Source organism: Tachyglossus aculeatus, chromosome 1 (genome assembly GCF_015852505.1).
Source record: "Tachyglossus aculeatus isolate mTacAcu1 chromosome 1, mTacAcu1.pri, whole genome shotgun sequence".
NCBI classification, from domain to species: Eukaryota; Metazoa; Chordata; class Mammalia; order Monotremata; family Tachyglossidae; genus Tachyglossus; species Tachyglossus aculeatus.
In genome coordinates this window covers 108,388,475-108,459,106 of record NC_052066.1, presented here as the reverse complement: position 1 = coordinate 108,459,106, position 70,632 = coordinate 108,388,475, and the positions used below count along the sequence as shown (strand labels likewise).

Sequence of the window (70,632 nt, the reverse complement as noted above, 5' to 3'; positions counted from 1 at the left end):
TCCCCCCTGGGGTTGGGCAGCTGGAAAGCATGGAAGGGAGGCACAGGAGATGGGGTGACCCCGTTGAGTTTGGCCCCTTCCCACAGGATAATAGTGATCATAATCTGTTTAGGGCTTACTATGTGGCTGGCACTGAACTAAGTGCTGTAGTAGATACAAGATAATCAGGATAGACATAGTCCCTGTCCCACACGGGCCTCTCAGTCAAAGTATTAGGTAGATCAGCTATTTTATCCCCATTTTACAAATGTGGAAACTGAGGCATGGAGACAATCAATCAATCAATCAATCAATCGTATTTATTGAGCGCTTACTATGTGCAGAGCACTGTACTAAGCGCTTGGGAAGTACAAATTGGCATCACATAGAGACAGTCCCTACCCAACAGTGGGCTCACAGTCTAAAAGACACTAAGTAGTTTACCCAAGGTCATACAGCAGGCAAGTGGTGGGGCTGGGAGTGGAATCCAGGAGATCTCTTGACTCTCAGTTCCATGCTCTTTCCTATTATATGTTTTCAATGTCATCCTTGATGCCTGTCTCCTTGTTTTGTTTTGTTGTCTGTTTCCCCCTTCTAGACTGTGAGCCCATTGTTTGGTAGGGATTATCTCTATTTCTGAATTGTACTTTCCAAGCGCTTAGTGCAGTGCTCTGCACACAGTAAGGGCTCAATAAATACGATTGAATGAACGAATGAATCCTCTCTCAACCCTCGGGGGCAGAGGTTGTGTCTTCTTTTATTGTATACTCCCGAGTTTCAAGTGCTCTGTATGCAGTAGGTACCCAATACAGTGCTCTGTAGTCATAGCAGGAGTAGTTTATTGAATGCTGTACAAAGCAAATGCGGAAGAAGGTGATGGTAAACCACTTCTCTTTTTTTTTAACCAAGAAAACTCTACAGATATACATACAAGAATGACTGCAGATGAAGATAGGACATTCTGGAGAAAATATGTCCATTAAATCACCATCAATCAGAAACAAGTTAGCAGCATTTGACAACCTTTAAGCAAATGGAAATCTATAACAAAAGTGCAAGACACACTCCTTGACCACAAGTGACTGTGACTAGACTGTGAGCCCGTTGTTGGGTAGGGATTTTCTCTATTTGTTGCCAAATTGTACTCTACAAGAGCTTAGTACTATGCTTTGCACACAGTAAGCACTCAATGAATACGATTGAATGAATGAAAGGTATTTACAATCTGATGGGGGATATTGACATAAAAAATAAATGCAAGCAGTGGGGGCAGTAGTATAAACAAGCAACAGATACGGAGTTGAAAATTTTTTATGTCAGTAGAGATAATTGAATATGCATGTATCCACTTGTCCTGAAAATGGGTGTCAATCAATCAATATATTGAGTGTTCGTTCAGAGCAGAACACTGTATTAAGTGCTTGAGAGAGTACAGTGGAGTAGACACAAACGTTGCCCTCCCAGGAGCTTACAAGTCAGAGATAGGCACCCAAATAAACATATATAAATAAACACATAACTCTTAGGGAAGGTTGTTGGAATAATGGGACTAGGGGTGCTGGGAATTCATTGAGGATAGCTTACTGTGGAAGGTGTGATTTTAGATGACTGAAAATTGGAAGGGGTCATTAGTGATTTTTGAGGAGTAGAGAGATCTGGGCTGGATGCTTCGTGTTCTGTGTGCTTTGCAGATCACTTTCCTGGGGTCTTTCTATGTGTAGAGCATCGACCTGAATTCTTACTGTGTGCAGAGCAGTCAGTCAATCGTATTTATTGAGCGCTTACTGTGAGCAGAGCACTGTACTATGTGCTAGAGTTCATTCATTCAATCGTATTTATTGAGCGCTTACTGAGTGCAGAGCACTGTACTAAGGACTTGAGAAGTACAAGTTGGCAATATATAGAGACGGTCCCTACCCAACATCGGACTCACAGTCTAGAAGGGGGAGACAGAAAACAAAACAAGACATGTAGACAGGTGTCAAAATCATCAGAACAAATATAATTATAGCTATATGCACATCATTAATAAAATAAATAGAATAGTAAATATGTACAAGTAAAATAGAGTAATAAATCTGTACAAATATATACAAGTGCTGTGGGGAGGGGAAGGAGGTAGGGTAGAGGCGGGGATGGGGAAGAGGATAGAAAAAAGGGGACTCAATCTGGGAAGGCCTCCTGGAGGAGGTGAGCTCACAGTAGGGCTTTGAAGGGAGGACAAGCGCTAGCTTGGTGGATACGTGGAATGAGGGCATTACAGGCCAGGGGAAGGACATGGGCCGGGGGTCGACGGCGGGACAGGCTCAGTGAGGAGGTTAGCAGCAGAGGAGCCGAGGGTGCAGGCTGGGCTGTAGAAGGAGAGAAGGGAGGTGAGGTAGGAGGGGGCGAGGGAATGGAGAGCCTTGAAGCCGAGAGTGAGGAGTTTTTCCTTGATTCGAAGGTTGACAGGCAGACACTGGAGATTTTTGAGGAGGGGAGTGACGTGCTCAGAGCGTTTCTTAAGAAAGATAATCCAGGCAGCAGAGTGAAGTATAGACTGAAGCGGGGAGAGACGGGAGGATGGGAGATCAGAGAGGAGGCTGATGCAGTAATCCAGTCAGGATAGGATGAGAGATTGAACCAGCAAGGTAGCAGTTTGGATGGAGAAGGAAGGGCAGATCCTGGTGATGTAGAGGTGAGACAGACTACGAGACAACAATAAACAAACACATTCCGTGCCCACGAGCTGAGCCCCTGTTATGTGCAGAGCACTGGGATGAATGTTGGGTACTTTGTGTGCTCTGCAGATCACTGCCCAGTGGCCTCTCTGTGTGTAGAGCACTGCACTGAATTCTTACTGTGTGGAGAACAGTCAGTCCGTTAGTCAATCAACCATATGTATTGAGCACTTACCGTGTGCAGAGCACTGTACTACATGCTTGGGAGAGTACAAGATAACAATAGATGCATGCCCTGCCCACGAGTTGAACATCTGTTAGGTGTAGAGCAATGGGCTGAATGTTGTGGGTTCTCTGTGCTCTGCAGAGCACTATTCTGAGGGTGTTTTGTGTGTAGAACTCTGCCCTGAATTCATACTGCATACAGAGCACTTTACTGAGCACCTGCTTTATTGAGCACCTGCTTAACTGAGCACTGCTGTATGTCTAGCACTGGGCTGAGTGCTGTGTGCTCTGCACACAGTAGGAATTCAGTATAGTATTCTACACACAGAATGCCCACAGTGGAGTGCTCTAAACACATTAGGTGCTCAGTACAGTGTTTTGGACACAGCAGGTGCTCAGTATAGTGCTCTGCACACAGTAGGCATTCAGTACAGGTCTCTGCACTCAGTAGGTGCTCAGTAGACTACACAGCCCACAGTAAAAAGCTCCATAAATGCTGTTTTGTTGTCTGTCTCCCCCTTCTAGACTGTGATCCCATTGTTGGGTAGGGATTGTCTCCATCTGTTGCCTTATTGTACTTTCCAAGCGCTTAATACAGTGCTCTGCACACAGTAAGTGCTCAATAAATATGATTGAATGAGTGAATGAATCAATCACAATCAACTGTACTTATTGAGCGCTTACTATTTTATGCAGACCACTGTACTAAGCACTTGGGGGAGTACAATACTATGGAATTAGCAGTCGCGTTCCCTGCCTAAAATGAACTGACAGGTGATGATGATGGTGATGATGGTGAGCTGTTCTGAACTGGTAGTACAGGTTTGGGGTCGTTATATTGCACCCTGAAATCAACCACAGTGGAAAGATGAAAGCTCCCCGAATCAGACCCCCGACCTCCCCCGGAGAGATGGGCTGAAAAGTCATCCTTTGGTGCCCACCTGGAGGACAGAAGAAACTCTGTAGTGTGAAACAGCGTGGCTCAGTGGAAAGAGCACAGAATTGGGAGTCAGAGGTCATGGGTTCTTATCCCGCCTCTGCTGCTTGTCAGCTGTGTGACTTTGGGCAAGTCACTTATCTTCTCTGTGCATCAGTTCCCTCATCTGTAAAATGGGGATTAAAAGTGTGAGCCCCACGTGGGACAACCTGATGACCTTGTCTCTACCCCAGCGCTTGGAACGGTGATTGGCGTATAGTAAGCGCTTAACAAATCCCAACATCGATATTATTATTATTATTATTAACTCTGAGGGCCCGGGGCGTTTTTCTGGACCGTCCCGGAGGGCCCGAGGGGCCTCGCCCCGCCCGAGTCCGGCCTCCCGGGGCAGCTCGGCCTGGTGCCGGGCCCTCGGACGTTCCCACGGCCCCGTCCTATTTCGGGCCCCGTCCAGCTATTTTCGGTCCCCGGGGGCGACGGGGCAGGAGCGGGCCTCCGCAGCCAGTCGGGCCGCCAGCTGGCCAGAAGCAGCGGCATCGGGGGGTGGGGGGAGGACTTCGAAGCCAGGTTCTGCAAGGAGGACTCGGACAGACCCCAGGCGTCGGGGGCCCTCGACGCGCTTTCTCTGGCTGCCTGGGGCCGAGGGGTCGGAGGTCCCCTCCCGTGGGATAGGGGTGGGAGGCCGGGGATTTGGGGGCGGCTCGCAGACCTGCGTCCCGGCGCTTGGGGCTGCCCTCCTCGGGTCCCCGCGGCCACCCGGCCCTCCCCGCCCCTCCCCGGGCAGATAAAGGGGGCAGGGGCCACCCGGGGCGGGTTTTCCCAGCCGGGGGTGCGAACAACAAAGCTGGGATGAGGCGTCCTGCTCAGGAAGCGCCGGTCTCCGGTGAGGAATAAGAACCGCCACAACAAGCACAGGATGCGCGCAAGCGAGCGCCTGGGGTCCGGGGGCAGGGCCAGGGCCAGGCAGCGAGGGGCGGCAGCGGGAGGCAGAGCCATCACCCCCCGCACCCCGCTCGGAACCGGACGGGCACCGCGTCTCCGGGACGGCCCGACGCCTCCGTGGTCCGCCCCGACCGGCGGGGCCTGAGCCGGGACTGCCCTCCCCGGGGTGCCCGACGACCACCCGCCCGCCGCGGGGATGGGGGCCGCCCTTCCCTCCCCAGGACTGGCACCGCGGGGCGCGCTGGCCGCGCTGGCCCTGCTGGCCCTGCTGTCCGGGGCCGGGGCGGACGAGGCAGCCGTGGTGTGCGCGGGCACCGCCTGCTACACTGCCCACCTGGGTCGGGTGGACGCCGACGAGGCCCAGCGGCGCTGCAGCCACAACGGGGGCAACCTGGCATCGGTGCGCAGCCGGGACGAGCAGCTGAGGCTGCAGGCCGCCCTGACCCGGCTGCTGGGCGCCGGGACGCCCCAGCCCGGCCGGACCAAGTTCTGGATCGGGCTGCGGCGCGCCAAGGGCTCCTGCGGGGCCACCGACGGCCCGCTGCGGGGCTTCAGCTGGGTGGGCGGCCCGGAGGGGGGCGGCCCGGACTTCGCCGACTGGTACAAGGAGCCCAAGAGCTCCTGCGTGGCCCAGCGCTGCGTGGCCCTGCTCCTGGAGCCCGGACGGGACGGCCCGTCCCAGTGGGCGGACGTCCCCTGCGGGAGCGCCGCCAAGCCCGGCAGCCGGCTGGAGGGCTACCTGTGCCGCTTCAGCTTCCAGGGCATGTGCCCGCCGCTGGCGCTGGCGGGGCCCGGCCTCGTGGTCTACACCACCCCCTTCGGCCCCGGCGGGTCCGCCCTGGACGCCGTGCCCTTCGGCTCCGAGGCCCGGGTGCAGTGCGGCGAGGAGCCGGCCGGGCCGCCCAGCTACGCGGTGTGCCAGGCCCGGGGCGCGGGAGTGTTCGGCTGGCACCGCGCCGGCCCGCTGTGCGCCTCGGCCCGGCTCGGCTGCTCCTACAACCGGGGCGGCTGCGAGCAGGAGTGCCTGGAGGGCGGCGACGGCTCGTTCCGCTGCGGCTGCCGTCCGGGCTACCGGCTCCAAGACGACCTGGTCAGCTGCGCCCCGCGGGACCCGTGCGGCGGGCAGTGCCCCGGCCGCGCCCGCTGCGTGCCCGGCCCCCGGGGCCACGAGTGCCGCTGCCCCGCGGGCCTGGAGCCCGGCCCCGACGGCCGCGGCTGCGTCGACGTGGACGAGTGCGCCCGGGGGCCCGGCGCCGCACCCTGCACCCAGCTCTGCGCCAACACCGACGGCTCCTTCGCCTGCTCCTGCCGCCCGGGCTTCGCGCCCGCCGGCCAGAGCGGAGCCGACTGCGTGGACCTTGACGAGTGCCGGCTGGGCCGCCCCTGCCCGCAACTCTGCTTCAACCTGCCCGGCTCCTATCGCTGTGGCTGCAGGCCCGGCTGGCACCTGGGCCCCGACGGCGCCGCCTGCCTCGCCGATGGCACCGACCGGGGGCACGAGGGGCGGCCGGGAGAGGAGGAGGAAGAGGTGGAGGAGGAGGAAGAAGAGGAGGAGGTGGGATGGGTGGAGGAGAAGGAGGAGGTGGTGGTAAGGGAGGAAGAGGAGGAGAAGGTGGTGGTGAAGGAGGAAGAGGAGGAGAAGGTGGTGGTGGAAGAAGAGGAGAGGAAGGTGGTGGTGGAAGAGGAGGAGGAGGTGGTGGTGAAGGAGGAGGAGGACAAGGAAGAGCTGGTGGTGCTGGAGGAGAAGGGGGTCACAAAGGGTTCCATAGGAAAGGCCCCTTACCTCTCCCCTTCTGCTTCCCCCTCGCCTTTTCTTTCCCCCTTCCCCTCCTTCGCCCCCTCACCGCCCTCCTCCGGGGTTGGCAGAGCCCCCCACGTGCCACCCACTTGGGGAAGACCCCCCCACCAGCCCCACCCGCCCATCAGCCGAGCCCCCGGGCCCCGTACCACCACCAGCCGTAGGGGGGTCTCAGGGGCCCCAGGGACCCCGGCCTCCCCCAGCCCCTACCATCCGGCCGGGAACACCCCCTTAGGGACTGCGGACAGCGGGGCTGGCACGGACGCCCTTGGGGAGCAGGGCGATAGCTCGAGGCTGCTCCTCTTCTGCATCCTGGGGGTCGTGGCAGTCATCCTGCTGCTGCTGGCCATTGCCCTGGGGGTGCTGTTCTCCCGCAGGAGGAAAGCCAAGAGGGCAGAGGTCAAGACCCCGCCCAGCACCACCGACAACTACTCCTGGGTTCCTGAGAGGGCCGAGGGCAGGGCTGTAGAGAATGAGTACAGGTAAAGCCAGGAGGCCCTCCTGGAGGAGGAGGCAGGGATGCTTGGGCAGGGGGTGAGGGGCGGGGGTGGGGTGGGCATGGAGAGACGGTTCCGTGGACTGCCGATGGGAACGGCATTGGGAAACTCAGCAGCACCTACGGGAGCCCGGAGGCGGTGCCTTCTTGGACACTGCCAGAAATCATCGCTTCATTCCACGTGTCTGCCTCGGTTGGTTGCCCGGTTGGAACACCAACTGTGGGTGGCAGACTTGCCACTAGACTGGAGGTGGACACAGGTGATCACCTTGGACTGGCCCCGGGGCCCGGGCCATCTTTGGTCACAGCCAGTCCCATGGGGTGGACCGATGAAGGAGCGATAGCAGGCAGACAGTCCAGAAACAGAAGCGGGCCTTCAGCCCAAGACGTGTGTAGTTCCTCATCAGTTCATTTCCCTGTCTTCGACACCAGGTCTGCACCTGCTGGGTTTTAAGAGGAATCTGCTCTCAGAAGCATCCCTCGCAGACCTGGAATCTAGATTTCCAGAGTGCAGGGGTGACCATCATCTTGGGCCTTATGATTCTCATCGTCTTTCACGGTCAAATCACACTCAGGATTTGAATCACGTTTCCCATGGGCATCTAGGAACCCAGGGCATTTGAGGGGGGAGGGAGGGATAAAAATGAGAGCACAGATCTGGCATGTTACATGTCAGATGTTATTAGAATTCCTTTTTCAATTACTTCATTTTTCTTAGTAATCTGTAGATGCAAAGGCGGGCTGCCAGCTAGATCAAAACAATAAATTCCATGTATTATTTAAAAAACAAAAGAAACCTCAGAGTTGGTCTTGTTTTATTTTTCTATGCTGAACCCTGAATCGTTCAAACTGTTTCACCGATGACAACAAGTTACTCTTTGAGTGGAGTGTCTGGCCTGCCCCGGTCAGTGCTGAGGCGGGATATCAAAAGGTGCTAGTTGACCGGACTGTGGTGGAGAGCTAAAGCCAAAATTCAAGTCAGAATCCCAGCTCAGCCTAGTCTCCACATTGTCCTTCTAACCCCACTCTAACCCAGCTGGGATTCTGGCCAATTTAAAGATGGAAGTTGACTGTTATTTCGCTTGATTTATTGATGGTTTTTTATTGAGTGGTACTTATTGAGCACTTTATGTGGCTGAGTATTTCACTAAGTGCTTGAGAGTGTCAAGAAGCAACATGGCTTAGTGGATAGAGCATGGACTTGGGTGTCAGAAGGACCTGGGTTCTAATCCAGGGACTGTGTCCAATCTGATTAATTTGTATCAACCCCAGCACTTAGAATAGTGCTTTGCACATAGTAAGCGCTTAAAAAGTACCATAATTATTATTACAGTAGAGTTGATAGCCCTGATCTCTGCCCTCTAGGAGCTTACAGGCTACTGGGGGAGACAGACAACAAAATAAACTACAGGCAGGGGGAGCAGCCAAGGAGCATGTTTGGCTGAAGGATAAGGAAAACAATAGGGACAATACAGTTTTCTGCTGTGGACTCCCTGAAACTGAAGAAATGTTCCTTATACGCAAAATGGCCATAGGGCCAGCTCTCTCTCTCCTCATCCCCCTTCCTTTAACACCCACCCCCCCCCCCCATGGTTATGAGGTCACTGAGTTATGAGAATACAAGTGCTCCCTGAGGCAAGATCACCCAGGACCCTCCTTGCATCCCCAACACAGATTCCCACAAAAAGCATATAACAAGGGGAGAGAGAAGAAGCAGAGTAAATTGCTTTTCTGGAGGAATGGTTTCTCCCCACCTGCCTTCTTCCCCATCCTCTCCCCCTGCCCCCACCCCTTGGCTTCCTTTAGACTCTGGGAGCTCATTAGTTCAGCAGTCTATGGGGGCAACATATCTGGACTTTTGACTCTTTGAGCACCAATAGAAACCAAATCCACAGAGCTCTCTGGAGATGTTGGGATCCTGGTATACACTCTGGATAGGCTCTTACCTACATGGTCCCGCCATCGACCCCCGGCCCACGTCATCCCCCGGGCCTGGAATGCCCTCCCTCTGCCCATCCGCCAAGCTAGCTCTCTTCCTCCCTTCAAGGCCCTGCTGAGAGCTCACCTCCTCCAGGAGGCCTTCCCAGACTGAGCCCCTTCTTTCCTCTCCCCCTCGTCCCCCTCTCCATCCCCCCGTCTTACCTCCTTCCCTTCCCCACAGCACCTGTATATATGTATATATGGTTGTACATATTTATTACTCTATTTATTTATTTATTTATTTATTTATTTTACTTGTACATTTCTATCCTACTTATTTTATTTTGTTGGTATGTTTGGTTCTGTTCTCTGTCTCCCCCTTTTAGACTGTGAGCCCACTGTTCGGTAGGGACTGTCTCTATGTGATGCCAATTTGTACTTCCCAAGCGCTTAGTACAGTGCTCTGCACATAGTAAGCGCTCAATAAATACGATTGATTGATTGATTGATTGATTGGTCTAGTGGATAAGAGCACGGTCCTGGGAGTCAGAAGGACCTGGGTTCTAATCCTGGCTCCGCCACATGTCTGCTGTGTGAACTTGGGCAAGTTACTTCACTTCTCTGTGCCTCAGTGACCTCATCTCTAAAACAGAGATTAAGAGTGTGAACCCCATGTGGGACAGGGACTGTATCCAACCCAATTTGTCTGCATCCACTCCAGCACTTAGAACAGTGCCTGGCACATAGGAAGTGCTCAACAAATGCCACAATTATATTACTATTACATAATCCCCAGATGCTGAAACCCAAGGCCTAGTGTTTTTGAGTGAGCTACACCCTTCTTAATGCTTAAAACTCAAAGCATGTCGATAACTTGAAATGGTAATATGGAGAGAGCGAAGACTTACTAGGCTGTCTCCTGTGACCCTGGTCCAAGGGAAGTAACTGAGTTTACACAGCTGACTATAAGGGACTGAGACTGACTGAGCCAGGCCAGAATAATAATAAAGGTGGTATTTGTTAAGTGCTTACTGTGTGCCAAGCACTGTACTAAGTGCTAGGGTGGATAGAAGCAAATTGGGTTGGACACAGTCCCTGTCCCACATGGGGCTCCCCAGTCTCAATCTCCATTTTACAGATGAGGAAACTGTGGCACAGAGAAGTGAAGTGACTTACCAAAGGTCACGCAGCAGACAAGTGGAGGAGCCAGGATTAGAACCCACGACCTTCTGACTCCCAGGCCCGTGCTTTTATCCACTAGGCCATGTAGATTAGAGCTTATCCAGAGTGTATAGCAGGATCCCAACATCTCCAGAGAGCTCTGTGGATTTGGTTTCTATCGGTGCTCAAAGAGTCAAATGTCCAGATATGTTGCCCCCACAGACTGCTGACCTAATGAGCTCCCAGAGTCAAAAGGAAGTCATTGGGAGAGGCTGGGGCAGAGGATGGGGGAGAAGGCTGGTGGAGAGAAACCATGCCTCCAGGAAAGCAATTTACTCTGCTTCTTCTCTCTCCCCTTGTTATATGCTTTTTGTGGGAATCTGTGTTGGGGTTGCAAGGAGGGTCCTGGGTGACCTGGGTGATCTTGCCTCAGAGAGCACTTGTATTCTCATAACTAGGTGACCTGCTGTGAACCTTGGGGGGGCAGGGGGAGGGGGATGAGGAGGGAGGGAGCCGGCCCCATGGCCATTTCGCATATAAGGAACATTTCTGTTGACTAATGATTTGGGAAGCAGCATGACTCAGTGGAAACAGCCTGGGCTTTGGAGTCAGCAGTCATGGGTTCAAATCCCAGCTCCGCCAATTGTCAGCTGTGTGACCTTGAGCAAGTCACTTCACTTCTCTGTGCCTCAGGTACCTCATCTGTAAAATGGGGATGAAGACTGTGAGCCCCTCCGTGGGACAACCTGATCACCTTGTTACCTCCCCAGCGCTTAGAACAGTGCTTTGCACATAGTAAACACTTAATAGATGCCATTATTAATATTATTATTATTATTATTTGGGAAAAGCATTTGCAAGGTTGCATCTCTGTTTATGTCCATATAAAGTCATGGACAGTTTAAGACAGGAGCACTTATTTGCATGCCCCAAACTATGCCCCTAAGGTATTCTTCATTTTTATTCATTCATTCATTCATTCATTCATTCATTCTTTCTTTCTTTCTTTCTTTCTTTCTTTCTTTCTTTCTTTCTTTCTTTCTTCCAATCGTATTTATTCATTCATTCATTCAATCGTATTTATTGAGCACTTACTGTGTGCAGAGCACTGTACTAAGCGCTTGGGAAGTACAAGTTGGCAACATATAGAGACGGTCCCTACCCAACAACAGGCTCACATGTGCAAATCCTTTTATTTTTCCACATAGGGCTTTGGGTTCTTTTTTCTCTTTTATTCTTAGTTTTAGGGTTTTTTTTTTAATTGGAAGGAAAAAAGTTACCCTTGATGGTGTAAGAAAAATGGAATAGAGGCAGGACTAGTAGGCATTCATGAGGTGTCTACCATTTTCCATGCTGACAATATGATGGATGAACACTTGGGAGTACCTTGTGTTAGTCATTTTTCAGGAATAGCTGGACAGTAGTGAGGAAGCTTTGTTTGTTTGTTTTTTAAAGACAAAACAGGCCATATCTAGTGGCTTTTCTTTGAATTACCTTAACGTTAAACTCAGAGTATTACACACCAGCATTGTTATTGCTTTGAAAATCACACTGAATATAGAGTTTCGGTGATCTTGCCTGAAGGCAGGGGCATGGACAAGGTGAACTCTCAATGCTCCTTGGTTTTGTGATTTGCACGGTGTAACTCCACTATACAAATGTGTAGAAGGCTTTAGCTTAGCATCTGTTTTTGATGATGGGGTAAGAACATTTCCTTGGGCTAAAAAGTGAAAGGTTTGCTTAAATGATGGCTATATACATTTATGCAAGCTATAGTCACGGAGCTGCAGGGTCTTTAAACACAAAAACGTGGTTGTTCTGGTTTAAATATATCTTACTTTTAGCTGCCTTAGAAAATTTATAAATGTGTTTATGACAAAATATAATGGTATAAATGGTCTTATGAAAAGGACTGTGCTCACAAGGAGCTTACAGTCTGGAGGAGGCATGTGTCTACCAACTCTGTAGCATCGTGCTCTCCCAAGCACTTAGTACAATGCTGTGCATCTAATAATAATTGCAATAATTGTGGAATTAGTCAAGCGCTTACCTTGTGCCAGACGCTGGGGTGGATACAAGCACACAATAAGCAGTCAGTAAATATCACTGATTGGATGTGGGTGTGGCTATGTCGATTTGTCAGTTGCCCTCCAGCAGCTATAGAGCACACTAATAATAATAATAATATTGATAATGATAATGATAATAATAATAGTGGTACTTGCCAAGCACTGTACTAAGCGCTGAGGTAGATACAAGACAATCAGCTTGGACACAGTCCCTACCAGAGGGTCATAAACATTGAAAGCAAAATCGGTGGCTACCAGCTATATCTGGTAATTAGCTTGTAAAGGAAACCCCCTTCCTGGTGGTGTTTTTATAACCATTGTGCCCTCCGGAAAACAGGAAGACCTAGCTTTCTAGAAGCTATGAGTGCTTGTACAGTTCTTTCTCCCACCCTGATGGAGAGACCAGCTATGTGAATGAGAAATAGCCAGCACAGAGGCTACAGCACAGGCCTGGGAGTCAGAAGGACCTGGGTTCTAGGCCCACCTCCACCACCCATCTGCTATGTGACCTTGGGCAAGTCACTTCACTTCTCTGTGCCTCATCTGAAAAATGAGGATTAAGACTCTGAGCCTCATGTGGGACAGGGACTGGGTCCCACCTGATTAGCTTGTATCTATGCCAGCGCTTAGAACAATACTTGGCACATAGTAAGCACTTAACAAGTACCATAATTATTCATTAGTATTATTATTATTATTTGGGCAGCTGCTGCTTCAGTATGGAAGCTGTTCTGCAATCTTCCAAATAGCTTGGGTGAATTCATTCATTCAATCATATTTATTGAGTGCTTACTGTGTGCAGAGCACTGTACTAAGTGCTTGGGAAGTACAAGTTGGCAACATATAGAGACAGTCCCTACCCAACAGTGGGCTCACAGTCTAGAAGGGGGATACAGACAACAAAACAAAATATATTAACAAAATAAAATAAGTAGAATAAAAATGTACAAGTAAAATAAATAAATAAATAGAGTAATAAATACGTACAAACATATATACATATATACAGGTGCTGTGGGGAAGGGAAGAAGGTAAGGCCAGGGGGATGGAAAGGGGAAGGAGCGGGAGAGGAAGGAGGGGGCTCAGTCTGGGAAGGCCTCCTGGAGGAGGTGAGCTCTCAGTAAGGCCTTGAAGGGAGGAAGAGAGCTAGCTTGGCAGATGTGTGGAGGAAGGGCATTCCAGGCCAGGGGGATGATGTGGGCCGGGGGTCGACGGTGGGACAGGTGAGAATGAGGCACGGTGAGGAGATTAGTGGCAGAGGGTTGGAGGGTGCGGGCTGGGCTGTAGAAGGAGAGAAGGGAGGTGAGGTAGGAGGGGGCGAGGTGATGGAGAGCCTTGAAGCTGAGGGTGAGGAGTTTCTGCCTGATGCATAGGTTGATTGGTAGCCACTGGAGATTTTTGAGGAGGGGAGTAACAAGTCCAGAGTGTTTCTGGACAAAGACAATCTAGGCAGCAGTGTGAAGTATGGATTGGAGTGGGGAGAGACAGGACGATGGGAGATCGGAGAGGAGGCTGATACAGTAATCCAGATGGGATAGGATGAGAGCTTGAACGAGCAGGGTAGCGGTTTGGATGGAAAGGAAAGGGCGCATCTTGGAAATGTTGTGGAGGTAAGACCGGCAGATTTTGGTGACGGCTTGGATGTGAGGGGTGAACGAGAGAACAGAATAGAGGATGACACCAAGGTTGCGGGCTTGTGAGACGGGAAGGATGGTAGTGCCGTCAACAGTGATGGGAAAGTCAGGGAGAGGGCAGGGTTTGGGAGGGAAGACAAGGAGTTCAGTCTTGGACATGTTGAGTTTTAGGTGGCGGGCAGACATCCAGATGGAGATGTCCTGAAGGCAGGAGGAGATGCAAGCCTGGAAGGAGGGAGAGAGAGCAGGGGCAGAGATGTAGATTTGGGTGTCATCAGCGTAGAGATGATAGTTGAAGTGGTGGGAGTGAATGAGGTCACCAAGGGAGTGAGTGTAAATCGAGAACAGAAGGGGACCAAGAACTGAACCTTGAGGAACTTCCACAGTAAGAGGATGGGAGGGGGAGGAGGAGCCTGCAAAAGAGACTGAGAATGAACGACCGGAGAGATAAGAGGAGAACCAGGAGAGGACGGAGTCTGCGAAGCCAAGGTTGGATAGTGTGTTGAGGAGAAGGTGGTGGTCCACAGTGTCAAAGGCAGCTGAGAGGTCGAGGAGGATTAGGATAGAGTGTGAGCCGTTGGATTTGGCAAGCAGGAGGTCATTGGTGACCCTTGAGAGGGCAGTTTCTGTGGAATGTAAGGGACGGAAGCCAGATTGGAGGGGGTCGAGGAGAGAGTTGGTGTTGAGGAATTCGAGGCAGCACGTGTAGACGACTTGTTCAAGGAGTTTGGACAGGAATGGTAGGAGGGAGATGGGACGGTAACTAGAAAGTGAGGTGGGGTCGAGAGGTTTTTTTTAGGATGGGAGAGAAATGGGCATGTTTGAAGGCAGAGGGGAAGGAACCAGTGGAGAGTGAGCGATTGAAGATGGAAGTTAAGGAGGGGAGAAGGGACAGAGCGAGAGATTTCATGAGATGAGAGGGAATGGGGTCAGAAGCACAGGTGACCGGAGTAGCACTTGAGAGGAGGGAGAACTCCTCTGAGGATACTGCTGAAAGATGGGAGAGTAGTGGAGAGCGTTGAGAGCCGGGGGGTTGGAGAATGTGGGGGAGTGACTTTGGGGAGCTCAGATCTGATGGATTTAATTTTATTAATGAAGTAGGAGGCCAGATCGTTGGGGGTGAGGGAAGGAGGAGGGGGAGGAACCGGGGGCCTGAGAATGGAGTTGAATGTACGTTAGAGCTGATGGGGATGATGGGCATGGGTGTCAATAAGGGAGGAGAAATAGTTATGTCTGGCAGAGGAGAGGGCTGAGTTAAGGCAGGAAAGGATAAACTTGAAGTGAACGAGGTTGGCATGGTGTTTAGACTTTCGCCAGCAGCGTTCAGCAACTCGAGCATAAGAGCGAAGGAGGCGGACAGTGGCAGTGATCCAGGGCTGTGGGTTAGTGGTACGAGAGTGGCGAAGCAAGCGAGTTTAGCTGAGTAGAAAGGGTAGAGTTGAGAGCAGTAATCTGATCATCAAGATTGGGTAGAGAGGAAAGGGAGGCGAGGTGGGGTGTGAGGTGCTCAGAAAGATGGATGGGGTCAAGAGAGCGAAGATCTCTGTGAGGGAGTAATATGGATTTACAGGGGAAAGGAGTGTGAGTGAGGAGGCAGGTGAGAAGATTATGATCAGAGAGAGGGATTTCAGAGTTGGTGAGGGTGCAGACAGTGCAGCAGTAGGAGATGATGAGGTCGAGGGTGTGACCAAGTTGGTGAGTGGGCGAGGTGGGGTGGAGCAAGAGGTTGGCAGTGTCAAGGAGAGATAGAAGGCGGGCGGCAGAGGAGTCACCAGGGATATCCATGTGGATGTTGAAGTCTCCGAGGATCAGAGTGGGCATGGAAAAGGAGAGAAGGAAGGTGAGGAAGGGGTTAAAATCGTTAAAGAAGTTGGAGGTGGGGCCGGGGGTCGGTAGATGACAGCTACAAGAATCTGGAGGGGGTGATAGAGGGGAATAATATGGGCTTCAAAGGAAGGGAAGGAAAGGGAAGGGGGATGAGGGATAGTGGGAAAGCGACATTGTGGGGAGAGGAGGAAAGTGACACCTCCTCCTTTTCTGGTGAGTCTGGGGGTGAATCTGCTAATACTGCTTGTCTGCAGAGTAGAGAGCACTGAACTGGGCACCCACTTTGTGCAGAGCATTTTACTAGGTTCCTGTTGTGTGCAAAACACTTTACTGGGCACTTGCTATGCACAGAGCACTGTACTGAGCAATTGCTGTGTGCAGAGCACTGTACTGGGTGCCTGCTGTATGTAGAGTACTGTACTGAGTGTTTTCTTTGTGCAGAGCACTGTACTGACACCTGCTGGGTGCAAAACTCTGTACCAAACCCTCGGAAGAGTACGATAAAAATAAAAGACATGCCCTTACCTTCGAGCTGCTTAACATGGCCATAGGAGTCAGGAAAGCTGATCCAGAATCATTTTAAAAATCAATCATATTTTGAGTGCTTACTATGTGAAGAGAGTGCTCTTTGGAGAGCACAATACAACAATATAGAAACAATATAACAATATAGAAACATCTGTGTCTTAGGAAACCAGCCTCAGGATAGCCAAGGTCTGGTTGACCTCCCCAAAATAGGGAGCCCCTCCTCAGCTGCTCCTCCCAATTGGCCCAAGGACTCTGGGGATCAGTTCCTGCAGGCAGCTGGCAGACCTGCTGTGGAGGATGGTGGCTAAGACCAGCCTAGCTAGGCCCCAAGAACTTTGTCCTCTGGGCATGCTGCTCGCTGTTCGACTGGCAGGGTCCCATCAGCCCACCTAATTAGTTCCCAAAATGCTCTGAGCTTAGCTGGGCCTAGTCTAGGGCTCTGTTTGCAGAGCTGCAGTGTCCTTGGGGTTAATCCAGGAGAGAGAGCTCCTTTCCACTGCTTCACTGAGGGCAAGGAGTTCACCCGGTTGACATGTCCTCTTCCCCTCTATCCATCTCCATGGGGGCTATAAGTGAGCTTGGGCTGGATTTGGGGGCAGGCCAAGGGGACTAGTGTGCAGAACAATTAGTGGGGACTGCCCTTCCATCAGCCTGATGCGGTTGCTGGGCACAGAAGCTTCGGTTTACTGGCCCCGTGCCATTTCCTAGGACTGATAGCGACATCCCCTGCTTTGCCAGGATTCTGTTTCCTGCTCTAACCATTATGCTTCTAGGCCCAGGTATGGAGGAGCTCTGTTACCCCTCCAGCCAACATTGTATCCTCACCAGCCCCTCTCTGTTCTCTGCTTTGGTGGAACCTTTTCACCTTTTCCATTTCCTCTGTCTCAAATCCTCCTTGGAATCCCTGAAGGTTTTAAAGATCTTCAGCTGGGCTGTCAACAGGTTCTGGAAGTTTTTCATCTGCAGAGTAAGAAAAGACCCATTTCCCTGGTGGTGAAAGGCCAGCCCTACACCTCCTATTAAACCTTATAATGAAAAACAACAACACAAAGGCTTCTGAATGGAAATGGCATTTGCTAGTGCTGAAAGGGAATCTATCTCACGGCCTAGGGGACAGACCACCCGTCTGGGAGTCAAGAGAACTGGGTCCTAATCCTGACTCCACCACTTGCCTGATGTGATCTTGGACAATACATTTTCACTTCTCTGGGCCTCGCTTTCCTCATCTGTGATCAAAGTGGGATTAAATTGATTAGGGATGAAATACCTGTTCTCCCTCCCTCTTAGACTGTGAGCCCCGTATGGAATAGAGACTTTGTCTGATCTAACTCTCTTGTCTCTACCTGAGTGCCTAGTGCTGGGCTTGGCACGTAGTAAGCACTTAACAATCACCATTATTATGATAATTGTTAATAGTCATCATCAGAATAATAAACAGGGCTTCCATTTCAGGATGAGAGGCAGCATAGTCTAGTGGATAGAGCACCGGCCTGGGAGTCAGAAGAATCTGGGTTCTAAACCTGTCTCTGCCGCTTGTCTGCTGGGTAACCTTGGGCAAGTTACTTCACTTCTCTGTGCCTCAGTTACCTCAACTGTAAAATGGAGATGAAGACCGTGAACTCCATGTGGGACAGGGATTGTGTCCAATGTGATTAGCTTGCATCTACCCCAGAGCTTAGAATAGTGCCTGGCACCTAGTAAGCGCTTAACAAGTACCATAAAAAAAGAAGGAAGAAGGATGCCTGTTCAGAACCAGAACCAGACCTACATTCTGGACTCCAGAGTGCTGAGTACACTCCCCTGGTATTCTGAAAATGCTCTAAAGAATTCACGGGATGGTGAAGTGACTAATAAACCCGCTTTCAAAGTAGCTTTGTTTGGTGTGACCAGCTGCAGCCCCTGGGGACTTTTGCTTAAAATCACCCAGTTCCCTGAGCAATAAAGATCTTCAATTTGATTTGGTCAGACCTAAAGCCAAATCCAATTTATCCCAGTAGAGATTTGTTGTGGATGTCTGCCTGGAACAGGTCTGTTTTTCAAAGATGGTGTACTCTGAAGAAATCCATTTAGGTGCCAGGGAGGTAGGGATCAAACCACGTGGTCAAGCCATATGAGTTTGTAACTCCTCTCCCTCTATGAGCTGGGCCCTAGCCCACCCACTGGACAGAAAGGCCCACGGTCCCACGAGGACTCTGACCAGGCTCTAGCTTGTTGCGAGCCCACCCCCACCAGCCCTTTTCAGCCATCCAGTCAAATTGCTATTATCACAATGCTAGAGATTGGCACCAATCAATCACAAAATTCCTGACCCCTGGGCAGGATGCAAAGTGGATGAAGGAAATTGAAACTCCAGACTAAAGCATCTACATGTTTCCAGATCCAAATGGTAGGATCGATAGAACACAATCAAACAGGACTCAGGAGTAGCTCCAGAGTCTTGATGTTTAAAAGAAGAAAGTTTCCGGGGAGAGGAGTCCACCTCTCGGAGCACAGGACTTCCTTTGGCCATACTGCCCTGAGGGTGAACCAGGTTACAGAACTGAGGATAGCCTCTCTAACTCATGGCCTGAAAGAGCACAACTCCAACTTACTAACCAAATTATTAAACCTAAACAACAAGCAGTTTCCAGGAGTGGTAACAGGAAAGAAGTCTCTTGTTTAGATGTTCTGCTTAACTGAAAATTCAGCTAGGAATTCACAGGCATGTGCTTATCCAGCTGGGCTCCTGGAACAGCCTGATTAGTCTAATGGAGGAGAGGGCTTTGATTTGCCCAAAGCACTTTCACTGCAGATATCTCATTTTTATTCTCACAACATCCCTGTGAGATAATTCTATACTGTGAGCCCATTGTTGGGTAGGGACAGTCTCTATATGTTGCCAACTTGTACTTCCCAAGAGCTTAGTACAGTGCTCTGCACACAGTAAGCACTCAATAAATATGACTGAATGAAACAAGGAGGGTCAGGGGACTATTACTCCATTTTACAGATGAGGAAACTACGGACCAGAGAGGCTTGGACCTCGATGGTAATGGGTCCACAAGGGCTCTCTCAAGATGAAGCAGGAGAGGATTCAAAAACTGTGGCCATCCTGCGAAAGGGGTTATGGGAAAGCTGGTCTCACCTTATCTGGAGGGAAGACCCAGCACCCTTTATTGGGTGGCTTCTATCCAGGTTCTGAGGGAAGCTGAACCTCCAGGAAGTGCTGTTAGCCTGGTTCATTCATTCATTCATTCATTCATTCATTCAATCATATTTATTGAGCACTTACTGTGTGCAGAGCACTGTACCAAGTGCTTGGGAAGTACAAGTTGGCAACATATAGAGATGGTCCCTACCCAACAACAGGCTCACAGTCTAGTCTGATCTCACTATTCCTTTAGGTCAGGTTAAGCAGACAGTCCTTGAGGTACATGTGTCAGTCAATCAATCAATCACTCACAGTTATTGAGTAATTACTGTATGCAGAGCACTGTACTAAGTGCTTGGGAGAGTACAATATAACAATAAACAGACATATTACCTGCCTACAATGAGCTTACAGTCTATAGGGGGAGACAAACATTAATATGAATAAACAAATTACATTCATTCATTCAATCGTATTTATTGAGTGTTTAGTGTGTGCAGAGCACTGTACTAAGCACTTGGGAAGTACAAGTCAGCAACATATAGAGACAGTCCCTACCCAACAACGGGCTCACAGTCTAGAAGGGGGAGACAGACAACAAAACAAAACATGTAGACAGATGTCAAAATTGTCAGAACATTTATGTCAGTGCTCCCCTCTCAGGGTCGCACCTGGAGAGTTTCCAGTACTCTACCAGTCTCGACTACAGGAGGGAGAGTCTAGCAGAGGCATATTCATTCCAGTCCTATCTTGGGCAGTGGCTAGCGAGTGGAAGGCAATCTGCTATAAATCAAAACTCACCTGTCCTGGGCAGCAGCAGCTTGGGAGAGAGTCAAGGGTGTAGACTCGACTTTACTGCATAGAAGGAGGCAATGGTAAACCACTTAAGTATTTTTACCAAGAAAACTCTATGGATACACTACCAGACTGATTGCAGATGGAGGTGGAGCATTCTGGGAGAGATGTGTTCATCGCGTTGTTATGGGTTGGAGATGACTCAACAACAGAAGACAAGACAACAAAAGTGCTTCCGGGTTGGGGGTGGTGGAGGTGGTGAATAAAAGGGCAGGGGGTAGTGGAGGTGGCGAATGTGTTGGGTGACAGCATGAGGGACGGGCGTCCAGCTCTTCTCTAAGGCATGGCAGAGCCTGGTTTGGGAAACCCTCTCCTGGGAGAGCATTAGCCCTGGAGGATGTTTGTTTTTGTTTTTTTTATAATATTTGTTAAGTGCTTACTATATGTCAAGCACTGTCCTAAGGGCTAGGATAGATACAAATCATTCAGGTTGGACACAGTCCCTGACACACATGGGGCCTCAAGGTCTAAGTAGGAGGGAGAAAGAGTGCTGAATCCCCGTTTTGCAGATGAGGAAACAGAAGCACAAAGCAGTAAAGGTCGCACAGCAGACAGGTGGTAGAGCCAGAATTAGAACCCAGGTCCTCTGACTCCCAGACCTGTGCTCTTTCAACTAGGCCACACTGCTTCCCTACATGCTTTAGACACTCCTGGCACTGCATATGTCTTTCTGCTTGGACAGTTCGGAGGGAGGGAGGTTGGATCTTTGGGGCTACAGATGGGCAGGTAGGATAGCGGGCAGCTGGGTTAGATAGACAAAGCTGAAGGGAGGACCCTGGAGGACCCACGTAGATGTGGTGTTGGGGATGACCCTCCTCCTGTCTCTCCCCGCTTCAGTCTATACTTCACTTTGCTGCCCAGATTATCTTTCTACAGATGTCACTCCCCTCCACAAAAATTTCCAGTGGTTGCCTATCAACCTTCGAATGAAGCAAGAACTCCTCATTCTGGGCTTCATCAGCTCGCCCCCCTCCTACCTCACTTCCCTTCTCTCCTTTTGCAGCCCAGCCCGCACACACCAATCCTCTGCCACTAACCTCCTCTCTGTGCCTCGTTCTTCCCCCTTCTAGACCGTAAGCGCACTGTTGGGTAGGGACCATCTCTATATGCTGCCAACTTGTACTTCCCAAGAGCTTAGTACAGTGCTCTTCACACAGTAAGTGCTCAATAAATACAATTGAATGAATGAATGAATGAATGATGGAGAGCCTTGAGCCAAGAGTGAGGAGTTTTTGCTTGATTTTTAGGTTGACAGGCAACCACTGGAGATTTTTGAGGAGGGGAGTGACATGCCCAGAGCATTTCTGTACAAAGATAATCCAGGCAGCAGGGTGAAGTATAGACTGAAGCAGGGACAGACAGGAGGATGGGAGATCAGAGAGGAGGCTGATGCAATAATCCAGTCAGGATAGGATGAGAGATTGAACCAGCAAGGTAGCAGTTTGGATGGAGAGGGTAGGGCAGATCTTGGTGATGTTGTGGAGGTGAGACCATCAGGTTTTGATGAAAGATTGGATGCGTGGGGTGAATGAGAAAGCGGAGTCGAGGATGACACAAAGTTTGTGGGCTTGTGAGATGGGAAGGATGGTATTGCTGTCTACAGTGATGGGAAAGTCAGGGAGATGACAGGGTTTGGGAGGGAAGATAAGGAGTTCAGTCTTGGACATATTGAGTTTTAGATGGCGGGCAGACATCCAGATGGAGATGTCCTGAAGGCACGAGGAGATACATGCCTGGAGGGAGGGAGAGAGAGCAGGAGTGGAGATGTAGATTTGGGTGTCATCAGCTAGAGATGAGAGTTGAAGCCATGGGAGTGAATGAGTTCACCAAGGGAGTGAGTGTAGATGGAGAACAGAAGGGCTCCAAGAACTGACCCTTGAGGAACCCCTACAGTATGGGGATGGGAGGGGGAGGAGGAGCCCGCAAAGGAAACTGAGAATGAACAGCCGGAGAGATGAGGAGAACCGGGAGAGGATGGAGTCTGTGAAGCCAAGGTTGGATAGCGTGTTGAGGAGAAGGGGGTGATCCACAATGTCAAAGGCAGCTGAGAGGTCGAGGAGGATTAGGATAGAGTAGAAGCCATTGGATTTGGCAAGAAGGAGGTCTTTGGTGACATTTGAGAGGGCAGTTTCAGTGAAGCATAGAGAATTGAAGCCAGATTGGAGGGGGTCAAGGAGAGAGTTGGCTTTGAGGAATTCCAGGTAGCGAGTGTAGACAACTTGTTCTAGGAGTTTGGAAAGGAAGGGTAGGAGGGAGATAGGGCAATAACTAGAAGGGGAGGTGGGGTCAAGAGAGGGTTTTTGTAGGGTGGGGGAGATGTGGGTATGTTTGAAGGCAGAGGGGAAGGAACCAGTGGAGAGGGAGCAGTTGAAGATGGAAATTAAGGAGGGGAGGAGGGGAGGAGTTTTCATAAGATGAGAGGGAACAGGGTCTGAAGCACAGGTGGATGGAGTAGCACATGAGAGGAGGGAGGAGATCTCATCTGAAGATACTGCTGGGAAGGATGGAAGAGTTGCAGAGAAGGTTGAGAGCTGGGGGGATGGAGAAGGGGGAGGGGTGACTTTGGGGAGCTCAGACCTGATGGAGTTAACTTTACTAATGAAGTAGGAGGCCAGATCGTTGGGGGTGAGGGATGGTGGAGGGGGAGGAACAGGGGGCCTGAAAAAGGGAGCTAAATGTACAGAAGATGCCGATATATACATATGTGCTGTGGGGATGTGAAGGAGGTTGAATGAAGGAGCAGGTAAGAACTGCGCAGAAGGGAGTGGCAGAAGAGGAGAGGAGGGTTTAGTCAGGGAAGGCTTCTTGGAGGAGATGGACCTTCAATAAAGATCTGAAGTGGGAGAGAACAATTATCTGTCTGATAAGAAAGGGGGAAGGCATTCCAGGCCAGAGACAGGATGTGGGCGAGAGGTCAGCAGCGAGATAGACTAAATGGAGGTACAGTGAGAAGGTTAGTATTAGAGGAACGAAGTGTGTGGACTGGGTTGTAGCATGAGAGTGGTGAGGTTTTGTACTTCCCAAGCGCTTAGTACAGTGCTCTGCACACAGTAAGCGCTCAATAAATACGATTGAATGAATGAATGAATGAATGAGGTGAGGTAGGAGGGGCAAGGTGATTAAGTGCTTTAAAGCCAATGGTGAGGAGTTTTTGTTTGATGCGGAAGTGGATAGGCAACCATTGGAGTTTCTTGAGGAGTGGGGAAATATGGTCTTAATGTTTTTGAAGGATTCAGGCAGTAGAATGGAGTATGGACTGGAGTGGGGACAGAGAGGAAGCAGGGAGGTCAGCAAGGAGACTGATGCAATAATCAAGACGGAATAGGATAAGGGCTTGCATTAGTGTGGAAGCAGTTTGGACGGAGAGGAAGGGGTGGACTTTGGCGATGTTGTGAAGGTAGAACTAACAGGATTCAGTGATGGTTTGAATATGTGGGTGGAATGAGAGAGAGGAGTCAAGGGTAACACCAACGTTATGGGCTTGTGAGACAGGAAGGACAGTGGCGCTATCAACAATGATGAGAAAGTGAGTAGGAGGAATGGGTTTGTGTGGGAAGATAAGAAGTTCAGTTTTAGTCCTATTAAGTTTGAGGTGATGGGAGGACCTTCAAGTAGAGATGTCTTGATGGCAGGGGGAAATGCAAGACTGCAGAGAGGGAGAGAGATCAGGGCTGGAGATGTATATTTGGGTATCATCAGCATGGAGATGGTAGTTGGAAGCTGTGTGAGCGAATGAGTTTTCCAAGGGAGTGGGTGTAGATGGAGAAAAGAAGGGGATCCATACTGAACCTCGAGGGACCCCATCACTTCTCTGTGCTTCAGTTCCCTCATCTGCAACATGGGGATTCAATACCTGTTCTCCCCCCTACTTAGACTGTAAGCCCCATGTGGGTCCTGATGATCTTGTATCTACCCCAGGGCTTAGTACAGTGCTTGGTATATAGTAAGTGCTTAACAAATACCATAATTATTATTACTATCCACATAGATACACACACATAATGGTCACAATGTTGGTGAAGCGTCCTCTCAGGGATGAGCCTCGATCCTGACATCAAAGGAGCAAAAGCCTGTACAGAGGAATTGATGAGAACCTGAGCAGAGGAACCAATTAGAGCTTGCCCAGAGGAACTGAGTTAGAGTGCCAGTGCTTTCATTGTCCCACTCACACTCTCTCATCCATGCCAGTCATATTCTTGCTGGGGCACAGAGAGCAATAAGAGAGAAGATGGGCAGGGCTACCATTTTATCCAGCTACTGGAAAAAGTGGGATTAGACCCCAGCTCTCCTGCTTTCCAGAGCAGGGCTCTTTCCACTAGACCCTCACCCCTCCCTCAGTTCCACAGCACTTATCACTATATTTTTTTAATTTTAATGTCTGTCTCCCCCTCCAGACTCTAAACTCTTTGTGGACAGTGAACATAATAATAATAATTAAAAATAATTATGGTATTTGTTAAGTGCTTACTACTCTCCAGGCACTGTACTAAGTGCTGGAATGTGTCTACCAACTCTGTTATGTTGGACTCTCCCAAGTGCTTAGTACAGTGCTCTGCACAGACTGCTTAATAAATATCACTGCTTGATTGATTGGCCCAACGTCAGGGACCCAACCCTCCTCCCCACCTCCACCCCCACCCCCACACATTATACAAAAATACCAACGTATACCCACACATGTGCACAAACACCAAAACATACAAATACCTATGCAGATATACCTCCAAAGAGACACACAGAGAAAATGCCTAAATCAATCTCAAGAACCTGCATTGTCTAGCACAATAGGGAACTGAAAACCCACTGGATTAGTTCCTCAAAAAGTGGGGTATCTTTCAGGCTCTGGATCAGGCCCCAGGAGTTGGGGGAAGAAAGGTTTGTCTGGGGTATCTTCCCCCGCAGCCTAAGTCTGGAGCCAGGCAGAGGAGGGAAACTCTGAGCATTGGGCTTGTACTTAATGTTCAAAGGGGCCTTCACAAGTCTCTGAGCCTCAGGTGGAAGCGTGTCTGCTGACAAGGAAGTAACAGAGAAGCCATGCTGGCTGAGTCTGGCAACCCTTCCCCATGCCCACCAAGGAAAGGACTTTCTACTGGGAGTTATGACCAAGTCCGCCCTGAGGCAGAGCCAGGCCTGCTTAGGGCGGTGGCAAGAGTATGGCTGGAGAGGAAGTGCCATTTTTCCCAGGGCTGACAAAATTCCAGTGAACCTGACACAATTCCAATGAACCTGGGAGGGAACGAATGGACGAGTGAGAGCAATGAGTCGGTGAATGAGCGAGTGTGTGAGGGGTGACTAAGGGAGTGAATGAATGACTGTGTCAGCAAATGTGAGGAAATGAATGTGTATGTGTGAATGGGTACCTCCCTGGGTGGTGAAGTGGGCAGATTGATCACAGCAGGTTGACCTCCCATGCGGTCCCAGTGATCCATAGCCAGGGGTGAAGAGTGCAGGGCGTGTGAGGAAAGTGGCCCATTGCTCAGGATAAAGTCTTCACCAGAGAGAGACGGGAAGGCCCTGCCGACAGACAGGATCTTATCTGCACACTGTCAGGACCAAGCACTAGACTCACCTGCCCCCTGGTGGCCAGAAAGAGGACCAACATGCCGACCTCTGGGTTCGCTGCCTTCTCCTAAACTATCCGTCCGTGGGTATTACCAGGACCGGAAGGGTGGGAGGCTGGAGTCAATCAATCAATCAATCAATCAGTGGGTATTTATTGATTGCTCACTATGTGCAGAGCACTGTGGTAACCTCTTGAGTCCTTCTGAAGCTCAGTGGATTCAGGTCCCCCTACCCCAACCAGCTCCCCCTTTTCCTCATCCCCAAGCCTGGATCCGAGATTATCTGCAGGGGATAAGGGGCAGTCAACTAGACTGTAAAATCACTGTGGGCAGAGTCTTGTCTTCTGACTCTGTTGTATCATACTCTCCCAAGCGCTTAGCACAGTATTCTGCATACAGTAGGCCCTCAATAAATAGCATTGATGATAGAGAGGATGAAGGGAGGGGCATGCGCAAAATCAGAAGTGGGAAGGCTGAGATTATTTCCGATTCCTTGAGTGGGTGGGGATGGGCCGTACGCATCTGTGCCTAACTCATTGTACGGGACCTTTTGCAGCAGCTCCAGAATAAGTTGTCAGTACGTGAGTGCGAATGGGGTGGGTGGGGAAAGGGAGGAGGAATCTGCTAAGTAAGTAACAGGGATCTCTTGCATGGTTTACAAGAGAGGACAGGACACCTAGGTTCAAATCCCAGCTCTTCCACAGGCCAATTGTTGGCCTCTTTCACAAAGGCCAACAGCTCAACCCCTTTGTGTCTTAGTTTCCGCATCTGTAAAGCAGGAATAAAAATGCTTGCCTGCCCACCTCTCCCCTCCTAGACTGAATCCCGTTTTGGCCTCAAGCTGTCTGGTCTAATTATTCTGGTCTAATCATCTACCCTAGCGCTCAACACACTGCTTGGCATATAGTAAACACTAATAAAGACCATAGTGAAGTTTTCCCCGAGGGATCCCTGTGGACCTCTCCCCGAAAGGGCCCCTACAGGCCATGTGGCTGCTCGAGAAGGGGAGTGAGGGTAACTTAGATTGTGTGCCAAGCACAAACCGCAGTTCCTTGCACGTTTGAAGAGAGGACTGCGGTTGCCTTGGCTTGCGCCGTCCACTCTTTGCTGCTACCGGGGCCCGGGCCAAACGGGAGCTGCGGCCAAGCCGGCTGCCCCGGGGGTCCCTGCTCGGCTTCCGAGCTTCGGGGAGCTCAGGGGATCACCGGGGAGGGCAACTGGCGCCGCAGAGCCTGAGAGGAAGGGTACCCGCCAGTTCGGTTGGCATTCACAGCCTCTCCGGATCCCCGGTTACTCCCGCTGATACTCCCCCTTGCAGCTTTCCGTCTTGGGGGTCGGTCCTGGACTGACCCCTCCGCCTCCACACAGCTCTGCTCGCTGGAAATGTTGACGTTCCCGCCGGGTTTAGCCCCACCTTATTCTGGAACTTGGGGGGGGGGAGGGGGGCACGCTGACCCTCCCTTCACCCCCTCCCCATTAAGTACCCCTCCCTCTGTGGCACGGGTATCCCGCTTCATGGCCAGGTAGCGGAGGGGCCCAAGGAACCTATAGGTGCCAGTTGCAGCTCTGCCCCCGCCCGAAGTCAGCTGGTATCCGGGGCAGGGGGCAACCTTTCCATTGAAGTGGCGGGAGCTCTCCTCTCTAGACTCCCCTTCCTCTCTCTTTGCCCCGACCCCACTATCCCAATTTTCCTAGCCCTGATCCTTCCTCCCCAAACTCCCATGCCCTGATCCCACCTCTCCAAACTCCGGAGCCCTGATCCTACCTCCCTAAACCCCATACTCTGATCCCACCTCCCGAAACTCCCATGCTCTGACCCACCTCCCCACGCCCCGCCGTCTCGGGGGAGGGCACAGAGCTGACTGCCCCGGCAGGGTCCCGACCTAACTAGCCCGCTCCCCGAGCCCGGACCCACGCTCCGGGAAGGGGGGAAATCGATTGTGTCCCTAGTCCTGGCCTTCCATCGCCTGTTTCTGGGGCTCCGCAGCCAAGTTGGGGGCTGGGGAAGGAGCTCTGGGAGCGCAGCCTTCTCCTGCCTTGGATGCGGGACGCGATATCCAGAGCGGGGTGGTCCCTCCCGGCTCCCCACCCGATTGCTGCTTTCCTTGGGTGGCGGGGATAATAATAGTAATGATGGTATTTTTTCAGCGCTTACTATGTGCCAAGCACTGTTCTCAGAGCTGGGGTAGTTAAAAGTTGGTCAGGTTGTCCCACGTGGGGCTCACAGTCTCAATCCCCATTTTTCAGATGAGGTAACTGAGGAACAGAGAGCAATAATAATAATAATAATGGTATTTGTTAAGCGCTTACTCTGTGCAAAGCACCGTTCTAAGCTCTGTGGGGGCAGATACAAGGTAATCAGGTTGTCCCACGTGGGGCTCACAGTCTCAATCCCAATTTTACAGATGAGGTAACTGAGGCACCGAGAAGTTAAGTGAGATAAGTGAGTGACTGGCCCAAAGCCACCCAGCCGACGAGTGGGGGAGCTGGGATGAGGTACGGCCTCCCTGCGGCCCCTCTCCAGCCCGTCCCGGCTCGGCCTTGCGGGGAGGAGCTGCGGTTTGGGAACGCCCCCCCGGCTCCGCACGCTCGGGGCGGGGGCTCCTGCTAGACACGGAGCCCGGGCCCTGCCCTTCCCCGCCCCCGCCTCGCCTTCCTTCCCCTTCCCTCCCGGCCGAGGCCCTATAAAGCGGCGGCCCGCGGCTCCGGGCGGGCCAGACAAGCAGCCCTGCCCTGCCCTGCCTGGAGCGGGCTCCCTCTGCCCCTTTCCCCCCTGCGGCCGGGCCCGAGGTCCCTCCACCCCAACAGCCCGGCTCCCCCGCGCCTCTCCCGGAGCCATGCTCCCGCTCTGGCCGCTGTGGCTCCTGGCCCCGGCCCGGGCGCTGCCCCAGCGTCCGGCGGCTTCGGACCAGGCTCCTGCGGGCAGCCAGTGCATCGGGCCTGACTGCTTCGCCGTCTTCTGGACGGCCGCGTCCTTCGAGGGGGCGGCCCGGCTGTGCGAGAGCCGCGGGGGCCACCTGATGACCGTGCGCTCCTCCGTGGCCGCAGACGTGATCGCCCTGCTGCTGCTGCAGCAGGGGGCCCCGGCCCGGACCCCCGGCGGCCGCCTGTGGATCGGCCTGAAGCTGGACGCCCACGCCTGCGGCCGCCGGCAGGACGGGCCCCTGCGGGGCTTCAGCTGGGTCACGGGCGACCGCAACACTAGCTACAGCAAGTGGCGGAACCCGGACGGGGCGGGCTGCGGGCCGCTGTGCGTGGCCGTCCCCGCCTCCCCGCTCAGCGAGGACGAGCGGGACCCGGTCTGGGATGCGCGGCCCTGCGACGCGGACTCCGTCGGTTTCCTGTGCGAGTACAACTACCCCGACTCCTGCCAGGCCCTGGCCCCGGCGGCCGGCGCCCTCTACTCCACCCCGTTCGGCGGGAGCGGGGCAGACTTCCAGTCGCTGCCCCCCGACAGCGTGGCCTTCGTGGGCCAGCTGGGCCTGGAGCTGACGTGCGGGGGGCAGGGACACGGGGAGGGGCTTCGCTGGGGCCGCGCGGGTCCGGGGCCCTGGGACTGCAGCTTGGAGCGGGGCGGCTGCCAGGGCACCTGTAAGCGGGAACCCGGCGGGCCCAAGTGCGAGTGCCCCAAGGGGGCTGCCCTGCTGGACGATGGGCGCTCCTGCGGGCCGCAAGGCGACCCTTGCTCGGGCAAGTGCGAGCAGTACTGCCTCGACGTGCCCCACGGCTCCGACAGCTTCCAGTGCATGTGCGACTCGGGCTTCACGCTGGGCGCCGACGGCCGGACCTGCGTGGACATCGACGACTGCGTGCTCGGCCCGTCCCCGTGCCCGCAGGTCTGCATCAACGAAATGGGCGGCTTCCGCTGCGAGTGCCACCCGGGCTACCGCCTGGAGAACGGCAACTGCGTGCCACCCGACTGCGCCAGCCTCCGCTGCGAGTACCAGTGCCTGGTCCAGCCCGACGGCCTGCCCCGCTGCGAGTGCGCCCCGGGCTTCGCGCCGCAATCCGACCGGCCCGAGAGCTGTGTCCTCTTCTGTAACCAGACCCAGTGCCCGGCCGACTGCGACCCCAGCCCCGGGGGCGCCTGCTCCTGCCCGACGGGCTACATCCTGGAGGAGAAGCCCGAGGCCGAGGGCGGCAACGTATGCAGCGACGTGGACGAGTGTTGGTCGGGCAGCTGCGACCAGGGCTGCCGGAACCTGCCCGGCAGCTTCGAGTGCTCCTGCCACGACGGCTTCAGGCTGGACCCCTCGAGGGAAGGGGTCTGCCTGCCCGACGGCCCGGACGACGGCGACGGGGCCAACGAGGACGCCGGCTCGGGGGAGCCTTCGTCGACGCCGCCGACCTCCATCGCCTCCCCAACGGCCCGGCCCGCCGTGAGGGGCGTCTCCCCCGGGGCGCTGGTCGGCATCGTCCTGGGCGCCCTGGCCCTGGCCGCGGTGCTGGTGGCCGTAGCGTGGCGGCTGCAGAGGCGCCAGTGCGCGGCGCTGGGCCCCAAGGGCGCCGGGCCTGCCAAGGAGGTGAGGCTGCACCAGGTGCGCACCGAGCCCGTCCCCCAGAAGCTCTAGGTCCTGGGCCGGGCCCCGGGGGGTGCCAACCGCCGCTGGAGCATGCGGCCGGAGCGCTCAGCCGGGCAGTGCCCCCCCGGTGCGCTCAGCCGGGCAGTGCCCCCCCGAGCGCACGGCCGGGCAGTGCCCCCCCCCCCCCCGGAGCGCACGGCCGGATAGAGCCCCCGGAGCGCCCAGCCGGGCAAGTGCCCCCGGGCCACCCAGCCAGGCAGACCCAGGGGGGCGCGGAACCTCTCCCCTCCCCAGAAACCCCTGGCCATTTCCCCGTCGAACCCAATCCCCGGTCCCTGCCCCTCGCCCGCCGCTGCTCCAGGGCCCACCCGCCTTCGCCCCAGGCGACTGGGCCGGGGAGGACGTCGGAAGCCAACCTGAGCGCGCCGGGGCAGTTCGTGGCGCTGAACACCCCGACTCCCGGCTGGATTCGGGGGCCGTGAGGGGGCCAAAGGGTCTAGCCGTTCGGCTTCTTGCTCTCAGCCTACTGAAATTCGCCGCTGCCAGTACCTCAGGGAGTCGGGATCGCTCCTGGCATGGTATCCAGGGCCTCCTGCCGAGGAAGAGACAGGGCTCCTTTATCTCAACCCACATCGGGGTGTCTCTGGCTTTCCTTACTCCCCCTCCCCTCTCATCCCATCCCCTCCTGGGCGCCCGGCTGGCTGGAGAGCTCACAGAGCAGAGGGGGAAAGCATTGAGAAAGGAAGACTTATTCAATGTTCGGAATCCACCCCACCCCATTCTCGAGAGTCGCCGGGGACCGGGGTGTACTTGGGACTGGACGGGTCACTTAATGGGTCAGCCCAGGGCTTGGAAGCTGCCCCCCTGCAAAGCCTCAGGTTGAAGGGGTCACTGGGAATTCGGCTCTCTGAGCTCCAAAAAGATCATACTGACAGGAGAGCAGAGACTTTGGGTGCCTTTATCCCCAGCCCTTCAAGTTTGTGCCTCACGACCAGGTCCTGACTGGGCCCAAGAAGGGAAAGGCCAGCTTTTAGCAACCAGAAGCCCTGCTCTTGACAAATGGACTACTTCTAAGGTGGGCTGCACTATCTGCATTTGCTATCCTCACTGAATGGATTCACCGGATGATTGCTGGGCTCCCTGCCACCCGAACTGCGTAGATGTAGATCGAGTCTCTGGGGATTCTCCCATTTGGGGTGAAGGAGGATTGCTCAAAGGCACTGAGCATTGAAAGCCGGGCCCTTCCCATTTAAAAAGCTGGGGTGTTTGTGTTTCTGGGTTGCCTTCATTGGAGAAGCAGCAGGAAGTACACTAATTGTAGCAGGGACTCTGGACCCTGGAGTGGAGGGTGGCTTGGGAAGTTTAAGCTAAAGTGATCAAATTGTCTTCAACTTTGGAAGAGGAATTCTGTGTTTTGCAAGGTCCTTGTTTTTTAACTGTGCCCTACCATTTTGTAAACTTGATATGTGTAAATAATTATTTATTTATTGTAAAGAACAGGGCAAGGCCTTGCTTGGAAGCGCTTAGTACAGCGCTCTGCATACAATAAGGGCTCAATAAATATGACTGACTGAATGAATGAATGTTCAGAAATAAACGGTTGTGCAAGCCTGTCTGGCACCAGGACTGGGGGTACATGTTTATTTTCCGAAGGCAGGAAGTGGCTTTGCCAAGCCAGACTTGCTCCTTTCCCTCTACAACTGTGGTTTTAAACAAGAATTCAAGAGCCTGGGGAAAGTGAGAGTGCAATGCTGGATTCAGTGCAGTCTGCCATGCTGCTGGCCCACCTTTAAAACTCTACTTACCCAGTTCCCTTTTCTTCTGAAAATTCCTGAAGCCACTGGCAAGCAGTCCAACATGATTGGCGTGAGTCTCTCTGCACCAACACCTCGCCTAGCGGAGGGGCTGGGTGAATAATCTTTGGAAAACTGAAATACTGGGAAGGGGTCAGGGAAGGCACTGCTCAGGACTGTCAATTTGGCACCGTCACTCCTGGCATCCACCTCCTTAAGCCACTCCACAACGTGAATGGGGTCCCCAGGCAGCTTCCCCGTCCTCCCAAGAAGATGCCAGGGCATCACTGGGCTGAACCCTGTTAACCTTCCCACATGTCCCCGCCGGCCCCTCCGAAATTAGGGTCACTCCCTCTGGCTCCTTGCTGAGCTGGGCACCTTGCTGAGCTGCCAGTCTTTGCCCCATGGTCAGCGGAGATGCAGTGCAGGGCATCTATGGTGTAAACCTCCTGTCCTTCTGCCTAGGGATGGCAAGGGAGGAGCTCACATCTGGTGGTCACATGGTATTCACACAGCTGGAAATAAGCTCACATAAAAGCAACAGTAAATGCACAGACGTTGATGACCTGAAAATATCTGGGGACAGAGAGGGCTGAGCCCTTCAGCTGCTCCAGTGCAGCTAGAGGAAGTTTCTTAGTTTGGGAATTTTTAAGTTAGTAAGTGCTTAGTAAGTATCATTGTAGAATTTTAGGTTAGTAAGTACCATCACCGTGTGCTAAACCCTGGGGTGGATAAAAGGTCATTTGATTATCATCATCAATCGTATTTATTGAGCGCTTACTATGTGCAGAGCACTGTACTAAGAGCTTGGGAAGTACAAGTTTGCAACATATAGAGACAGTCCCTACCCAACAGTGGGCTCACAGTCTAAAAGGGGGAGACCTTGTCCCCTGTGGTTTTTGTCTTATTTGTTAAGCGCTTACTGTGGACCAAGCATTGTGCTAAGCAATGGGGTAGACATAATGCGATCAGACACAATCCCAGCCTCACATGGGGTTGATAGTCTAAGGAGGAGGGAGAATGATAATCACAATAGTTGTGGTATTCTTTAAGCAATTACTGTGTGCCAAATATTTTATTAAGCCCTGGGGCAGACACAAGCTAAAGAGGTTGGACACAGTCCTGGAGCTCAGGATCTGAGGGGGAGGGTGACCCATTTTATAGATGAAGAAACTAAAGCCCAGCAAAGTTAAATGTCTTGCTCAAGGTCAAACAGCAGACAAGTGGAGGAACTGGGATTAGAACCTAATTCTCCTGACACCCAGTCCTCTACTCTTTCCACTAGGCCACACTGCTTCTCTCAATTTCAACGGGTCTCACAATCTAAAAGATGGTGGGGGGAGGGGAGCCACTCTCTTCTCCCCATGTTATAGATGAAGAAATTGAGGCAGCAAAATTAAGTAACTTGCCCAAGGTCACACAACAGGCCAGTAGCAGAGCTGGGATTAGAATGCTGGTCTCCTGATTCCCAAGCCTCTGTCTGTTCCCCAAAGCCATGCTGCCTTTATTAATAATGATAATAATAATATCTATAGTATTTGTTAAGCACTTACTATGGACAAGCACTGTTCTAAGCCCTGGGTTAGATACAAGCTAATCAGGTAGGACACAGTCCCTGTCCCCCAGAGGACTCACACTCTTAATCATTATTTTACAGCTGAGGTAACTGAGGCCCAGAGAAGTTAAGTGACTTGCTCAAGGTTACATAGCAGACATGTGGAGGAGCCAGTATTAGAACCTATGTCCTTCTGAGGCCCAGGCCTGTGCTCTATCTACTAAGCCATACAAAGGCAAGATGAGATTCCCTTCTCGTGGCAAACATCTGTGAGCCAGACCTTTGTTTCTGGATAGTCTCCTTTGAAATGGTTGGGGGCTGGTGCTATGGACTGGAGCTGGCCACAGCGCCAGGGACAGGGATAATGCCTGAACTTCCCACCATGTCACACCAACCTGCAGGGAAATCTCTGCCTTTCCCAGGCTCTGCTTTGGGCTCTTGAGAATGTCCAGCTGATTGTGGCCAGCTGCTGAAGTCAAAAGAACCCTGGACCTGGGCCAGGATAATGGGAACCACTTGAGTGCGGTTTCCGTTTTGTGTAAGGGAACCTGTGTTTTGGGGAGAATGGAGGGAATTGGGTGTAGACAGAGCAGCGGGAGTGGTATTAGAGTAGAATTAAGGCACAGTGGAGAGCATAAGACCAAAAGCTAGCCGAGTGGACAGATGGCCCTGGACTCCTTCTATTCAGTCCCGTTCCAATCGGGTTCCAGGTTGGGACACAGAGCAGCAACATAGATTCAAGGGGTCCACCCTTCCACCTGACTGACAATGAAGTCCTGGGGCCTGGTGCCCCTGCTCCTTCCCCACCCTGCAAGAGTTCTTGGGCATGATGGCCCTGTGTAGGAGGCAGGACTGAGGGGGAGAGGGAGGGCTGATGTGGTGACCCCAGGAATGGAGAGATGGGGGCATGGGGAGGGCTAGCTGGGAGGTGCATCATAGCTGAAATAGAAATGTCTCCTGCCTCCCCAGGCCATGGCTCCCTTGGCCCTCTCTATTTCCATAAAAATAGTACCACAGACTCACTGACTCCAGCCCCACCCCACTCCTGCCAGAAAGAGAAGACCCACAATTAGTCACTGGGATCTGCCTGAATGAGCCAGGGCAGGTATTGGTGTTGAGTTCAAATTGTGCCACCGTTTGACCAGAGCATCCATTTCCCAGTAGTCCCAGGACCTCCCCCCACCCCCACCCCCAGGATAGGATTACTGGGGAATGGGGGGGGGGGGGTCCCCCACACTGAGGTAATACCAACTGGCATGGAGTGGCAAAATTTCTGACCCCGTGCACCTCTAGGTTAGTTTCAGGGTCAGTCTGCTGTGGCAAGCAAAGATTTGGGCATAGGATTTAGGGGTGGAGAAGGAGAATCTCCTAATTGGTTCAGGAGTTGGCCCTGCCGTCAGAAGAGGCAACAGCACAGGGGAACAAGTTGGGCAGCTGCGGAGTCCAAAATGCTCTCTGTCCATTGTGGGGGCAGTGTGTCCCCCACCCTCACCCATTGCCACCTGCATGAGCTCTCAGGTCAGTAACAGTAACTTTCTGCAAGGAAATGATTTCCAGATCCCTGCCTCAGCTCGTGCTGAGGCAGCTCGTAGGCATGCTAGTTTGGTCGGCATCTCTCCTGGAACTGGCAACTACAGCTCAGCCGCAGAAAAGCATAAACATCTAGAGACCTCTCCAGTGAGGGTGGTGCCAGGGATTCTCTGGAAAAACCTTGGAATGCCTGCCAGAGTGACAGCAGAATGGCAGGGTGGGCACCTTAAGCTTGCTTGTCTCTCTGGTGTGAGGGGGGCTGGCCTGGGCAGTTTCAGACTAGTCCCAGATAGGTTTCCCTGTCGGTTTCTCAAGTCTTGCCCTGGTGACTATCAGACTGCATTCAGAGTGCTGGCAAATTATTCCCTCCTTGAGGCCCACAGCAGGGAGAGGAGGAGGTGGGAGGAGAGGGAGAATGAATGGGGAGGAAGAGGAAGAGGAGGAAGAGGAGGATGAGGAGCAGGTTGGGGAGGAGGAGAAGGAGAAGAAAGAGGAGGAGGAGCAGAAGGAGGAAACCCTTTTGGCCCTCCCCCACCAGGGTGGGGCACTTGGGCTGCATGTGCTGTTGTAGTGGAACAGACCTGGAAATCAGAAGGTCATGGGTTCTAATCCTAGCTCTGCTACTTGTCTGCTGTGTGACCTTGGGCAAGTCACTTCACTTCTCTGGGCCCCAGTTGCCTCATCTGTAAAATGGGGATTGAGACTGTGAGCCCCACGTGGGACGGGGACTGTATCCAACCCAATTTGCTTGTATCCACCCCAGCACTTAATACAGTGCTTGGCACATAATAAGTGTTTAACAAATACCACAATTATTATTACTTTTATTGGTGCAATGGGTCAGGGCCAGGCCAATTCAGTGAGCTGGGGGTGGGGAATGGGGGAAAGAGGAGCACTGAAGTCCCTTGAGAATGGCTGAAGGGAGGTCCATGTGGACGATGGAGCACTGGGTATCTGAGAACCTGGCACACTAATGATCAGACTCGAAGACCAGCTAGAGCAGGGAGGAAGCACCAAGCCAGGTGCCTGCTGGGCTTCTGACAGCCTCACCACTTAGCCAAGTTGTGTCACCCTGGCCTGCCTCCCGGCCGGCACTCTACAATAATAATAATAATTTGTTAAGCACTTATTATGTGTCAGGAACTGTACTTACTTGCAGTCAGGAGGCTGGGAACACTAGGGTGGACGGCAGACACTATACTGGAAACCCTCACAGGAGGGTTGGCAGTCTGGGCCCTCAGGGAACGGTGGACACTCAAAAACCAGATTGGGGATAATAATAGTGATGATAGTATTTGTTAAGCACTTACTAGGTGCCAAGCACTGCTCTAAGTGCCAGGGGACATACAAGGTAAACAGGTTGTCCCACGTGGAGCTCACAGTTTTAATCCCCATTTTGCAGATGAGGTAACTGAGGCACAGAGAAGTGAAGTGACTTACCCAAAGTTACACAGCTGACAAGTGGCAAAGCCAGGATTAGAACCCATGACCTCTGACTCCCAAGCCCGTGCTCTTTCCACTGAGCCATGCTGTTTCTCTGAAACGTTTCCTTTCCCACCTCAGACTTCATCCTGAACAGTCTGTAATGAGCACGCCTGCCTGAATAACTGCCATCAGACCAAGCTCTGACCCACTCCAACACCCCCATCCCCCCTCCCCTTTCTTTTGCTGCTCCCAGGGGACCCGAGGGCTGCCACAGGGAACAGGCAGCCTGAGCAGGAGCCTATTTGTGGCCCCCAACCATCCAGGCAGCAGTAATCAATAGGGTGAACCTGGGGATCAACCAGGAGCCCCACACCCGGGCCCAGTCATAGGACTGGAAACCCAGCTCTTCACAGGCTGAACCCAAAGGGCTTAGCTGATCCCAGACATCATGTCTGGATGCACTACATGCCAGCCCCTTGGAAGAATGGTGTGTCCACAGTGCTGGGAAGTTTGCAATTCTGGAGATTGGCATGGGTTGGTGTCATGCTCCTTGAGCCCCAGAGTGGGTAGGCTGGACACCAGGGGAGTACTGCTTGATTCTCACAGGAGAATGCGCTGTTTATATTTATGTTGTACTATCCCAAGTGCTTAGTATAGTGTTCTGCACACAGCAAACACTCAAGAAATACCATTGACTGAGTCCTTAAATGTAAATTTACAAAGTTTTATCTCTATTAGTGATTATTCCAAGAAACTGAGTAGTGATAGTACAGGATTAGATATGCCAACGAAGACTGGGGTCTCCCAGAAGATACTGACATTCTGCACATTCCTGAAGACAATGAGGGTTGGGGAAGGTCTAATCAGAGGTATCATTTGGGAATTCTCAGAACATTAAGGAAATTTCTCCCATTAAGGTGTACACTCCCCAAGGGGAAAGGCTTACAGGCTTTTCTATCCAACCGGAAACTCCCAAATGAATGATGCCTGGAGGCTTCAGCAGGGATGGTGAAAGAAATTCAGGGAGTAAAGAGGCATTCATCAACCTACAAATCAAGCAAAAATTCCTCACTCTCAGCTTCAAGGATCTCCATCACCTCACCCCCTCCTACCTCACCTCCTTTCTCTCCTTCTACAGCCCAGCCTGCACCCTCCGCTCCTCTGCCGCTAACCTCCTCACTTGGCCTCATTCTCTCCTGTTCCGCCATCGACCCCCGGCCCACGTCCTTCCCCTGGCCTGGAATGCCCTCCCTCCACACATCCACCAAGCTAGCTCTCTTTCTCCCTTCAAAGCCCTACCGAGAGCTCACCTCCTCCAGGAGGCCTTCCCAGACTGAGCCCCCTTTTCCCTGTCCTCCTCCCCATCCCCCCCGCCCTACATCCTTCCCCTCCCCACAGCACTTGTATATATTTGTACAGATTTATTACTTTATTTTACTTGTACGTATTTACTATTCAATTTATTTTGTTAATGATGTGCATATATCTTTAATTCTATTCTGACGATTTTGATTTTGATGATTTTGATGTTGACGATTTTGTTTTGTTTTTGTTGTCTGTCTCCCCCTTCTAGACAGTGAGCCCGTTGTTGGGTAGGAACCGTCTCTACATGTTGCCGATTTGTACTTCCCAAGTGCATAGTAAAGTGCTCTACACACAGTAAGTGCTCAATAAATACGATTGAATGAATGAATGATTCAAACTCAGAGAAGGGGCCCCAAGGGGAAATTAAATCTCCATGGAGTAGTGGGTTCCTTGGTGGCAAGGAAACGTGTCAAAACCAGCTGGAACTGGAAGAGCAAAATGCAATGTTGGCATTTCACTTGCCAGTAAGCTCTTTAAAGTTGTTTTCCTTCAGATAATTCTGGATTAGATTCTCTGGTTATTCTCAGCCACATCCCCGACTGTAGCCTGCCAGCAGCAAAGCTTGGGGTGTCCCCCCCATCCCTCCCCACCCCCACCTCCTTCCCTCACTGTTGTATCAGCAGGTTCCAATTCAGGCAAATGGCTGATTTCCTCAGGGAGAGAGGCAGAGAGAAGGAGTGGGGAAGCTAAATATTGTTTGAACTTCCCCTTCCAGCTACACCTCACCCTATCCTGCTGGCATTGAAAGTGACTGCGAGAGCCAAAGCCATTTGGCGAGGGTCATCAAATGTTGCTGCCGTGGGAACAGGGGCTGGTAGGAAATGGTTCACAGGAGCAAGGCAAAGTGTGACAAATCAAAACCAAATCCAATTCCAGGTAGATACCGAGGCTGTGGCTTGCTTGCCACCAACCCAACTAACCAGATTCTCCCCATTGGTGATTATAGATCAGGGGACTTTTTCTTGTCCAAGAAAGGGCCTACGGGGACTTCTCAAGCCACATGGAGCTCCCTGCAGTCTCCCCAACCTCCCCTTTCCCTCTTTCCCTCTTCACCTCTAGGTGAAGGGGCATCATTCATTCATTCACTTCGATCAAATATTATTGAGCACTTACTGTGCACAGAGATAACAATAAACAGACACATTTCCTGCCCACAGTGAGCTTACAGGAAGCCATCAGGGACTGGGCCTGCTGGTCGGCCTGCTGCCTACCTTGGACACAGAAGGTACCGCCGTCCAAAAGAGAACGGGTTACAGTGGTTCCATTGGGGACCCAAAGATATGTGCTGATCTGTCTCCCACTGGACAGGGACGGACTTTGAAAGAGAAGAAGGTACAGCTCTGCACATTCATTCATTCATTCAATCATATTTATTGAGGGCTTACAGTGTGCAGAGCACTGTACTAAGCGCTTGGGAAGTACAAGTTGGCAACATTTAGGGACAGTCCCTACCCAAGAGTGGGCTCACAGTCTAGAAGGGGGAGACAGACAACAAAACAAAACATATTAACAAAATAAAATAAATAAAATAGTAAATAGGTACAAGTAAAATAAATAGAGTAATAAATATGTACAAACATATATACAGGTGCTGTGGGGAGGGGAAGGACATAAGGCAGGGGGGATGGGGAGGGGGAGGAGGGGGAGAGGAAGGAGGTGGCTCAGTCTGGGAAGGCCTCATGGAGGAGGTGAGCTCTCAGTAGGGCCTTGAGGGGAGGAAGAGAGCTAACTTGGTGGATGTGCAGAAGGAGGGCATTCCAGGCCAGGGGGAGGATGTGGGCCGGGGGTCGACGGCGGGACAGGCAAGAATTAGGCACGGTGAGGAGGTTAGTGGCAGAGGAGTGGAGGGTGTGGGTTGGGCTGTAGAAGGAAAGAAGGGAGGTGAGTAGGAGGGGGCGAGGTGATGGAGAGCCTTGAAACCGAGAGTGAGGAGTTTTTGCCTGATGCGTAGGTTGATTGGTAGCCACTGGAGATTTTTGAGGAGGAGAGTAACATGCCCAGAGCGTTTCTGCACAAAGATGATCCAGGTAGCAGCGTGAAGTATAGATTGAAGTGGGGAGAGACAGGAGGATGGGAGATCAGAGAGGAGGCTGATGCAGTAATCCAGTCGGGATAGGATGAGAGATTGAACCAGCAGGGTAGCAGTTTGGATGGAGAGGAAAGGGCGGATCTTGGTGATATTGCAGAGGTGAGACCGGCAGGTTTTGGTGATGGATTGGATGTGAGGGGTGAATGAGAGAGCAGAGTCGAGGATGACACCAAGGTTGCGGGCTTGTGAGACGGGAAGGATGGTAGTGCCGTCAACAGTGATGGGAAAGTCAGGGAGAGGGCAGGGTTTGGTAGGGAAGATAAAGAGTCTCTGCCCCTGCTTGGCATTTCACTTTTTGTGTATTTATATATAAGTAGTCTCATAGGCTGGGTATTTGGAAATTGTCATGAGGTCAAGAAGCCAAACACACTCTGGCTGCTGGTCTGATGGGGGCCACTCAATTGCTCTGGTTGCTGGTCTGTTGAGGGCATCTCATCCCCTCTGGCTGCTGGTCTTTTGGGCCCCCTTAACTGCTGTGGCTGCTAGTCTGATGGGGGCCCTTCATCTGCTCTAGCTGTTGTGCTGATGGAACCCCTCGTCCACTCTGGCTGCTGATCTGATGGGGTTCCCGCACCTCACCCCTCCTACCTCACCTCCCTTCTCTCCTTCTACAGCCCAGCCTGCACCCTCTGCTCCTCTGCCGCTAACCTCCTCATTTGGCCTCAGTCTCACCTGTTCTGCCATCGATCCCCGGCCCACATCCTTCCCCTGGCCTGGAATGTCCTCCCTCCACACATCCACCAAGCTAGCTCTCTTCCTCCCTTCAAAGCCCTACCGAGAGCTCACCTCCTCCAGGAGGCCTTCCCAGACTGAGCCCCCTTTTCCCTCTCCTCCTCCCCATTCCCCTCTGCCCTACCTCCTTCCCCTCCTCACAGCACTTGTATATATTTGTACAGATTTATTACTTTATTTTACTTGTACATATTTACTATTCTATTTATTTTGTTAATGATGTGTATATATCTTTAATTCTATTCTGACGATTTTGCGGGACAGGCAAGAACGAGGCACGGTAAGGAGATTAGCGGCATAGGAGCGGAGGGTGTGGGCTGGGCTGTAGAAGGAGAGAAGGGAGGTGAGGTAGGCGGGGGCAAGGTGATGGAGAGCCTTGAAGCCGAGGGTGAGGAGTTTCTGCCTGATGCGTAGGTTGATTGGTAGCCACTGGAGATTTTTGAGGAAGGGAGTAACATGCCCAGAGTGTTTCTGGACAAAGACAATCCGGGCAGCGACGTGAAGTATGGATTGAAGTGGGGAGAGACAGGAGGATGGGAGATCGGGGAGGAGGCTGATACAGTAATCCAGACGGGATAGGATGAGAGCTTGAACGAGCAGGGTAGCGGTTTGGATGGAGAGGAAAGGTCAGATCTTGGCAATGTTGCGGAGCTGAGACCGGCAGGTTTTGATGACGGCTTGGATGTGAGGGGTGAACGAGAGAGTAGAGTCGAGGATGACCCCAAGGTTGTGGGCTTATGAGACGGGAAGGATGGTAGTGCCGTCAACTGTGATGGGAAAGTCAGGGAGAGGGCAGGGTTTGGGAGGGAAGACAAGGAGTTCAGTCTTGGACATGTTGAGTTTTAGGTGGTGGGCAGACATCCAGATGGAGATGTCCTGAAGGCAGGAGGAGATGCGAGCCTGGAGGGAGGGGGAGAGAGCAGGGGAAGAGATGTAGATTTGGGTGTCATCAGCGTACAGATGATAGTTGAAGCCGTGGGAACGAATGAGGTCACCAAGGGAGTGAGTGTAGATCGAGAACAGAAGGGGACCAAGAAATGACCCTTGAAGAGTCACAAATCTCCAGCGTCAGAAATCTATCAGGCTGCAAATCACGTGAAGAGCCTACCTGGAACTGCTAGACTGAACTGAGTTATAAACCCATCAGCAAAATGCCTAACCTGGCGAGGGAACAGCTCTTTCCCTTTCTTCCTCCCTCCCTCCCTCCCTCCAGAGTGGTCTCTGGTTAAGGTTGTGTAATCATAGGGTTTGGCATGACTTTCAGTGTCCCTCATTCCTAGAATGGGAGAGATTCCCTGTTTCTGCTGTCATTCCAACCAAGACTGATTTTCTGAAGCTGGAGTGAATCACTTTCAAGGGAAACTCAGGGAGTCCGAGAACAGGATTTTCCCCAGATTGTAAGCACATTGATGTCTGGCTGCTCTGTGGCCTTACACAAGTCACTTAAATTCTGTGCTTCAGTTTCCTCATCTGTAAAAATCTGTTCTCCCTTCTACTTAAACTGTGAGCCCTATGAAGAATAGGATCTCTCTCCAACTCAATTATCTTGAAATACCCTACCACTTAGTAAAGTGTGTGGCCCATAGTAAGCACTTAACAGGTACCACAGTTACTGTGAAGGACTTGAAATTGAAGCGATGGTGAAGAACTCCTGCCTGTGGCGTGATCCCAAATATTCCATGGTCAGATCTAAACTAGAAATCACCTGGGCACTCTTTATTTCAACCATGAATATTTCAAGTGAAAGGAGTGCTGTTTTGTCGTGAAGTGTCCAGACTATGTTGAACTCAGACACCCCACTGTTGGAATTTGGGAGCTTCAGAATCTTTCCTTTGAAAATTGGAATGTGGAAAATTTTATTACAGAATGGATAGTTGTTTTGAGCACTGGCAAAATGGGCAGAGAATGTGTCTACTATGTTGTATTGTACTCTCCCAAGTGCTTAATACAGTGTTCTGCACACAGTGAGCACTCAATAAATACCACTGATTGATTGAACAGCACACCCAGAATCAGTCAACAGAGCAGAGAGAGAAGCCATCAGGTATACAAAAGTAGAATGTATATTTGAAAGGATTTTCCTTGTTGGCACACAGTCCCAATCCTCTCCTCCCCAAATCTCACCCTCTTGGAGATCTGGGAACGACTCTCAGATTCCCACCCAGGTCCCCAATCCCCAGCCCTCCCAGCAGCTGTCAGTTAGACAGACAGTTGGCCAATCAAAAGGGGATATCACCTTCTGGCAAAACTCCAGTCTCCACAGCTGAAATAATGAACTTCCAGTGAGTCCTGAAATATTGTGAAAAAATGAACTGTGGGTCGACTCCCTACCAGTTTGAGCAGAGCAAGGGAGCTGGAATCAGAGATCAGGGAGGAGTGTGGGAATAGGTGGAAAGGCGAGAGCCAGTTGTGCCTGGGGCCACTGAGCTAACAGCTCAGGCACCCTCCCTTACTGAACTTAGGTTGGGTCTTCACGAACAGTGTTCATTCATTCAATCTTATTTATTGAGTGCTTACTGTGGGTAGACCGCTGTTCTAAGTGCCTGGGAGTGTACAATGCAACAATAAAACAGGCACATTCCCTGCCCACAGTGAGCTTACAGTCTACAGGGGGAGTCAGATATTAAAATAAAGAAATTGCAGATATGTACATAAGTGCTGCGGAACTGGGGGCGGGGGAATGAATGAAGGGAGCAAGTCAGGGTGATGTAGAAGAGAGTAGGAGAAGAGGAAAGGGCTGAGTCAGGGAAGGCCTCTTGGAGGAAGTGTGCCTTCAATAAGGCTTTGAACAGGGGAGAGAATAATTGTCAATGAAAAATGGAGCTGCTTATCTGATCAAAAAACCCCTCTTTAGCTTGGACTCAGGGCAGTTAGCATCCCAGCCATGCCCCCCATCTCTTTCAACCTTGAATCAGCATCTTGTACCCACTGAAACTGCCACCAGGGGAGGATATTGGCCGATGTCAGTGCAGTTAGCAGGAACTCTCATCTCTGCACACCTGGGCACAGTGCCCCACACCTTGCCCAGGCATGAGGAACCCAACTGCAAATTCTTGCCTTTCACCGATCCCTGATCCCTTGGGGGTAGACTCGGTACTAGTGTTTTGGGCTCCTTAGAGACCCATAAACATTGACATTTGGTAAATGTAAAGGGATTTCCACCAATTTCCATTCACAGTTCTCACCCTCTTCTAGATGACCCCTGTGTCATACATTGGGCATACATTGGTCACAGGCTCAGGTTCCTTCCAATCAATCAATCAATCAATCGAATTTATTGAGCACTTACTGTGTGCACAGCACTGTACTAAGCGCTTGGGAAGTACAAGTTGGCAACATATAGAGACAGTCCATACCCAACAGTGGGCTCACAGTCTAAAAGGGGGAGACAGAGAACAAAACCAAACATACTAACAAAATAAAATAAATAGAATAGATATGTACAAGTAAAATAAATAAATAGAGTAATAAATATGTACAAACATATATACATATATACATATATTCCACTGAATCACTGGGCCACATGCCCCTCATCGAAAGAAAGCTTAGTCCCCAGATCTGTAGATACAGAAAAGGGAATCATGAAGGCTAGTTCATGCGGACAAACACCAAAAACATTTCCACTATCCCTTAATTTCCCTGCTTTAATCATAGCAGTATGACCTAGTGGCAAGAGCATGGGCTTGGGAGCCAAAGGACATGGGTTCTAATTCTGGCTCCACCACTTGTCTGCTGAGTGACCTTGACAAGTTGCTTCACTTCTCTGGGCTTCAGTTACCTCATCTGTAAAATGGGGATTAAGATTTGGAGCCCCACGTTGGACATGGACTGTATTCAAACTGATTATTTTGTATCTACCTCAGCACTTATTACAGTTTCTGGCACATAGTAAGCACTTAACAAATACCATTAAAAAACAGCAACAAACTTCTATCTACCTCAGTACTTAGAATGGTGCTTGACACATACTAAGTATTTAACAAATACCACAATTACATTTTCTTCACCCTATTCCCCTGCTTACTCCCACTTCAACACTTCCATGTCACCTATGCACTTGAGTCCTTACTCCTTAATGACTTAGATTCTCACCCCACAGTCTCGCTGCAGAAGCACTCATACACTTATTTTTAAGATCTGTTGCTTAACCCTACCTGTAGTAGATTTTAGGGTCTGTCTTCCTCCCTAGATTGTAAGCTTCTTGAGGGTAGGGATTGTGTCTACCAACTTTATTTGTACTCTCCCCAGAGCTTAGTACAGTGCTCCGAACAGAGTAAGGAGTCCAATAAATACCTTTGATAAACTGATTGACATGAGGATCCATAAATTGAAAGTAGGTGTGAATGGATAAAATGCACAAGCCCATGTGGGCAAACAAATCAATATGCCCCATGGCACATGAGTAGTGCAGCCAGGGACTGGTGGGCTGGGGCCTCCTCAATCTTGACTAGGTGTGGGGCCTGTCGGGACTTATAGTAATTGCTATAAGGATAATAATAATAACAATAACAATAATGGTATTTGTTAGGCACATACTTGGGCCAAGGACTGTACCACACTGGGGTAGGTATGAGACAATCAAGATGGATAGAGTCTCTGCCCCTGCTTGGCATTTCACTTTTTGTGTATTTATATATAAGTAGTCTCATAGGCTGGGTATTTGGAAATTGTCATGAGGTCAAGAAGCCAAACACACTCTGGCTGCTGGTCTGATGGGGGCCACTCAATTGCTCTGGTTGCTGGTCTGTTGAGGGCATCTCATCCCCTCTGGCTGCTGGTCTTTTGGGCCCCCTTAACTGCTGTGGCTGCTAGTCTGATGGGGGCCCTTCATCTGCTCTAGCTGTTGTGCTGATGGAACCCCTCGTCCACTCTGGCTGCTGATCTGATGGGGTTCCCGCAACCGTTGCTAGTCTGATGCTAGTGTTTTAGACTGTGAGCCCACTGCTGGGTAGGGACTGTCTCTATATGTTGCCAATTTGTACTTCCCAAGCGCTTAGTACAGTGCTCTGCACACAGTAAGCGCTCAATAAATACGATTGATGATGATGATGATGATGGGGGTCCCTCATCCGCTCTGGCTGTTTGATGGGGGCCCGTCAACCGCTCTGGCTGCTAGTGTGATGGGGCCCCTCATCCTCTTTGGCTGCTGGTCTGTTGGGGGCCCTGCAACCACTCTGGCTGCTAGTCCGATGGGGGCACCTCATCTGCTCTGGTTGCTGGTCTGTTGGGGGGGCCCCACCTCTGTGAGAAATACCAAGAACTGCAGAAGCTGTTTGGTCCCCTTCTTTCTACTCTTTCCACTGCATATTCACTGACCTCCAAATCCAAAGATGACCAGCTCTTTCTTGAACTCCAAAGAAACAGCAAGTGACTGCAGCTGTGTTTGTAACACACCCTAGTTGTGTGGTCATGGCCCCGATTCTCGCCAGAGAGTGGTGTGACTCTGAGGGTCAGGGAGGGTGGGGCGGATCAGCAGGCTGAGGCACAGTAGTCCAGAACCAAAGCAGCACTTTTGGCTGTGGCAAATGCAAGTAACCCTTTCACCCCACACCTTAGCACCACCCTCTGCCTGCCCTCACCCCATCTTTCCCCCGAACACCCCCTGGGGCAAAACAGCTATCATTTCCATAGCTCCTCCTGCCTTGACTATATCAGGCCACATAATTGCATCTCTGAAATAATCTGCCCCTTCCCCCGATCTACACAGTCCATGTGAGTTCTGAATTATTTTGGATACTACAACTGGTTCATGAAAAACCAAGGATTATTGGCATAGGGGCAGTCAGGTGGCCTTTCAGTAGTTTACATGAAATCTAGATCTCTCCAGTGTAGACTGGTCCCAGATGAATGCAAAAGTGGTCCATGGCTTCTGGGATGACAATAGACAATCAATGAAGAATGAAGGGGTTACATCTGACTTTTGATCAGGACAGATCCTCACTGCCCAAGTCAAACATAGAGCAGAGACACTACTCAGGTTATTCATGACCCCCAGACTCTCCTTTGCCTGGACTCTATGCCTTGCTTGGCTGCTGGAGGCCCTAGTAGGGCATGGCATGGTGCTGCCTCCCCCAATCTCTGCTCCTCATTCTCCTGGAGCAGCTGTGGTGCTTTCTGGGGGCTAGGGGAGGCGGATTGTTGGATCTGGTCAGCCCCAGAAAAGGTTTTGGATCCAGGGGGCAGAGGGGCAAGTGCAGCTAGAAAAGTGCTGAGTCATATGGCCAGTTCACCCAGCAGGCACCCCTGCCCCAGTGCTGCCTTCTGATCTGGCCCAGGTACAGCCCTCCCACCCCCACCCCCCCCACTACAGCCCATCCTCTCCCTCTCCCACCCCCTGCCCTGAGGCACCATTTGATTTGGCAGAGTGGAGACTCATCCTTCCTTGGCTCCCCTCTGCCTAGTCCTTCAGGAGACCAGGCCATGATGCCATCTCGAGCCATGGTGCGGTGCTTTTGGCAACCTTTCGGCTAACAGTGAGCCCTCGTAGGTCCATAGGTTCAGGGCTTGCCTATGGGGCCGGTGGCCAAGGGGACTTCAAAACTTTTCCCTCTAGACTGTAAGCTCCCTGTGGGCAGGGGCCATGTCAACCAATTCTACTGAATTGCAGTCTCCTAAGTACTTAGTATAGTGCTATGCATCCAGTAAGCACTCAGTAATTACCATTGATTGATTGGCGTCCACAGTGTTTCCAACGGGCCCAGTGTGGGAGAGTCTCCCTTAGTCCAAGCTGGCTGAAATCCTGGCTTGCCACTTGCACCATAATGGTGTTTTGGGGGCTTACTGAAAATCCTGTCTCACTTTGGAGGATCATTTCTTTCCTGGAAACAGTTTCGATTTTCCCTTTCTGGCTCATCCTCCACTCACACCATCGTCATCATCATCATCATCCTGGGTCTACTCTCTGCAGAGCCGGGGTGGTTGTTATGTGCAGAGTAGTGTACTAGGGGATGGGCACAATCACTCAATGGTATTTACTGAGTATTTACTATGTGCAGAACACGGTACACATGCATCTCCTCAGCCCCCAGACCTCTTCGCTTTAGCAGGAGAAGCGGATACCTGGAGTAGATGGCCACTTCCCCGAGGAGGACCACAGCTGGGAGAGGTTTGTTCCTGGGTGACCGCTGCAACCTCCTTTCCCCAACCCCAGAAATCTGATCCCGGACCCGTGGGCTGCAGACAAACCTTAATCTACAAATGAGCCGCAGGGCTAGACCATGGAGGAGAGCATGACTGTGGTGAAATGTAGCTCCACGGAAAAGCCCAAGCATTTGGCAGGGTCATGCCTGCCTATTCTCTTGGCCACCACTTCCATTCCCAAGGGTAACTCGAGGGAAAGGGTCTGCCTCCAGGCCCTCGGTGTCTGCCCTGCGGGTTTACCAGGACTACAGACCCAGCCCCGCTGGAATTTTCAGGACAAAGGAGGAGTAGCAGCAAAGAGAGACCCCCTTTCTCCCGAACAGGCCTCAAATCCCCAGTTCTTCAAGGACTCAGTTCAGTGCTCGGCACACTCAACAGATATTGATTGATCTTCCCTCTGGGAAAGGCATTCCGGGGGCTGCCTACAGTTCTGGGGAGGATGGAGGAAGAGCTGGGGGAGAGGGAGGGAGGCCAGGTCTCTGTGCTGTTCTTGGCGGCTGGCAGAGACGCCGAGGAAAGGGCTCAGGGGATGGGGCTGGTGGGAGGGTCTGTGTCTGTCCGAGGGAGAAGATTCAGGTGTCGGTCCTGAAGGGTAGGGTCTTGCCTAGAAGGCGGTGGTGCTGCTGAGGGTGCCAGGCCCGCCGTGGGTGGACAGACCTCGGTCTGTTGTGGGGAGAGGATCCAGGTGTCAGCCCTGGAGGGTAGGGTCTTGCCTAGAAAGCGGTGGTGCTAGTGAGGGTGCCAGGCCCGCCGCCGGGCTCCGGATCCTCGGGCTGGCGTGGCAGCGGTGGGGTCGGGCCCGGCTCGGCTTTGCCCTTCAGGGCGTTGATGTAGTAGTCCAGGGGCTCCTCCTCCTCCTCCTTCTCAGCCATTCCCCGCTCATCCGCCACCGCTTCATGGGGGTGCCCGGAGTGGGAGCGGGAGCGGCAGCAGCAGGGGCGGTGGGCGAATGCCCCCTGGCAGGAGCGGCGGAAGCGGGCGGAGAGGAGGCTGTACAGGATGGGGTTGGCACAGCTGTGGGCATAGCTGAGCAGCAGCGCCACGTGGGCCGGCGCGGCGCCCAGCCGGGGTCCCAGCAGGCCGGCCAGCTGCACCACGTAGAAGGGCAGCCAGCAGAGGACGAAGACGGCCCCGACGGCCAGCACCAGCCTTGTCAGCCGGCCCTCGGAGCGGCGGCCCCGCCAGCCGGCCCGCAGCGCCGCGGCCCGCACCTGGCCCACGATCCCCAGGTGGCACAGGCCGACGGCCAGGGCGGGCAGCACGAAGCCCAGGGAGAAGGTGTAGAGGACCGAGGCGGCCGAGCGGGCCGGCCGGGGCCCGTGCAGCCCGCAGGCCTCCGGGCCGGGGAAGGCGGCCAGGGGCGAGCAGGCCAGCAGGGCGGCCAGCCACACGCCGGCGCTGACCAGGCGGGCCTGGCGGGGGCTGCGGCCTCCGGCCCGGGGCGGGTGGGCCACGGCCAGGTAGCGGTCCACGCTGAGCGCCGCCAGGCCGAAGACGCTGGCGAACATGGCCAGCCCGGCGGCGCCCAGCACGGCCCGGCACAGGGCCGGCCCGAAGGGCCAGCGGCGCAGGGCGGCGGCGGCGGACACGAAGGGCAGGCTGAGCAGGAACAGCGTGTCGGCCACCGCCAGGTTCAGCAGGTAGGTGCTCGCGGCCGGGCGCGGGGCGGCGCGGCGCAGCAGGACGAAGATGACCAGCCCGTTGCCGGACAGGCCCACCAGGCCCACCAAGCCGTACAGGGGCTGCAGGGCGATGGCCGCCACCGCCGCCCGCTCCTCCTCGGCCCCCGGCAGGCTGCCGGTGCTGGGGGCCGAGGGCCCGGCGCCCCCGGACGAGCTCATCCCGGCGAGGGCCGGGGCCCGCGGGAACCGGGGGACGGGATGGAGCTCGGGATCCGCCCACCGCGCTCCCGCTTCCCCCGTCCCGCCCCCTCCGCCGGCACCTGCGATTCGCCTTCCACCGCGGCCCCAACCTTCCTGACAGCCAGCCCACCGACACCCTCTCCTCCTCCTCTCCTCTCTCCTCCTCCTCTTCCTCCTTCTCTCCTCTCTCCTCCTCCTCCTCCTCTCCTCTCTTCTCCTCCTCTTCCTCTCCTCCTCTCCTCCTCTTCTTCCTCCTCCTCCTCTTCTCTCCTCTCTCCTCCTCCTCCTTCTCTCCTCCCTCCTCCTCCTCCTTCTCTCCTTTCCTCTCTTCTCTTCTTCCTCCTCCTCCTCCTCTCCTCCCTTCTCCTCCTCCTCTCCTCCCTTCTCCTCCTCCTCTCCTCCCTCCTCCTCCTCCTTCTCTCCTTTCCTCTCTTCTCTTCTTCCTCCTCCTCCTTTTTCTCTTCTCTTCTCCTCCTCTTCCTCCTCCTCCTCTTTCTCTTCTCTTCTCCTCCTTCACTCCTCTCCTTTCTCCTCCTCCTCCTCTTCCTCTTCTCTTCTCCTCCTCTTCCTCCTCCTCCTCTTTCTCTTCTCTTCTCCTCCTTCACTCCTCTCCTTTCTCCTCCTCCTTCTCCTCCCTTCTCTCCTCTCGTCTCTCCTCCTCCTGCTCCTCCTTATCCCTTCCTCCTCCTCCTCTTCCTCCCCTCCAACTCTCTCCCCTCCTCTCGCCTCCTCTCCCTCCTGTCCCCTCCTCCTTCTTCTCCTCCCTTCTCTTCTCCCGTGTCTGCGCTACAGCGTCCAGGGGTTGGGGCAGGTCCTCTCGCTCAACGGTTCTTTCCGTCCCGATCCCCGGCTACTGGGCTGACCCGCGGAGCGGGCGGGGGTCGCTGGGCGCTGGGCGGGGGGCGTGTGTGTGTGTGTGGTGGTGGGGGGGGGGTGGGGGTGTCTTTTCGGATGTAGCTTTCTCTTCTGTCCTGAAGGAGAGAGCGGGAGGACGGACAGTCCGACCGACCGACAAGGACCTGAGAAGGAAAACCGATGGAAGCAAAGCCTCGGCGGCTTGGTCGGGTACATCAGAGCCGTATGGGGAAGGGGCTGGGGGCTGGGGTCTCCCTCTCACTCTCCCTCCTTCTCTTCCTCCTCCTCCTCCTCTGCATCTCCACCTCTCTATGGGCCGGGAGCAACTAAATGACACCTCGGCGGGAGGGGAGGGGGCCGAGGGGAAGGGCTTCCATACCAGCCCGTGATCGGGCCCACTTTAGGTCTGTCGGTGCAGGTAGTTCCTCCTGAGCACATCTGGCGTCGGATCCCCTGACTGCCAGCAGGACAGGGTTCGGGGTTGGGGAATCTGGGTCTCCCTCAGCGCTCTCCCTCCGTGCTCCCTCAGCAGCTCCGACTGGTCGGAGACCTCACCCTGCCGCCGGCGTGGGAAATCCCTGCACTTTTTTCCCAGGACGCGGGCTGCTGGGCGTGCAGGGCAAGGTGGGAACTGGACCTTGTCCCGGGCCTCGGGGCCTTGGTAGGGAAATAGGGGAGGGGTGTGTGTATGGGGGAAGCGTAGGCTTCTCCCTTAGAAGCGCTCACAAGAAGGGAAATCACATTTGCAGGAATGAGTGGGACTTCCCAGGCCTCCCTATTTGGCTCCATCAGGACACTTGAAATTTGCCCTGAAGAATTCTGTGCTCAAGAGGAGCCCCACAGTTTGCTCATGAACTTGGGTTTTTTTGCCAAATCTTCAGATCCTAGAGACCTCGAGTGGTCATCCTGTCCCACCCCCTGTCTCCAAACAGGTAAGTGAACATAGCCAGGCTTGGATAATGGGTGATTTTTATTACTCTGATGATCAAGAAGTCCTGCATGTTCATCCTACATCATTGAATTCTTGTTCAATCCTCAGGAGACTTCGAGAATAAGGGGTCCATGCTCGTCTCTCATAAATCCTTCCATCGTCATGTCAGTGATCAATTTCTCCCTCCCACCCCTCTCCCACCTTCTCTTTTCTGAGCTGAACAAGTTTTTCTCCAAGGACCAGTTTGCATGCCCTTTAACCATGTTGCTCTTCTCTGGATCCTGACCAGTGTCTCCACATCTGGCGTGAAGTGGGGTGACCAGAACTGGGCTCAGCACCCTCGATCCTGTTTTGGCCCTCCCAGAGAGTAGAGGAAAGACAACTCGGTGGCATGGCCTATCGGACTCCTGCTGATCCACACCAGGTCCACATTGGCTTCCCAAATAACAACATTGCACTGCTGACCTCTTCCCAGCAGTGATCGACTATGAACCTTAGATCTTTGTCTGCCATCCTTATGCTTAACTAGGCTTTCTCTCTACTAAAGTTGTTCAGCTGTCTTACAGTGGGAGAAATACCACAGATTGTGTCCCCCTGATCCCCTGGAGGAAGGTTGGCAGGACCCGCTCTGAGCTGTGGCAGATGTGGGGATGATGACAAGTTGACCACAGAATCGATACAGATGTGACAAGAGCCTGCAAGAGACACCTCAGCTGAGGACCACAGCTACTGATACTAGCACATCTGGGGCTGATGATGTCACATTGCCAGCGGGGTGAGTGTATGGGCATGTCTGGTGGAATGTGCTATCTGCCTATCATTTCAGCTTGTTGTCCATGCTTCCATCTCTGACTCACTTTGTCTCCCTAATAATAATAACAATGATGATGATGGCATTTGTTAAACACTTACTATGAGCAAAGCACTGTTCTAAGTACTGGGGGATACAAAGTGATCACGTTGTCCCACGTGGGGTTCACAGTCTTAATCCCTATTTTACAGAAGATGTCACTGAGGCTCAGAGAAGTTAAGTGACTTGCTCAGGGTCACAGAGCAGACACGTGGGGAAGCCAGGATTAGAACCCATGACCTCTGACTCCCAAGCCAGTGCTCTTTCCACTGAGCCATGCTGCTTCCCTCTCCCTTCGTCTCTCCTGTTCTCTGTGGCTGCTGCTGTCTATATCTCTCCTGAGTGTGAAGACAACTGTCTGATGAGCAGGTCTCAGTTGGCTGCCCCACAGTCCAAGCAACATCTTTCTGGCCCATTATCCCAGAGTCATATTCTCGAACCCCCAGGCCACAATCTTTCCCAGGCTCACAGGTCTGGCTTATTCTCAGACTCCTCCCTCTCCCATCTTCTCATATCCCATCACTCTGTCACCATGTTGGACTCATTCATTCTGGACCTGTTTCTCAGATCCTCTTCCCCAGTTCTAGCCTTATTCATCTCATGATTAGGCATCTCTCCCAGTCTCCTTCCTGGGCTCCCTGCCTCCATCCTCATTCTCTCCCTCTCCAGTCTGTTCTTCTCAAGGATTGATCCCTCCCCACCTGTCATCTCCTTACCTCCTACTACTGGTATCCTCTAATTGTGTGGTGGGCATATGGGAATTTGTAAGTGCTTACTATGTGCCAGACACTCTTCTAAGCACTAGGGTAGATAATAATAATGCTGGTGGCATTTTAAGTGCTTACTATGTGCAAAGCACTGTTCTAAGCACTGGGGAGGATACAAGGTGATCGGGTTGTCCCAAGTGGGGCTGACAGTCTTAATCCCAATTTTACAGATGAGGGAAGAACTGAGGCACAGAGAAGTTAAGTGACTTACCCAAAGTCACACAGCTGACAATTGGCAGAGCCAGGATTTGAATCCATGACCTCTGACTCCCAAACCCGTGCTCTTTCCACTGAGCCATGCTGCTTATTATAATTATTGTTATCTCCCCCTTCCTCCTTCTCCCAAATGCTGGCCCTGCTGCACCCCCCAGAGCCCCTCCCCACTGGCCATGTGCTGCTGCAGGAACTGGGGCTGCTGTTGTGGGGGTGGCCTCATGCTGACCATCACACTGCTGGAAGACCCAATGCTGCCCCTGGGTTCGGAAGCCATTATTAGGTTGGATGCAGTCCATGTCCCACATGGGGCTCACAATCAGAATCCCCATTTTACAGGTGTGGTAACTGAGGCATAGAGAAATTAAATAACTTTCCCAAGTTCACACGGCTGACAAGTGACAGAGCTGGGATTAGAACCCAGGTCCTTCTGACTCCCAGGCCCGTACTCTATCCACTAGGTCATGCTGCTTCTAGGTGTGTGTTTCCCCTGCTCCCTGCCTCCCATCTTCCTCTTTATCCTCTCACCCCTTTGTGTTCTCCCTGTCTCCCTCTCTTTGTGATTTTCCATTTCTGACTCTGGGCACACATTGGCTCCCAACCCCCCCCCCCCACCCCCATCCCAGAAGTCCACAACCTAGGTGTCAACCTTGATTCTTTCTATCCTTTAACTCTCTCATTCAGTTAAACTGTCCTGTCAGTTTTCTGTGCACATCATTTCCTGGATCCACCCCTTCCTCTCCCCTCAAAGTACTACCACCCTGGTACAAGCTGTAGTTATACCCCAGCTAAACTGTAACATTAACCTCTTCTTTGGTCTCCTAGCCTCCAGCCTCTCCCCAATCCATTCTATATTTCATGCTACTGTACTGATCATAATGATTACTGATAACTGTGGTATATGTTAACCTCTTTGTGTGCCTAGCACTGAACTAAACAATGGGGTGGGTACAAGCAAATTGGGTTGGACACAGTCTCTGCTCCAAATGGGGCTCAAGTCTTTATCCCCATTTTACAGGTGAGGCAAATGAGGCAAAGAGAAGTTAAGTGACTTGCCCAAGGTCACATAGCAGACAAGTAATGGAACTGGGATTAGAACCCAGGTCCTTCTGACTCCTAGGCCCTTACTCCACTAGGCCACACTGATTTTTATGTCATCATCATAATAATTGTGGTATTTTTTAATTGCTTACTATGTGCCAAGCACTGTACTAAATGCTGAGGTTAAAAAAAGACCATCAGGTCCCACATGGGGCTCACAGTGTATGTAGGAGGGAGAACAGGTATTAAATACTCATTTTGCAGATGAAGGACCTGTGGCACAGAGAAGTTAAGTAACTTGTACTGCAGGTAAGTGGTGGAGCCAGGACCAGAACCCAGGTCCTCTGAATCCTAGGCCCATGCTCCCTGCAGTAGACCATGCTGCTTCCCTGAACTGAAGACTGACTACTCCTAAGGACACTCAAAAACCGAGGTGATCTGGAACCTACTTGGCTCCCAAGTGGTGAACACCAACTGCTCAAAATGAAGACTTCTCACCTCAACCCTGACGCTCATCACGTGTGCCTGTTTGGACCACAGTTTCCTTATTTTCTCTCATAAGGGTTGCTGCTTTCCACTAGTGGGGCAGGCCCAATCCTCTGACTGTGGAAAATGAGTTTGCTTCTTGGTATGTCTTATTGGCTCACTGAGAAAGGTAGATTAATGGTATCTGTGTTGAAGGATATCATTAGAAATGAGTTGATGAAGCAAACTTTCTGGAGTGCTGACAATAATGGTAGTAATAATAATTATGGTGTTTGTTAAGTGCTTACTATGCCAGACACTATACTAAGCATTGGGGTGGATACAAGCAAATTGTGTTGGACACAGTCCCTGTGCCATGTGGGGCTCACAGTCTTGACCTCCATTTTACAGGATGAGGCAACTGAGCCACCAAGAAGGGAAGTGACTTGCCCAAGGTCACACCGCAGACGAGTGGTGGAGCCGGGATTAGAACCCATGACCTTCTGACTCCCAGGCCCATGCTCTATCCCTATGCCATGCTGCTTCTCGTGAGCCTCTGACCTTCTGAGGTCAGAAATTAGGTCCAGTGGAATTCGGTAAAGCAGTGGGTTTAAACCTGGCTTTGCTTTCTTGTGGTAAGCCAAGTAGTTGCTTCATTTGAAGTCAAATCGGGGTTGGGGTGAGGAGAAAGGGGATAGAGACAAAAAGGAAACAAGAAGGAAATGAGAAGCACCTTCATCTTCCTGAAGCAATCCTCAGTCCACATCTCTCCTCTCTTCAAAACCCTCTGCTAGCTTCATTTGTCTCTTCTCATCAAACTAAACCTCTTCATAATTAGCTTGAAGGCTCTCCACCATTTCTCCCTACTAGAATCCACCCTTTCCTCTTTATCTGAACTGCTGCCACGGTCATCCAGTTCCTTAACTTGTCCTGCCTCGGCTACTGTACTAGTCTGCTGTGTGACCTTGGGCAAGTCACTTAACTTCTCTGAGCCTCAGTTCCCTCATCTGTAAAATGGGGATGAAGACTGTGAACCCCGCGTGGGCCAACCTGATCATCTTGTATCCCCCCAGAGCTTAGAACAGTGCTTTGCACATAGTAAGCACTTACAAATGCCATAGTAATAATAATTATTATTATTATTATTACCTTACTTCACTGATCTCTTACTACAACCCAACCTGTATGTTCCACTCCCCTAACACCAACTTATTCCCTGTACTTTGATCTCATCTGTCTCGCTGCCAACCCCTTATCCACATCCTCCCTCTGGCCTGAAACCCTTGCCCCCTTATTTTCTGACAGTCCACCAATCTTCCCATTTTCTGCTTAGAGAAAAATGCTCTAAGCATTTTAGTGGCTCAGTGGAAAGAATATGGGCTTGGGAGCCAGAGGTCATGGGTTCTAATCCTGGCTCCACCACTGTCAGCTGTGTGACTTTGGACAAGTCACTTAACTTCTCTGGGCCTGTTACCTCATCTGTAAAATGGGGATTAAGACTGTGAGCCCCACATGGGACAACCTGATCACCTTGTATCCCCCCAGCACTTAGAATGGTGCTTCACACATAGTAAGCGCTTAATAATTACCATCATTATTATTATATTATTATTTTCAAAGCCACATCTCCTAAATAAACTATATCCCTACTACTGCTACTAGGTGCACAGCACAGCACTCCATACATAATAGATGCCCAATGAGAGTGGTCTGAGCCAATGGGTCTCAATAAATCCTTATGGTAATGATCCCCTTAGTGAGAGTACTAGCCTCTCCCAAATGCTTCCCCTTCAGGGAAACAGCCTAATTCCCAGTCTGGCGAAGAGTGGAAATGAACTGAGGAAGAACCAGTCTGCATTGCCGTGTGCCAAACTTGTGGGTTCCTATGGGCTCCTGTTGACATTTTGTTTGGGCTGGGAAAGATCTTGGACACATTAGTTCACCACAGTGTTTACCTTGTGGTAATTTGTTGCCGCGGGTAGCTGTGAAGCGATGCCTGTGAAAAAGCCGCAGAAACGTATCGTTCGGCAAATAAGGCTTTTCAAAACACACTTTCCAATTGCTTAGCACTTCTCTCCTCTGATCAGCTAAAATGCAAGCATCCTTAGTGAGGTCCCTTTTTGTTTACTGATGCAAATGAAATGGGTTCAAGTTTGGAAATGAGAAAGGACGATCATTTCCTTACTCTGGAAATAAATTTTGGAACTCAGGACAGAAGGATCATTTTGTAAAAATAGCACATTCATTGTCCATGGGTGAAGTGGGCAGTTTTGAAAGGGGAATTAATGGTCTCCCTAGGGAGCTGGGTGATCTTCTTGGTATTGTGTTGCATATCCACCTGCTCTAGGATACCAGGCATACAAGAGATCAGTCCCCCCACCATCGAGAAGTTGTGTGGCCTAGTGCAAAGAGCACAGGACTGGGTGTCAGAGGACCTGGCTTCTAATCCCTGCTCTGCCACTTGCCTGTGGTGTGACCAGTCACATCAATCACTTAACTTCTCAATGCCTCAGTTACCTCATCTGTAAAATAGGAATGAAATCCTACTCCTTCCTACTTAGATTGTGAGACTCAATGGGGGACAGGGACTCTGTCCAACCTTGTATCTATCTACCCCATTGCTAAGAGCTTGACACATAGTTAGCACTTAACAAATGCGATGATAATAATACTAATCCTAGGGATGTTAAAATGAGATCAATGATGTGAAAGTGCTATGGGAAATAATGACAATATAATGACTGTTAATGGTAAGCAGCATGGCTTAGTGGTAAGAGCATGGGCTTGGGGGGCAGAGATTGTGGGTTCTAATCCCGGCTCCGCCACTTGTCTGCTGTGTGACCTTGGGCAATTCACTTTCACTTCTCTGTGCTTCAGTTACCTCATCTGTTAAATGGGGATTAAGACTGTGAGCCCCTCGCGGGACAACCTGATCACCTTCTATCTACCCCAGCTCTCATAACAGTGCTTGGCACACCGTAAGCACTTAACAAATACCATAATAATTATTATTATCATTACTATAACAATGAGAGGTTATTATGGCTATTATTGTTGTTACTCTTAGTCCCTCACTCCTTTCTTCTAAGGGGGATACAGGGAGGGCAACTGATCCGGGGACTGGAGGTTCAGATAATGCCTGACCCATGCCCTGACCCGTGGACCAAACTCACAGCTACAACACTGGAGCATCCAGGCCTGGTCCTCCTGTCTTGGTGACCAAACAGGGAACAGGTAGTCCCTGGTGGCCCCAGCACCCACCCATGTCCCTAGGTCTTCTAGCCCAGTGGCATTTTCATACCGAAACAAAGAGTTTGCAACCTGCCCATCCCTGGGGGCCACCAGGTAACCATCCACTTCTCTATGTGAGTCACAATAGGACGGTCAGGGCCTGACCTGGGCTGCCCAGAGAGAGGGGCAAGACATAACTCTGAATTGAGATCTTCACAGAGTTAAATGGTCCCCCTGGGCCGTGGACTGCAGGCAATAACCCCACCCCAGCGCCTCATCCAGGGAGGGTCAGGGGCTAGCAGTAAGCAGGATTTGTCCACTTGGATGATTCTTTGGTGATGAAGTCTTTGTTCAGCCTCGATAGAGTCAACACCAAAGGCTGCAGTGCAATCTGGCTCCGTCTGGAACTGGTGATTTTATTTCCTGTGTTGCCTTGGAAATGCCCAATGCCTGTGTCCTTAGGCATTCTTATCTATGTGCACTTGGGCAGACAGTGGGGTTGTGTTTAAACAGATAAAGGAAGCAGAGGGGAAACTGAAGACAGTCCACTCCACCTAGCTGACCAGGAACTGTCCACTGGCTCTTATAGATGGGAGAGGTTTGGGGCCAGGGAGGGCAAAAGGATCACTTAATATCAGCAGATTTGAAGCTCTTCGAGGGCAGGGTATATGCCTTCTGTCTCTTTCATGAAGCAGTTGAAAGAGCATGGACCAGAGCACCTGGGTTTTAATTCTATCTTCACCATTTGCCTGCTGTGTGATCTTGGGCAGGTCACTAAACTTTTCTCATTCTCACTTTCCTCATCCGTAAAATGGGGATTCAGAGTCTGTTCTCCCTCCTTGGACTGGAAGCCCTTTGTGAGACAGGGCTGATTAACTTGTATCTATCTCAGCACTTTGTACAGTGCTTGACACAAAATAACAAAATACCACAATTATGTTGTATATTTCAAGTCCTCAGCCTGGTGCTCTGCTCGCAATACAGCCCTCAGTACCTTGTGGCATCCAATTCAGTGCCCTTCACCTAGTGGGTGCCCAGTTACACTATTTGGTACACAAAGAGAGGAGGCCATTTGGTCTTGAGGATGGATGGAGAAACTGGGAACAGTCACCTCTTCTGCTTGTTCTGCTGCCAGTGGAAGATCTGGCAGTGGGATGGAGGGTGAATGAGAGGCTTTGGGTTTATTCTCTGCATTCAAAGCCCAGGGCTCAGTGAGCTGACCATCCCCTGTCTTGTGATAGTGGGCACGGATTGTTTCTTCCAGGCCAATTCCCCCAGTTTGAAAACATTATTAAGATCACAACCCAATTTGCACTTGGCATACTAATAATCATAATGATGATAATAGTAATAATGCTATTTGTTACATGCATATAATCCTAAGTGCTGGAGTAGATAAAATTTGATCAGGTCATTCACCTGGTGCTCAATCTAAGTAGGAGGGAGAACAGATTCACTCAATCATATTTATTGAGCGCTTACTGTGTGCAGAGCACTGTACTAAGTGCTTGGGAAGTACAAGTTGGTGACATATAGAGGGGGTGATGACGGGGTGAGAGGATGATGATGTGAGAGGGAAGGGGTAATGATGGGGGGAAGGGTGATAATAATAATTTGACGTGAGGAGGAAGAAGGGGTGAAGTGCGGGGAGAGAGAGTGATGAGGGAGGAGTAGGGGTGATATAACAGTGACAAATGTGGTATTTGTTAAGCGCTATGTGCACTGGGGTGGAGACCAACAAATCGGATTTGTCCCAGTCCCTGACCCAGATGAGGCTCCCAGTCTCAATCCCCATTTTACAGCTGAGGGAACTGAGGCCCAGAGAAGTGAAGTGACTGGCCCAAGGTTACACAGGATCCAGGGGAGGTGTCTCGCAGAGGCACTGGGGAAGAAAAGACTAAAAAGTCTTAGTGCAGTGCTCCCTAGATGGTGAGGATGTGTTTTGGGGGGGAAAGAAGGTGATGCTAGGGCATAATAATAATAATAATAATAATAATAATAGCATTTGTTAAGCGCTTACTATGTGCAAAGCACTGTTACAAGTGCTGGGGGGGACACAAGGTGATATTGGAACTCCATTTTACAGATGAGGAAACTGAGGCACAGAGATTTAAGTGACTTGCCCAAGGGCACACAGCAGACAGGTGATAGAGCTGGGATTAGAACCCAGTCTTCTGACTCCCAGGCCCATCATCATCATCATCATCAATCGTATTTATTGAGTGCTTACTGTGTGCAGAGCACTGTACTAAGCGCTTGGGAAGTACAAGTTGGCAACATATAGAGACAGTCCCTACCCAACAGTGGGTTCACAGTCTGAAAGGGGGAGACAGAGAATGCTGCTCCTCTGTATTCTTTAAGCACGTGATATTTATTATTATTATTATTACTAATAATAATGATAATTACTCTTATTGTTATTATTGTATTTGTTAAATAACTTACTATGTTCCAGGCACTATATTAAATGTTGGAGTAGATACAAGCAAATCGGGTTGGGCATAGTCCTTGTCCTATGTAGGGCTCACAATCTCAATCCCCATTTTACAGATGAGATAACTGAGGCACAGAGCATTGAAGTGACTTGCCCAAAGCCACACAGCAAACAAGTGGCAGAGCTGGGATTAGAACCCACGACCTTCTGACTCCCAGGGCCATGATCTATCCATTACACCATGAATTACGGATGAACTTATCTGTAATTTATTTGTATGAATAGCTACTCTTCCTGTAGACTGTAAGCCCATTGTGGGCAGGGAAAGTTTTTACAAATGCTATTGTACTGTACTCCTCCAAGCACTTATTACAGTGCTCTACATAGTAAGCACTCAATGAATGCTCTTAATTTATTGATTGATTCTTGCCCCTCCAGGCTTCCAGCACCCCATCCCTCCAACAGGCATGCCCCCCGCCTTTGGCCCTGCACCCCTTCTCCATCCATCAGACATGATTCCCACACCAGACCTGCACCCCTTCATCCAACAGGTTTGACCCTCCACCCACAGCACAACCTTTCTCACTGCATATATCCAACAGGTGTTACCCCCTCCCCAGAACATCCTCACTGCATCCCCCCAAAAGGCCACCCCTTCCCACCACCACGGACCTGCAGCCCTTCTGTCTAACGTTTGGGAGGTCCTTGGGGCATGTTCCTGTGTGTGGGGGCTGCTTTGGAGATCTGGAAGTGATAAAGCCTCTCCCCCTTCACCCTAGGGAGGTAGACAGATTAACCTCATTAACCTGACTGAGGCGGGATTGATTAAAGAGCTCTTATCTTTCCAGTCCACCCCCAACTCCCTAAACCACTGACATATTTACTGCCACAGCATTGGCTGGGCTCCACTGGCCTCTTGGTCACTCCAGGAAGCTTAGTTCTGCTTTTCTGATGTAGGCTACCCTTCAGTGGAGCTGGGCTGCCTCCAAGGGACTTCCCCTGAAATCTTGACCACCAGCTGTTTCTCACACACTACACTCTCCGAGGTTCTGTTCAGCCCTTCCCCTTATATTATGTCTGTTTCCCCTTCTAGACTGTAAGCTCGTTGTGGGCAGGGAATATGTCTGTTTATTGTTATACTCTCCCAAGCTCTTAGTACAGTGCTCTGCACACAGTAAGCTCTCAATAAATCCCCTTTTACGGTTGCACCTGGGGAGTCTACCAGTCTCAGCTACAGCGGGGAGAGTCAAGCTGAGGCATACTAATTCTATTCCTAGCTTGGGCAGTGGCTAGGAAGTGAAAGGCAAATTGCTACAAGACAAAACTCACCTGTGTTGGGCAGCACCGGCATGGGAGAGAGTCGAGGGCGCAGACTCAAGTTTATTGCATGGAAGAAGACAGTGGTAAACCACTTCTGTATTTTTACTAAGAAAACTCTGGTTACACTACCAGAATGATTGCAGATGGAGAGTGAGGCATTCTGGGAGAGATGTGTCCATGGTATCCACGGGTCGGAGACAACTTGAGAGCATAGGACAAGACAAGACAAGACCGACTGATTGACTGCCTTGTCTGCAGGGCCACCTAGATGGCCCCTCCAGGCACTGGCCCTCAGGATTTCCCTGTTTTCCCAGTAAGCCAGCATGACCCAGCCCCTTGACTGAGGGAATGCATTTTCAAAACATCTGGGGTGACTATCCTGCAGGGTCTTTGAGGTACTCGCTTGAAAAGCTGTGAATTACATGATTCAGGCTCTGATGTTCTCAAGCCTGTCTCTCCTCCCTGCAGAATGCACCCTTCCCATCCATAAAGGGAAATAGAAATATCTTAGTGATAAATGTTCTTTGGTGGAAAACTTGGTGTTCCTTCATAATAAAGGCCTTTCATATGCCTTCCCCACTAGTCTCCTGGGAGTTGTTCTTCAATATGTTGAAAATCTTCCCCCAGTCAAGCTAATGGCTTGGCATGAAACCCTCCATGCTGAAGGCACTGGAGGGAGGCCAGGGTGTGGGGAAGTGGACTTTCCATTATCCTCAATTTAAATCCTCCCTGATTCTGCTTTGCAAGAACATGCCCAGGCCATGTGAGTGAGGAAATAGAGATCTGAGTGAACATCACTGTGGTTACCATTGAACCTTTGTAGATAATGTTGCAAGCCAAAGGTGACTTCCCAGGAGTTTGGCCATGAGCAGTGTGTCTGAGCTGAGAGTTAGAGGGTAGGCCTGAAAAGCCCTATATCGACAGTGACAATCCAGGTCCTCCTTGCCCAAAGAATGGCCAGGGCAAAGTCCTTTTAACCATTTTTCATTCCTAGGTTTTTCCATCTGTAAAATGGGTGCTGGTATTGTTACCGAATACCGACCCTCTCCAACCAAAAGCTCCATCTCTCCTTCAGCCAAGAGAAACCCAACACGTATGTATACATCTTTGTCTTCAGATACCTCACAGCTCCCCTCTCAGAATTGCACCTGGAGAGTTTCCAATACTCTACCCATCTTGGCTAATGGAGGGAGGGTAAAGCAGAGGCATACCCATTCCATTTCTAGCTTGTGCAGTGGCTAGCAAGTAGAATGCAATTTGCTACAAGTCAAAACTCACCTTTGCTAGTTAGCAGTGTCATGGGAGAGAATCAAGGGCAGAGACTCAAGTTTAGCATGAAAGAAGGTGATGGTAAACCACTTAAGAGTTTTTACCAAGAAAACTCTGTGGATACACTACCAGAACAACTGCAGAAAGAAGTGGGGCATTCTGGAAGAGATGTGCCCATGGAGTCTCTATGGGTTGGAGATGACTCGACAGCATACGACAAGACAAAAATCTCACAGGTGACATGAACTGGCTCTAAAATGCAGTGAAAGTGATGTTCCAGCCACTCTTCTGCCTACCCACCAGAGAGAGAGAGACAAAGACAAAGAGACAGAGAAAGAGACAGAGAGAGACACAGAGAGAAAATGGAGATAAACTAGGTAATCTGGGGGTTTTATGTCACTTAATCCATCAATGGTGGAGCAAGTCCACCACTCTCCCTGCTTTCAAAAACCTCCTAAAAATCACATCTCCTCCAAGAGGCCTTCCCTGACTAAGCCCTCATTTCACTTACCTGTTCTCCCCTCTGTGTCAACAATGCACTTGGCTGTGTAACCCTTAATCACTTTGATGCTCACTTTGTAGATATTATAGATAATTATAGATATTAGATAATACTTATGTAGATATTTTCCTATCCTTAATCCACTTTAATGTCTGCCTCCCGCTAAAATGTAAGCTTCTTGCAGTCAGGTATTGTGTTTACCAACTCTGTTGTACTGTAATTTCCCAAGCATTTAGTACAGTACTCTGCACAAAGGAAGCATTTAATAAATATAATTGGTTGATTGATTTATTGAGATATTACTGTGAGCAGAGCACCATACTAAGCACTTGGGAGAGTAGTCAGTCATATTTATTGAGCTCTTAATAAGTGCAGAACACTGTACTAAGTGCTTGAAAGAGTACAATAAACAGACAAATTCCTGCCTGCAACAAGTTTACAGTCTAATGCAATAGAGTTGGTAGACATGATGCCTGATCACAAGGAGTTTTCAGTCCAGAGGAGGAGACAGACATTAAAATAAATTACAGATAGGGCAACTGACAGAGACTAAGGATAAGTACGTAAGTGCTGTGGGTTTCAGGGTGAGGTGAGTATTGAAGTACTTAAGGGTACAAATCCAAATGCATAGGTGGTAATAATAATAATAATGATGATGGTATTTGTTAAGTGCTTACTATGTGTGAAGCACTAGTCTAGGCACTGGGGGGGGGGGGGAATACGAGGTGATCAGGTTGTCCCATGTGGGGCTCACAGTCTTCATCCCCATTTTACAGATGAGGAAACTGAGGATCAGAGAAATGAAGTGACATACCCAAGGTCACACAGCAGACAAGTGGCAAAGTCAGGGTTAGAACCCATGACCTATGACTCCAGAGCCCATGCTCTTTCCACTGAGGCTCACTGCTTCTCTGGTACAGAAGGTGGGGCAAATGGAGTGAGGAAATGAAGAGTCCACCAGGGTAAAAATTCTTGGAAAAGATATGATTTTAGAAGGGCTTTGATGTGAGGAGAGCAGTAGTCTCTCTGGGAAGGGGGAAGAAGTTCCAGCTGTGAGTGTCAAAGCCAGGAATACCACCTGGGAGACAGAGGAAATTTGCCAAGGAAGACATGGGGAATGTTCTGCTCCAGTCTTATGGTTGTCCATTAGAAGTTCCAATTGTCCAGTTGAGAAACAGTATGGCCTAATAGAAAGAGGTTAGGCCTGGGAGTCAGAAAGACCCAGATTCTAATCTTGGCTCCGCCACTTGTCTGCTGAGAGATTGGACAAGTCATTTAACTTATCTGTGCCTCAGTTATCTCATCTGAAAAATGGGGATTAAGACTGTGAGTCCCATGTGGGACAGGGATCATGTCCAACCTGATGAGATTGTATCTACCCCAGTGCTTATTACAGTGCCTGGCACATAGTAAGAGCTTAACAAATACCACAAAAAATTTGTGATTGCATTTCTTGAAGCTTTCAATTTTGCTAGAGGACAGTCTGTTTTGTGCTATGGACTGGATTGAGATGGGGCAGTTATGTTTTTATTTTATGATTTTTATTAAGTGCTTATTCTGAGGCCCTATGCTGAGAGCTAAGACCATCAGATCAGACAGAATCCTTTTCTACCTGTGACAGGGTGAGGTAAGTATCTTATCTTCTAGACTGTGAGCCCACTGTTGGGTAGGGACCGTCTCAATATGTTGCCAACTTGTACTTCCCAAGCGCTTAGTACAGTGCTCTGCACACAGTAAGCACTCAATAAATATGATTGATTGAATGAATGAATGAATATCCCCACATAAGGAAACTGAGACCCAGAGAGGTTAAGTAACTTGCTCAAGGACACACAGAAGGCCAGGGCCAGAACTGAGATGTGAATCTTAGACCTGATTATCCAGAGACTGCATTAGGCTTCCAGCGCTCCTGTGTATGTCTGAGGACTGTCAGCTGGCAGGTGGTGTCGTTGAAAGATGGAGGAGACAGCCAGACACAGACTGATCACATAATGTAGTGGAGAGCACGGGCCTGGGAGTCAGAAAGTCATGGGTTCTAATCCCAGTTCTGCCACTTATCTACTGTGGGACCTTGGGCAAGTCACTTCACTTCTCTGTGCCTCAGTTATCTCACCTGTAAAATGGAAGTTGAGACTGTGAGCCCCACATGGGACAGGGAGTGTGTCCAACTCTATTTGCTTGTACCCAATCCAGCATTTAGTACAGTGCCTGGTGCATAGTAAGTATTTAACAAATACCATCATTAATTAATTCACTAGAAGGAAGGAGAAAAACAGAGCTGCAATGGATAAAGACATAAATTTGGAAATTAAACCATTAAATAAAAATAGCAACTGATAGAAGCAGTGGTGGCCCAGTGGAAAGAGCGCAGGCCTGGGAGTCAGAGGACATGGGTTGTAATTCTCACTTCCCCACTTACCGCTGATCTTAGGCAAGCCACTTAACTTCTCTGTGCTTCAGTTTCTTCATTTGTAATAATAGTAATAATTATTATTATGATATTTTAACAAATATCATGTGCCAAGCACTGTTCTAAGCACTGGGGTATTCATTCATTCATTCATTCAATCGTATTTATTGAGCGCTTACTGTGTGCAGAGCACTGTACTAAGCACTTGGGAAGTACAAGTTAACAACATATAGAGACGGTCCCTACCCAACAACGGGCTCGCAGTCTAAAAGGGGGAGACAGACAACAAAACAAAACATATTAACAAAATAAAATAAATAGAATAAATATGTACAAATAAAATAAATAAATAGAGTAATAAATATGTACAAACAAATATACATATATACAGGTGCTATGGGGAGGGGAAGGAGGTAATGCAGGGGGATGGGGAGGGGGAGGAGGGGGAGAGGAAGGAGGGGGCTCAGTCTGGGAAGGCCTCCTGGAGAGGTGAGCTCTCAGTAGGGCTTTGAAGGGAGGAAGAGAGCTAGCTTGGCGGATGTGCGGAGGAAGGGCATTCCAGGCCAGGGGGAGGACGTGGGCCGGGGGTCGACGGCGGGACAGGCGAGAACAAGGCACAGTGAGGAGGTTAGCGGCAGAGGAGAGGAGGGTGGGCTGTAGAAGGAGAGAAGGGAGGTGAGGTATGAGGGGGCGAGGTGATGGAGAGCCTTGAAGCGGAGGGTGAGGAGTTTTTGCCTGATGCGTAGGTTGATTGGTAGCCACTGGAGATTTTTGAGGAGGGGAGTAACATGCCCAGAGCGTTTCTGCACAAAGATGATCTGGGCAGCAGCATGAAGTATAGATTGAAGTGAGGAGAGACAGAAGAATGGGAGATCAGAGAGGAGGCTGATGCAGTAATCCAGTCGATACAGAGTAATATCTACAGAGTAGATACAGAGTAATCAGGTTGTCCCATGTGGGGCTCACACTTTTAATCCCCATTTTACAGATGGGGTAACTGAGGCACAGAGAAGTTAAGTAACTTACCCAAGGTCACCCCACAGACAAGTGGCAGAGCTGGAATTAGAACCCATGTCCTCTGACTCCCAAGCCTGGGCCCTTTCCACTAAGCCATGCTGCTTCTCTAAAATGGGGCAGCATGGTCTAGTGGAAAGAACACGGGCTTGGGAGCCAGAGGTCATGGGTTCTAATACCAGCTCTGCCACTTAACAGCTGTATGACTTTAGGCAAGTCACTTCTCGGTGCCTCAATTGCCTCATCTGTAAAATGGGGAGTAAGACTGTGAGCCCCATGTGGGACAATCTGATTACCTTGTATCTACCGCAGCACTTAGAACAGTGCTTGGCACATAGTAAGCACTTAACAAATACCATAATTATTATTATTATTATTAGAAGGTGAGCCCCATGGCGGGTAGGGGCTTATGTCTACCCCAGAGTTTAGAACAGAGATTGACACATAGTAAATGCTTAAAAAATACCACAATTATTATGATTATTTTATTATTATAATTATTTTTCATTGAAGAGCAAAGTGCAGTAGACAAAGTCAGGGGAAACCAAGCAGCCACCTGATTCTGAATCATCCCACCCACAACAGCTCTGGTTTTTTGGCTGGCTGAGGTCCACCCCTCCCTTCTCCAGAATCCCAAACATGCTGGTGCCTGGGAAGTTCGGGTAGGGCTGCCCTTAGGTGGGCCAGGAGGGAAAGCTGGAGGTGAGTGAACTCTCAGGAATCCGTGACCTCTCACTGCTGTCCTAAGACAGAAGTGTCAGTCAGCAGTGCATCTGCCAGGGCTGTCAGGGTGGGTCAGCCCCCGGGGTTGACGATTGCGCTGAAGTCTGGAGCTAAGCCAAGGAGTGAGAAGAGGCTCCAGGATGTTTGTCTGGTGGCCTCTCTGGCTGCCAGGATGGATGCAGGCTGCTTCGTTCCTGGGCCTGAGTTGGCAACATTAATCATCACAATGAGCGGGACCCTCAAGGAGCTGCCTTGTCCAGCAAAGTCAGAGTTCAGCAAACATCTAGGAAGCAGCATGGCCTAGTGGACAGAGCATGGGCCTGGGAGTCAGAAGGACCTGGGTTCTAATCCCAGCTCCGCCACTTAATAATTATGGTATTTGTTAAGCGCTTTCTATGTGCCAGGCACTGCACTAAGCCCTGGGGTGGATACAAGCAAATTGTGTTGGTCACAGTCCCTGTCCCATGTGGGGTTCACAGTTTCAATCCCCATTGTATAGATAAGGAAACTGAGGCACAGTGAAGTGAATTGCCCAAGGTCTCACAGCAGACAAGTGAACAGGGCTCAACACTTAGAACAGTGCTTGGCACATAATAAGTGCTTAACAAATACTATTTAAAAAGTGGTGGAGCTGGGATTAGAACCCATGACCTTCTGACTCCCAGGCCTGTGCTCTATCCACTATGCCATGCTGCTTCTCAACTTGTCCACTGTGTGACCCTGAGCAAATCACTTCACTTCTCTGGGCCCCAGAGACCTCATTTGTGAAATGGGGATTAAGACTGTGAGCCCCTTGTGGGACAGGGACTGTGTCCAACCTGATTAACCTGTATCACCCCAGCATCATCATCTACTCTGGCTGCAGTTCTCAGCCACCAGTGGCTCCCAGTATACAACTGACTGACCTGCTCATAAATACATCCATCAGGTATGAGCACACTGACTCCAATGGAACCAACCCTGACCCCTCAACCTTTGCCCCCCATCTTGATCTCAGGGGTCATATGGCCTCTCCACAAGCTATATTTGTCCACCTCCTCCCCAGTTTGACCACAACCCTTGGGTTCCAGGCCACCCCAAACCAAGGAGGATGCAAAAAGGAGTTGCAGGTCTTTTCCAGGACCTGTCAGATCTGTCAATCAATCAATTAATGGCATTTATTGAGCCCTTACTAATTGCAGAGCTCTATACTAAGCTCTTGGGAGAGCATAATAGAACAGAATTAGTAGACAGGTTTCCTGCCCCAAATGAGCTTACAGTATAGAGGTGTAGAAAGTGATGGGTTTCTGGGTTTGCAGAGAAGTTCAGCCAGTTGATTGAACCCAAGAGCAATCAGGGGACTCAAAATTTCCTGAGCTGGGATCAGGAGGGAGAAGCAGGGTGAATCAGGGAAGATCAATAAATCAATGTCATTTATTGAGTACTTACTATGTGCAGGAAACTGTACCGAGCACTTGGGAAAGTACAATACAACAGACTTAGTAGACACATTCCCTGCCCATTACTAGTTTCTGTGTCTCACTCATTTACATTGATTTTTGGTTCCATTTTTCCAATTTCTTCTCTAGTGAGTCTGTTTAAATTTGGAAAGGGAAGATGAAAACTCTCAGAAAAGCACCAGCGTGAGAGTTAGGGGACCCAATTCTAATCCCATTTTCACCACGCCTGCTGGGTGACTTTGGGCAAATCACATAACTTCTCTGTATCTCAGTTTCCTCATCTGTAAAATGGGGATTATATTCCTGCTCTTCAACCCCTTTTAGACTGTGAACCCTAAGTGGAATGGGGATTGTATCCAACCTAATTATTTGTATCTACTGCAGTTCTCAGTATGGTGCTTGGCCAATAGTAAGGACTTAAATACCTGAGTCATTACTAGAAGGAACAGATAAGAAGCAATGTGGCCTAGTGGGAAGAGCTTGGGCCAGGGAATCAAAGGACCTGGATTTTAATCCCATTTCTGCTACTTCTCTGCTGTGTGACTTTGAGCAAGTCACTTAATTTCTCTGAGCCTTGGTTCCACCTGTTTTAATCCCCAGTCAATTTATTTAGAGGATTTATTGAGCTTCTACAGTGTACAGAGCCCTGTACTAGCCCTCTCCTTCTTTATGGTATTTGTTAAGTGCTTACTAGGTGCCAGGCACTGTACTAAGCCCTAAGGTAGATGCGAGTTGATCAGGTTGGACACAGTCCCTGTCCCACATGGGGCTCATAGTTGAATTCCCCATTTTTACAGATGAAGTAACTGAGGCATAGAGAGGCTAAGTGACTTGTCCATGGTCACACAGCAGGTAAGTTGTGGAGCCAGATTTAGAATCCAGGTTCTTCTGATTTCTAGGCCTGTGGCCTATCCAGTAAACTGTATTACTTGTCTATGTGCAGAGACTATTCTGAGTGCCTACTTTGTGGCATGATGTATTTATATAGCTTCCTTTTGTGTACCAAGAAGACACAATTGATGGAGACATTCACCACTGTGTGTGTCTGTTCCTGAAAAAGCCACTGCAGAAGCCACAGTCCAGGCTGCACTTTGCACAAAAAAGAACTGACCCTTCTGGTGCTATCCTCTAGACTATAAGCTCATTGAGGCCAGGGAACATGTCCACCAACCCTGTTATATTGTACTCTCCCAAGGGCTTAGTACAGTGTTCCAGTAAGTGCTCAATAAATACAAATGACTGATTGTCATACCTGTTGGTTGCAGCATCAGGTACTGGTTTTGCGTTTGCTTCCCTGTTTTGCAATCCTCATAGTGCTTCTATCAATCATATTTATTGAGTGCTTACTATGTGCAGAGAGAGCACTGTACTAAGTGCAAGGTAGAGTACTTCCCCGATTTTCTACTGCAACCCAGCCATCACACTTTGC

General features: G+C 50.9%; 3 protein-coding genes and 1 non-coding gene across 4 annotated transcripts; 3 read left to right on the top strand and 1 right to left on the bottom strand.

Annotated features, from left to right (window-relative positions):
• The first annotated feature begins 4,658 nt into the window (after positions 1–4,658).
• CD93 (CD93 molecule) lies at positions 4,659–7,076 on the top strand. The gene is made up of 2 exons (XM_038745715.1): positions 4,659–6,289; positions 6,449–7,076. Exons 1-2 carry the CDS (start codon positions 4,940–4,942, stop codon positions 7,025–7,027), a joined length of 1,929 nt encoding a protein of 642 aa, XP_038601643.1. The 5' UTR covers positions 4,659–4,939; the 3' UTR covers positions 7,028–7,076.
• Positions 7,077–19,959: 12,883 nt separating this feature from the next.
• Positions 19,960–20,097, top strand: LOC119937004. The gene has a single exon (XR_005453901.1). It is a non-coding gene; the product is annotated as a small nucleolar RNA SNORA7 (small nucleolar RNA).
• An 8,394-nt stretch (positions 20,098–28,491) lies between these two features.
• Positions 28,492–31,820, top strand: THBD (thrombomodulin). Its single transcript, XM_038743906.1, has one exon. The coding sequence runs from the start codon at positions 28,560–28,562 to the stop codon at positions 30,291–30,293; it is 1,734 nt and encodes a 577-aa protein (XP_038599834.1). The 5' UTR covers positions 28,492–28,559; the 3' UTR covers positions 30,294–31,820.
• Positions 31,821–47,088: 15,268 nt separating this feature from the next.
• Positions 47,089–49,718, bottom strand: SSTR4 (somatostatin receptor 4). The gene has a single exon (XM_038745710.1). It carries the CDS (start codon positions 49,716–49,718, stop codon positions 48,591–48,593), a length of 1,128 nt encoding a protein of 375 aa, XP_038601638.1. The 3' UTR covers positions 47,089–48,590.
• Between the last annotated feature and the right edge of the window lie 20,914 nt (positions 49,719–70,632).

Bases quoted from the DNA above. Each gene is read 5' to 3' on its own strand.
- CD93 (XM_038745715.1), top strand. From the start codon at position 4,940: ATGGGGGCCGCCCTTCCCTCCCCAGGACTGGCACCGCGGGGCGCGCTG. The intron at 6,290-6,448 runs GAGGAGGAGGTG...GTGGTGGTGAAG, and splicing joins AGGTGGAGGAGGAGGAAGAA to GAGGAGGAGGACAAGGAAGA.
- SSTR4 (XM_038745710.1), bottom strand. From the start codon at position 49,718: ATGAGCTCGTCCGGGGGCGCCGGGCCCTCGGCCCCCAGCACCGGCAGC.
- THBD (XM_038743906.1), top strand. From the start codon at position 28,560: ATGCTCCCGCTCTGGCCGCTGTGGCTCCTGGCCCCGGCCCGGGCGCTG.